Source organism: Suricata suricatta, chromosome 4 (genome assembly GCF_006229205.1).
Source record: "Suricata suricatta isolate VVHF042 chromosome 4, meerkat_22Aug2017_6uvM2_HiC, whole genome shotgun sequence".
NCBI lineage: Eukaryota > Metazoa > Chordata > Mammalia > Carnivora > Herpestidae > Suricata > Suricata suricatta.
In genome coordinates, this window is record NC_043703.1 from 21,363,167 (window position 1) to 21,428,868 (window position 65,702).

Genomic DNA, 65,702 nt, shown 5'->3' on the forward strand with positions numbered 1-65,702 from the left:
TGCCTGGCTTACTTCGCTCAGCATGACACCCTCAAGGTCCATCCACTTTCCTACAAATGGCCATATGTCATTCCCTCTCACTGCCATGTAGTACTCCATTGTGTATATATACCACCTCTTCTTGATCCACTCATTAGGTGATGGACCATAATTATAATTTAAATGGCTATAATCAAGAGATAAGATCATCATGCATCTTTACCTTTCTTTTTTATAAATAAAGCCAAACATTAAAGATAGAACCATGGCTAGAGTAAGAGCCTTGCTCTGGAACTAAGAAAAAAACAACAGACCTTACCACAGAGTCAAAAGCAGTCTGCCTAGAAAATAATACATGAGTAGATGCAGGTGAGTTGAGTCTGGCAAAGAGTTTTCAGATACAGCGCTAACAGCTCTATCAATGATAGAAAAGAAATATTTGACTACTTTAAAGTTAAAAAGTTTTGCTCTATCAAAGACACTGTTAAGAAGACAAAAAGATAACCCACATTCTGGGAGATAATATTTATAACGCCCATATCCTATAATGGAATTGTATCTAAAATATACAAAGAACTCTAAAAAAGCCCATAATTAAAAATTGGGCCAAAGATTTGAACAGACACCTCTTCAAAGAAAGTATATAGATGCCAAATAAGCATATGAGGAGATGCTCAAGATCATATGTAATTAGGGAATTACAATTAAAACACTGAAATACCACTAGACATCTACTAAAATCCAAAACAGCAACAACCTCAGATCCTGGCAAGGATGTGGGGCAGTAGAAACCTCATTTACTGCTGTGGGAATGCAAAATGGTACAGCCACTTTGAAAAATAGTTTGACAGTTTCTTACAAAACAAATCGTCTTACTATGCTATCCATTGTCAACCTCCTAGATATTTCAGATATTTTAGCTCCCAAAAGAGCTGAAAACATTAAACACACAAAAACTTACCCAGGAATGTTTATAGCAGTTTTACACATAATTACCAAAACTTAGAAAACAAAGAAGACATCCTTTAGTAGGTAAATAGATAAATAAACTGTATACATCCATGCAATGGGCAATATTTAAAAATAAATTTGTTGAAGATTCATGAGTCTCTTAAGATGGAAAATTACACAATGTTTATGAAACAAAGAAAAACTGAATAAGGCTTAAAGTATCCTGTTTTCATACAGTCACTGCTGCATGTGCTTCATTAATATTCAATAGAAAGTTGAGGCTGACTTCCTGTAAATCTCTTAAGAAAAAAGAATTTTTTCCCCCAGAAGCACACCGGTACCCTCTCCTTAGCACTCATTGCTCTAAAGTGAGTAAAACGTGGCTAACATCTGTCTAATCATCACTGTTAAGGGAAAGAAATTTACCTGCTTGGATTATATTGGTTCGCTTGACCTGAGGTGAAATGAATGGAAGTATCATTCTCATGAAATGCTCTAGAAATAAAAGAGGCGAATGGCTACCTTCTTAGTAACACTATTACTAAAGTGTTCTCAGTGAAAAAGATTACCGTGGTTGGAGGCACCAAATGGTTTTATTATAAAAACCAGACATTTGATTTTAAAAGATATTATTTGTGTGAGATTAAAGAGATCTATCCAAGCCAGGTTGAGCAAGCTGTGTTTATTTAGGTATAAGCCTAAATGGAAGCATCTGGTAAAGGAAGTAGGAAGCATTTATAACAATGGTTTTTGAAGAATCTATTTTTCTTTGTGTGCACTGTGCTTCTCAGAAGCTGAGCCTGACTTCTAAATTATCAAATATATATCTTTGTAGTTGAAAAACTATGCTTTGACTGAGATGAGAGAGAAAATTACAAAATTCTTATGGCTTTAGTGGAGAAATAATTCTTATTACCAAAGTGAAATAAGATTGTCTATACAACTTGGGTGAGGTTACAGTAATCCAGACATTTAAAATATACACACGTACACAAGCAAGGGGTCAAATTTCTACCTGAGTTGGAGGGTGCTGGACCGCTATGCAAAAATTTAAGTCCCTATCTTGTACTCACATCATTGACATATGAGAAATGCGGAATTTTCATTCTAAAGTGGCTAATTCTTAAAGAGCCATCTGCAATCACACTGGGTGGTTTGCAGGCAGTTGGTATTAAAAAGTCACTCAGCTCATTAGTAGTCCAATTAGCTGATATGTAGTGCAGCGCCCTAGCAAGCTGTCTCCAGTGCCGTGTAAAATCTAGGCAGGAATCTCAACTCTGGAACCTGCCAATGAAGTGAAACAGGTGGATGGCAAGTACAGAAAGTCACCTAAAGTCTCTTCTTCAAATACCAATGAAATCATCTAGAATCCTGCTCAGCATGCATAATTTGTCTGGATGGGCATCCTAACCAAACTGTGATATCATCCCAAAGCACTATGAATATTTAACAAATTTAATTCAGGACAAATTTTGAGGTTATAATACAGTACATATATTCATATTTAAAAAATAAAAGCTCTTTAATTTCTTTAAATTGTTTATTTTATTTTTTAATTTTTATTTTAGAATAAAAAGAGGTGCAGATGGAGAGAAAAAGAGAATCCCAAATAGGCTCCATGCTGAGCCCATTGTAGGGCTGTATCCCACAACCCGAAGATCATGACCTGAGCCAAAATCAAGAGTCAGACGCTCAACCAACTGAGCCACCCAGGCTACCCCCAAAATCATTTATTTTGAGGGAAAAAAAGTTTAGTATCTTTATTTAATTAAGCCTTATCAAAGTTTTTGTCCATTACAACATATTAAGTGCACTGAATTCAACAGAGAAAATCCACAAGTATCAACAACAATTTCTGATGTGGTAGTTCAAGGAGATTCATAGTTATTATTTAAAGGTAGTAAATCCATCAGGATTCTAAAGGGAAGGTAATATGCTGTGAGAGACAAGCTAATTCTTTAGGTTCACATATGACAGTTAATGTTAGAAAACAGTGGGTAGCTCAGTTGGTTGAGTGCCCAACTCTTGATTTTGGCTCAGGTCATGAGCCCAGAGTCGTGGGATCAAGTTCCACACCAGGCTCCACTCTGAGTGTGGAGCATGCTTATGACCCTCTCTCCCTCCACCCCTCTATCCTGCTCAGGCCCTCTCTCTCTCTAAAATAAAAATATACATATAAATAAATAAATTAAATAAATAAATAAATAATGTAGTCTATTTTTGTGGTAACTATTGTGTCTACCTCCATCTTCTTTGCTAAACTCTCAAAAAAATATAGTGATAAATTATCATTACCTAATCCCGCAATCAAACAGATTATTCCACAACTGGGTATTTAACACTGTGGGAAGAGGTAATTTATTGAGCAAAGAAGGAAAAATAAATGAAACAACTAGTATATCTCCAAGATAATATCACTGCCTTCACTGCAAATTATACAACAGTCTGGTACAGACCTTGTCCTGACATCTCTCAAGATTAGTGGTCAGCGGCGCCTGGGTGGCTCAGTCGGTTAAGTGTCCGACTTTGGCTCGGGTCATGATCTCACGGTTTGTTAGTTCGAGCCCCCACTTCAGGCTCTGTGCTGACAGCTCAGATCCTGGAGCCTGCTTCAGATTCTGTGTCTGCCTCTCCCCTGGAACACGCTGTTTCTCTCTGTCTCACTCTTAAAAATAAATAAAGATTAAATTTTAAAAACTAAAGATTAGTGGTTAGTGAGGTTCCTAAGGCACTTGCTTCAGTTACTTATTTGAGAGATAACATCATACTGATAGATTTGTATTTTTTTAATATAACACAATTTATTTTTTTAACATATGCGATTATTTTCCATCATTTACAATACAGTAGTTACAATTTGTATTTTAAATGGAGCAAAAGAGGTGGAAATCAAAAGAGTTCACATCTGTGGACAAGACTTACTTGCCTTACATTTCTCTTTTTTCCTGCTTTGTGTATCAGAAACATAATATTAATCCACCTGCCTTGAGTCTGCTACATTAGGCATGTGTATCTCCCTTTCAGATTACTTCTTCCTAAAAGTTATTCACCCATAAAATGGGGATACTGAACAGTTAAGAATAATGCCTGGCACTTCGGTATGTTTTATTAAGTATTTGCTATGGTTCTTATTATTGCTAATGATTAAGAGTATAAGAGCTTAATCATTTTAATCAATTTAAGCTTTGAAACAGAAAAAATACATATCTCGATTTCATTACAGAAAATATACAACACATCTAATATGAAATATATGTTCATGATTCTCACTCTTTAATCCTCCATACATAAATAAACGAATATCTTTTATTCAGACCCTATAAAAAAGATTTAATGATAATAATGACAGCAAGAACAGCAAAAATAATACATTATGGATCTTCTAATGACCAAGCCTTGAAAAAATCTCCACTTTCTGGCATTCAGGTTTCTTATAGGCTGAACTATATGTTACTCCCCGAAATTCACATGCTCTAGTTCTAATGCACAGAAGCTCAGAATATGAATGCATTTTGGGACAGAATCTCCAATGAATGAATTTGGGGATGATTTTTTTCTATCTCTGAAAAAAAATTAATTGTGATTCATATAGGGATTGTACTGAATCTGTAGATCACGGTGAACACTTTTATATCTTGATAATGTTATGTCTTTCAATTCACCAAACAAGACACCTTTCTATTTCTCTATGCCTTCTTTAATTTCTTTCAGGTATGTTTTACAGTTTTCAGTGTATTGGTCTTTCACACACACACACCCAGTTAATTCCTAAGTATTTTATTCTTTCTGATGCTACTGTAAATGGAATTGTTTTCTTAATTTTCCTTTGGTATCATTTATTATTAGTTATAGAAATGCAACTGATTTCCTGAGTGATTTTACATTTTGAACTTTGCTAAATTAGCGTTATCTCTAACAATGTGAGTGTGTGTGTGTGTGTGTGTGTGTGTGTGTGTGTAATCTTTAGGATTTTATACATATAAGATTATATCATTGGTGAACAGAGATAACTTAATTTCTTCTTTCCAACTTAGTTAACTTTTATTATTTTTGACCAGGACTTCTTGAATTATGTTAAGTAGAAATAGTAAAAGCAGACATCCTTGTCTTACTCCTGATCTGAAAGGAAAAAGTTTTCAGTCTTTCATTTTTGAGTGTAAGGTTAGCTTGTGAATTTTTTAAGGTCTTTATTATGGCAAGGTAGTTTTCTTCTATATCTAGTTTGTTGTGTGCTTTTTATGGTCTTTTAATCATGCAATGGTGCTGAGTTTTGTTAACTACCTCTCTCTGTATCGTTGAGATGATCATGTACATCTTAATGTAATGAATTACAATGATTGATTTTAATCTGTTGACCATCCTTCCATCATTCCAGAAATAAATTCCACATGACTGTGGTGTGTAATCCTTTTGGTGTGCTGTTAAATTCTGTCTGCTAGCTTTTTGTTGGGTTTTTTTTCCATCTATATTCATCAGGGATAATGGTCTGTAGTTTTTATTTCTTGCAGTGTCTTTTTCTGATATTTGTATCAGAGCAATGCGGATTTCCTAAAATGAATTTAGAAGTGTTCTGTCCTTTTCATACTTTTGGAAGAATTTAAGGGACACTGGTATCAATTATTCCTGATATGTTTGATATAATTCACTAGGGAAGCCACTGGTAAGGGCTTTGAAATGATTATGACTTCCAAAACTTTATACATTATATACATATGTATATGTACATATATATATACACACTCATACTCATATATTATATATATACATTATATACATATACACTCATACTAGAGTTTACCATGTTAAAATCTGGAAGTATGGTTTGGTCACTGTATTAAAAATCATAGTAACTCCCTATTTTATAGTACCAGTTTGCACATAAATAAAAACCTAATAAGTAATTCCAACAGTAGTTTATGACAGCTTGTAAGAAGTCTGTTGGTCGTCCTTGATTTTCCAAATTTCTATGGTACAAGCTGGTTGTAATAAGTTGAATACTGTCTTCCCCCAAATGTGTATGTTGAAGACCTAACCCCCAATACCTCAGAATATAACCTTCTGTAAAGATAGCATATTTATAGAGATAATCAAATTACAATGAGGTTATTACAGTGGATCTTAATCGAACATGACTCATCACCCTATAAGAGAAATTTAGACACAGAGCCATTCACAGAAGGAAGACAGTATGAAGAGATGTAAAGAAGATTCAATTTTCTACAAGCTAAGGAGAAAGGCCTGTATCGACATTTCATTCACACATCTCAGAAGGAACCAACTCTATAGACATCTTGATTTTGGACTTACAGTTTATATAAGTGTGAAACAATACATTTTCATTGTTTAAGCTACCAAGTTTGTGGTATTTATCACTTAGAAAGTTAATTAGCTGTTTAATATAAGATATCTACAGAGCATGATCATTAATTATTTTATTTCATATGCAATTAATTCTCAAACTGATGCACTGTATAACATTTTAGTTGGGTTAAAAATATAAATGTATTATTTAGTGATAAACTGTAATTTAGATTGATGTATACATTGTCATGTATTTGCATTTATGAACAACTATATCTAGAGATAGATGTATTGATTTTCAAATGAACCTACCATGTTAGAAAAGTAATTTAAGGAATTAAAAATTAAGGACCTATTCCACCAAATTTAGAAGAAAGAATACTTGCTTATATTATCACAGGTAAAATAAACAACTCATTAAAGGTATCTATGATATCCTCAGACCTACCATGATTTCATTTTGATGAATATGAATGATTAGGAAAAACAGAAAAATTATTTCCACTTACAGATAGTACTATTTATTTCTCCTTTACATAGAGCAAGTAGCCCTGAAGATTTTGGCTTGTCATAGGTATAATTTAAATCAAACAAGTGAATAGTAAACACTTTTTTGTGGACCAAATATTCCATCATAGGAAAATCTAAGTGAAAGCTGAATCAGGTACCATTTTTCAATAACACTATAATAAATATGAAATGTTCTCGTCAACAGTGCTTTCATACATATTGGGATGACAGTGGTTGTTTTCGTGGGACATTTGGTAACACATTTTAAAGCCAAACAGAAAGAAATGGATCTTAAAATTAATTATTCAGTGTTAATATCAAACATGTTCTCATTTGAACTTTGTACTTTTTTCCTCTATTGCTTCTGAAAAGTTCAGAGCTATTTGACTTGGTTCCTTGTGGTACTAACCACTGAGGTGGAAATACTCCCTTAAATGAATTCTTCAGGCTATTAGTTTGGCTGTGCCCCATTTATTTGTGCTCTGCTATTTTCTTGTATATATATTACAGACTGTGTAAGGAGATTCTATTAGTTTCCATCATTCTTCTACCATTTCATCTGTGATTTTGTAACTGAGGAATTTCATTATAGGATCAAAGAAACCTATGCCTAGAACATATTTAGAGGCATAGAATATGTATCTACATGTTTAAAATGTATTATTTTAGCACTATTTAAAGCACTTAGATGTCAAACAAAATAAGTAACAGGCTATAAATTTCTAAGGTTCATGTTATGTTGAAAGACAACTATAATCACAGTTCCAAAGTTACTACACAACAATTCAGTTAAAGATGTTCTCACTAGCACTTTATCTTGGCACTTTATCTTGGCACTTGACATAGACATTTCTTAAGAAAACACATTCATCAACCATTGAAGACACTCTGAAACACAAGAAAAAGGAAAAAATGAACTTGAGTGTGCATTCATGTATGTTTTTATATATAATTATGTGATTACTTTTAAAAATACCTGAAGTCAGGGGCACCTGGGTAGCTCAGTCGGTTAAGCCTCTGACTTCGGCTCAGGTCAGATCTCACGTTCGTGCGTTCCAGCCCCGCGTCAGGCTCTGTGCTCACAGCTAGCTCAGAGCCTGGAGCCTGCTTCTGGTTCTGTGTCTCCTTCTCTCTCTGCCCCTCCCCCTCTCATGCTCTGTCTCTCTCTGTCTCAAAAAATAAATAAAACATTAAAATTTTTTTTTAAATACCTGAAGTCCATCTTATTTAGTATTCGTCAATGACAAAAAAATAAAATCTAAGGTGTATCTTATTTTCAAGCCGAGAAGTTAGCCTGCTAGAGTCACACATACCAGAGGAAAACATGGGAATCTCTGTCAGGGACATGGCATTTTACCACTCAGAAAAATAGAAGTTGCAGAATACCAGGACTTTTTTATGCCAGTTCTCTGAGCCCCGATTCCCACAAGGTGATGAGAAGAAGGCCAAGGTGACATCTACAAAATCAATGAGTTGCATTAAAGCGGAGGAAACCTGAGCGAGGGAATCCAGTCTTTACTCTGTACAGTCAGTGCCTTTCCTTTTCTCCGGCAGGAGACAACCTGTCTCTTCCAAGGCTGTTTGCTAGAGAGTACCCCTGAAAAGATGATCAGAAACTAATTAATCTCTTGTCTCTGTTTGTAAGATACACAGAAATGTGAAACCTAAGAAGAGTTATCTCCAAACAGTGTTTCAATTTGGTTATTTAAAGTATATAAAATTGTATAAAGGGTATAGGTTTTCAAAAGGGATATTGATAGTGGCTTGCTGCTTATCTAACATATACAGGCATACAAGTCACCCCTTATTTTTAACCTAGTGAAGAAAAAGAATCTAAGAAATTTTTGTCATAATGGACATCAGAAGGTCAAAATCAAACCACATAACGGGAAGGGTATTATTTATGAGAGGGGAGTAAATTGATTGTTTTATGATGAGTTTTTCTCTAAGATATTGACCCCATCTCTTTCTCTCATTTTTAATTCTCCATCCTGTCAGTTTTACCAATAGCGGATTTTAAGAAATTAAAGTTTGAAATCCATCCTGTTAAAATTTTATTAAAGGTACTACGTAACTAGCCTAGCCTATAATGAGAAGAGAAAAAAGAAGTAATATTCAATCTTACACATTGTTAAGCTTTGCTTAATAAAGTTAGGAACCTCCTAGAAAAGAATATATTATGCATTTGGTTGAGATATCCCTTAAAAATTACTCTCTGGGTTCCAGCAGATTTATGTGGCTGACCAAGAAATTATGAGTCTGCCCATCTGGATCACTTTTCACCAGAGACACAATTCATAGTTATAAATCTTGCAAATTTACCAAATCACTAAGATAACCTCCTCAATAGTTTCATACTAAGATACACTGACATAATGACATTTAAATGATACACTAGAAGATGAGGCTTTTTTTCTTGCCTGAAAAGATCTCACTGGGGGCTCAGGAAAAGGGTATCAATGACTTGATGTATAACCTACACATGACAGTGACACACCAGTAGGAAACCTGGTTGAGAAAGTAGTTACAATGAAACAAGTAAATTATCTTACAGCTGTGCTGCGCACATCAGAGAGAGAAAAAGTGAACAAACATATTAACATGTACTATATAAAAGATCACCTAATTACCTTTATTCATTTATTCACTGATATGCACATAGAGACTATTATGTGACTATACAAAGACATTTAACTTTCCTGTCCCTCAGGTCCTATGTCTATAAAATAAGTTGATTACTTAGCAACATTATGGAATTGTGAACAGTAAGGGGCAGCATCCAACTGTGTTATCTGTCCTGTAGAGACGAATGTGAATACTGAAGACACATGAGCTTATTCTTTCGTTACTCAAGAAAATTCCTTTCAGAAAATTGACTAAATTATGCAGTTTCTAACAATAAAATGTGTTGTCTTAGTCAGTCCAAGGTACTATCACAAAGCAACCTAAAGTTGTGTCTCACCTTTCGGGAGGCTGGGAGTCTGAGTTCTGGTGAGAGCCCTCTTCTAGATTTCAGAGTGGTTACTGCTCACCAAGTCCTTACTTGGTGCAAGAGGCAGGGCACCTCTCTGGGGTTGCTTTTATAAAGCCCATCCACGGGGGCTCTGCTTCCATAATCTGATCTCCTACCAAAACCTCCCAACACCATCCCATTGGGACTCAGAACTACACAAACGTTCAGCCCATAGCAAGTATGTCGACATACAAAAGATAATGAATTAGAAAAATAAGTTTGGGAGGAAATCCACAGGATATACTTGAGTGATGAAAAAAAGATTTAAAAAACCCTTAAAAATATACTGCACTCCGACTGAGCAGTTGTATTAAATCGTTTGCCAGACTTCCTTTCTCTTACAGTCTGTTAACAAATGTGATTTGCAACACACACAAACATACACACTCATGTCTAGACTTGGGTAGAAGTATCTGTGCTCTACAAATTTTAATATTATTTCCCTATGGTTTCCATTCTCACATAATTTTAGTTTAACATTTAATATATCAATATGGAAACCATTATTCAATAAAAAATATGCAGTAACATTTGCGATTGAAGTGGCTCAGCTCTCACCTATGGGGAATTTGAATAGTAAACTGCCCACAAAATAGACTACAGGTGCAAACAAAACTCAGTGACTAGAATTTTAACATGTTTTCAAAATACTATTGAAATTATTTTTACAGGGAAGGTGATTTATTTTACATTAAGTTTTACCTACTCTCATTTATTTATCTCAGACAATGAGAAAAAGGGCATATACATTTATATAAATTCATGTCAACCATAATTTTAATTTTATCCTTATGAATAAAACTAGATATTTAAGATTTAATCATGATTGTTTTTCTAAACAAATTTTTTTATTAAATGTTCTGAAATTTCCCAAGATTGTTGTATATATATTAAACACTACATTAATGACCTTTATGTCATGTTGTAGTCATTTTACTGACACCTACAGAGATATTTACATTTCATTAAATAGAAAATATTGATTTTAGAAATTTCACAGATACTGATTTATGTAGGTTATATAAATTAGTGGTATACATAGGTTTTACTATATATTGTCAGATTCCTGCATACACGGATCTTACAGTCTGGTGGAGGAGACAGTGATTAAAGAGCAATCACAAATATAATGCACAGATGTGTCTGTCTGTGTGTGTAAGTGAGTGTGCTCATACACAGTTGCATGTTTAACTTTCAATGTGTATAAGCATCAGTATGGTGAACTGGGCTGATCTGATAGAACTCCAACTCAACCCCCCTGAGACCTAAGGCACACATATAAAGTGTTGTGTAAAACACCACATTTAAAAATATACATTGTAAAAAAGTAAATAAAATGTACATGGTAGTTGAAATGAAATAACTAAAACGTCCCCAAAATATGCAAATGAAGAATCAACTCAATATTAGCCAACACTGGAAGACTTTGGCGTTTATGGAACCAGATGTATATTAAGAGTCGATGGCTGAGAAGTAAGACAAAGGGAAACTACGGATGGGGAAAGCAACACCCTCTCATGGAATAAAGAGAAAAAAGAAAGTCACTGAGTATTTTAGAGAGTAGTGATAAAGGAGGAGAGGGGTGCCTGAGTGGCTCAGTCAGTTAAGCGTCCTGCTTCGGCTCAGGTCATGATCTCACGGTCGTGGGTTTGAGCCCCGCGTCGGGCTCTGTGCTGACAGCTAGCTCAGAGCCTGGAGCCTGCTTCAGATTCTCTGTCTCCCTCTCTCTCTGACCCTCTGCTGCTCAAAAATAAAAACATTAAAAATTTTTTTTTAAATAAAGGAGAAAGAGAAACATAAACAGAGGATTATGGTAGATCATTGACTACAAAAAGCATAAATAAAGTGGTGAGAATAAACACAAATATATCAGTATCAGAAAGATACAAATATACTTTATATATTCAAAGTAAGTTCAATCATTCGGAGGTTTGTGTAGCAGAATAAATTTCACTGAACCTTTTCTTTATTTTCAATATTTAATTATTTATTTATTCAGTCATTCATCCATTTATTTATTTTTTGAGAGACAGAGACAGAGCATGAGTGGGGGAGGGCAGAGACCGAGGGAGACACAGAATCAGAAGCAGGCTCCAGGCTCTGAGATGTCAACGCAGAGCCCAACGCAGGGTTCCAACTCAGGAACAATGAATATTGTGAGCTGAGTCGAAGTCAGACACTTAAAACAATGGAGCCACCCAGGTGCCCCTCACTAACCCTTTTTCTATTAGACAAGTCTTTAAATTTCGAACTATTAAGAAAAAGGAAAAAAATACAAGTACATGATTTTATAATGCTAGTGGAATCTTGAAGCTGTTTTGAAACAATGCAAAGAAGAATAAAAATGACTTTAATCATACAGACCACACTTCCTGATGGCAAAAATGTTAACTAGAAATCCCAGTTAAATATAGTAAAAGTATAACAATACTATGTATTTAGAAACCAAGTGTATATACTCCCAAATAAATCTTGAGTAAAAAAGGAAATCCTAATTAAAACTGAAATATTTTACCTAAACAAAATTAGAAAGTTCTTTATATAAAAACTTGTAGGCATGGCGACAGCATATACTGAATAAACAGAAAGGAAGGAAATATATATGTGAGCAAAAAAATTCAAACAAAAGTGGAAAAGAGTAGCAACAATTGAAAAGACAAAGTTGAATAGTGCAAAATCATTAAAGAAATTCAATTTGAAGATAGAAATATCTACTCCTCTCACATAGGTATCCTGGGACTTACCATAAAGTATTAGATCCAGCATTTAACTAATCTTCACAGTAAGCAATTCTTTTATTCAAACATATTAAGATAATATAAAGAACAAATATACAGAATCACTTTATAATACTGGCACAACCATGAAGCTAATCAGAGACAACAGAAGAAAATTAGGCCAATTTGACTTATAAAAACAATTGCAAAATTTATATATATGTATATCTACATATATAAATATAATTAAAGCAATTCAGTTTATGTAGGAGATGAGAAAGTCATAATAGAGAATGCATAGGTAGGATTTAGTTGAAGAATTCAAATATTTTAGCATTGTTTATTATATATATTTAAGAAGTAAAGCTCTAAACCCTTATGATTACCAAATTAGATACTGAAGAAGCATTCAATACATTTCGATGCCGATTCTTGGTAAAAATCAAAGCCAATAATATTGAAGTAAATTGGAACATCATAACTAGTTCAGACTAGAGTTTTAAATAATTTTTTAGAAACTACCTAAAATGTCATACTCAATTGTAAATTAATTTTTTTCCTACTGCATCAACAAAAATCCAAGGTTTCTTATCAACCTGATAGTTTGAACATCAGACTGGATTTTCTATCCATTTTCAGGCTTTTGAGAAAGCCTAGCAACAGCTAGCTACCAAGGGAGAAAGATGGGAGAGCGAACTGACAATATCTTAGTAACCTTGAAAATATTTATGTATATCAGCAATTATGAGGTTAGGCATATTCTCTAAGGGATCTCTTGCACATGTATTCCAAGATATATGTGATACTGTTTGTTGCAGTAAAAATTGGAAAAATGAGACATTTCTGTCAATATGAGAACAGATCATTAAATTATAGTACATGATAAAATAAAATATTCTATAGCAGCTAATCAATAGAACAGAATCATAGTATATGTTTTAACATTATTGATAATAAACTAAAATATAAATTTAAGAATAAAACAAATCGGCAAGATATACACATATAAGCCTAGTTTGAATACACACACACACACACACACACACACACACTATCATGTGCAATTTATTAGTACACATACAGCGGAAGTATAAAATCGGAAATTTCTGTTTCTGTATGGACCGTTGCCAGTGTTCCAAAAAATAAGATGATATGAGCAGGTGTGCTTCTTCGGTGTTCTCCCGTTTCAGGGAGAGAAGTTAGAATCCCGTGGCTTCTTTCACTTGGCCGTCGTTGATTGCCTGCAGGTAAGTGCTGTTTTCACAGATGAGATACTTCACCTTGTCTGGAAATAGCCAACTGAGGATCTCCATGCCTGCTGGGCCAGATATACGAAGATATTTCTGTCTTGCCTTGACTCTGACTTTAACCTGAGCCCAGAGTGTTTTCCCTTGTGGCCTCTATGTTATGCTAAATAATTAATTTGCCGGACTTGCCATAGTTCATCCAATAGAGATCACACTTTCAAATGTTAAAAATTATCTAGACATATTAAAGTCAGCAGCAAAAAATCTGGACATCTCAATTAATGTCCATAGAAAATCTCTTTTAACAACTATTTTAAAGGGCAGGAAAATCTTCTATGTTTATGCTTAAAAGGAGAGGTCACACAAAATAATGAAGAATAAAATAAGACAAATATAATAATATTAATTTCAATTAATAGTAATTATACATATAGAAATCAATTATATTGATACATATAAATCAATTATATTGATTTTAAAAGCATTCCATTTTTACAGAACCATAAATTTCCAGCAAGGGAAAGTTAAAGATTATCTACTCTAGCCTATTCTTTGACATTCCCCAAGGTTGCTCTTCATTATTTGTCAGGTTAAGTATCTTACTGTCCTCACATTGGAGGTGACCTTCTGAAGCTATTTATTTCAAGGTGGCTGTTCTAATTATTATAAAGTTTTTATGACATTGTGCACACAACTCTTTTCCAATAACTGCACTTCAGAGCTCCAGGTAAACTATCTAAGCCCTAATTGTCATGGATGACTTGCAAATATTTGAAAAAATATAAATTTGTTTGAAATTTTAGCCTGCCTAAATTTTATCCTTTTTATGCCATTAGAACAACTTCTATGACACAACTTCTCTTCTTCTCTTCTCCCACTGCTTCTGTTTGGAAGAAATCCAACTTCATGTCTTGTTAAATCATGACTCAGAACCGTGTACCACTTCAATTGAAGTCTAACAACCAGACAGAAGAACAGATGTATTAGAATGCTGTGAAAAATATTTACCATTAAATGATGTTATCATGACTAAGCTCTCTCTCTCCCTGTCTGTATCTGTGTTTCTCAAAAGGACAAAATGTACTACTTCTCTATGTCTTGACTCCATTCTTCTGTACGAAACACAGAAAAAAATATTTTCTATCAGGCTCTTAGGCTTAAAAATTTGTTTGTTTTGACAATTAGATCATAATGGTGAGCCCTTAAATTATAGTTGGTAAGAACTGTTTTTAAGCCATATTATTTCCACTCACTAAATGTAAATCTTTTAAACTGTGTTTTACTCAAATTCAGACTTTTGAAAAAAAGTTTTATCAACTTACCATATTAAATATATTAGTTATCCTCTCTGGCTTGGTGTCATCTGACAATTGAAACAATGTGTTTTTAAATTTAATTTTCTGAGGGGTGCTTGGATGGCTCAGTCAGTTGAGTATCCCACTCTTGATTTCTGCTCAGGTCATGATCCCAGGGTTATGGGATCAAGGCCCATGTTGGGCTCGATGCTAAGCCTGGAGTCTGCTTAATATGCTCTCTCTCTCCCTCTGCCCATCTCCACCGCTCACTCTCTTTCTCTCACTGAAATAATAAAAACAAACAAATAAAACATTTAAATTTAATTTGTATAATAAAAAGATTAAAGAGAGAAATTTACTAAAATGATCACTCTCTTTCATAGTATTCCCAAGGCGTAGAATAGTGACCATGAAATCACATTTATTGAATGATGAATTTTTTGTAGAGTTCCAGTCCATTCATCACTGACCCTTTAATAATAGCACTTTACTACCTACGAATTTACCCAATTTATAGTCAAGCTCACATTTTTCAAATGTCTGAAGTAGAAGCTCATCACTATTTAACAATGGCACTGCATTTTAAGGGATTTTCCGGTTCCTCCATCCTCTACCTATTTCTATCCTACCATTCATTCTTGACAGATCGTTACTAAGCTCAGTTCTGATTAAAATATTTACTGAGAAACTGCATGTAGCATAGAAGCCTCAGTAGTAATAGTTCTTGACACACCATGAGTTTTTCCCTTGTCCCTTACCAATCCCTTTAAAGCTGGTGACATCTTCTGAACTTCAGGTCTTTTACTGTTGCAGCTGAATGCCACCTGCTTAAACCACAGACCTGAACAGTTCCAAAAAAATGTTATCTGTTTTGTTACCAATTTTTATTTTATTTATTGATCATACCTTTGAATGTTCTTTTAGTTTTTGAAATTTATATTAATAATTTAAGTAATTAATTAAATTAATTGATTTAATTAATAATTAATAATAGAGGATAATTTTTGTAAGGGACTACTTTGGTGTGCCTCAGAAATTTCCTGCAGATGTAATTGTCTTTTAATCATGTCTGTTTCCTAATAACGCCTTACTAAGTTCTCTTTAAAAGTAAAGAATGAAAACCACACATGGTAAACATCATGTTCTTAATAGTGTTTTGGTAACTATGTACTATGCTAGCCTGGGATCAGATATCCTTCCAGATACTTTATGATTTTTCTATTTTTGTCATAATTATGAATTAATTATCCCAGTTGCTTTAGAGAGCGCTCCCATATGTTTATAAGTTGCATATCTTATTTAAATAAGTACCAAATCAGCATGCAGGTTTTCATTCACATTATTTTAGGAAAGACTATTAAGACGCATTATATAAATAAGGATGATTGCTAGAAGTAATTCTCATAATCTTAAGGTCCTAAAATTACTTTAAATTATTTTGTTTAATTAAGTAAAAGTCTTACAATTAATACCTGCCTTGCATATTCTGATAGAATAGAACAATTTACTAAGTAAATATAGAGAATATATAAGTTTCATACTTCAGTTTGACTGGAAAGAAAAACATGAAAAAAAGTAAATTGTAGGTATTGGTACCATGTCGAGTCATATTTCACTGAAATCACTGAATCACGATCTATTATAACCATGTTTTTAGTAATTTAGTTGTTTATGCTATTCGCTAGGTTGTCATTTCCTTACTTTTATGTTCCTCATTTATTTAAAAATATAAATTACAGCAATAAAGATCACCGTATTACTTTTGGATTTTTAGTAATTTTACTTCAGAAATTGTGTCAAATTGCCTAAAATCTTCAGAGTTGGACGTAAACCAATAGGAGGAACAGAATAGGAAAAAATAAAAATAACTATTGTCTTTAGTTAAAATTCAACTTTAATTTGTTGAGATATGACAACAGTATACCCACTGTGCAATTCAATAATTTTAAGTGTGATGATACTGTATTTCATGAATATAAGATTTCAGTCAGATGCTTTTCCCCAAACTCAGTCACTGCTATGTCTTCTGCATGTTGGGATGTGTGTGTGTGTGTTTATTTTTATTCATTCACTAAATTAATAAAACATATTTTCAATTTTGTTTTTGTGCTTTACATATTTGTTCATGACATTAGAGAGTTGTGTTCATAGTCATCCAGATTAATTATTATTTGTATTATAATGTGATTTCCTTAACTATCTCTCTACTGACATTTTTACTGAATTTATTAATAATTAATTACTTACATCTTTGTAAGTAATTCTATAATTCTATTCTCATAATTTCATAAATACTGAAAACAATAATTTCCAAACAGTGAAATTTTTAAGACACGTATTATAATGTTATTTTACATTTTAATTTTCAATGCTAGACATTTTGAGATACTGTAGGTTTTGTTTTTTTGTTTTTTGGGGGGTTTTTTTGTAGAGAGAGAGCATGAGTGTACAGAAGAGGGGCAGAGGGAGAGGGAGAGGGAGAGAGAGAGAGAGAGAGAGAGAGTGAGAGAGAGAGAGAGAGAGAGAGAATCTTAAGCAGGCTCCACACCCTGAGCAGAGCCTAACAAAAATCTCGACTCTGGGACCTGGGGTCATGACCTTAGCTGAAATCAAGAGTCCATTGCTCAAACAACCTAGCCACTCATCAACCCAGAGCCTGCTTGGCTGCTTGGGATTCTCTCTCTCTCTCTTTCTCTCTCTCTCTCTCTCTCTCCTCCTCTGCTCCTCCCTCCCTCCCTCACTCTCTTTCCCAAAATAAATAAACTTAAAAAAAAGAAAGAAATGTGAGAGTTCCATAATCCCTCCCTTGGATTTAATTGCTAGAACGTCTCACAGAATTTAGGAAACCCATTTCCTCACTAGACTACTGATGTATTACTAAGGATATAAAACAAACCTAGATGAAGAGACACACAGGGCCAGATCCTAAGCAGAAGCTTCTATCTTTGCAAAGTTTAGGACCCAGCACAGTAGCACATAAAATTATTCTGGATCTCCAGTCTGGAAGCTCCACAGATCTTCTCCTTTTGGGTTGTTATGTAAACTTTATTAGGTCAGCATGATTTAGCAGGCGGACTGAAAGTCCCAATTCTGGATTTATGGTTGGTTCCCCTGGCAACCAGCCCCCAACCTTAGGTACTTTTCAAAAGTCACCTTTATTAATATGAACCCATTTCTGGTGGGAAGGGACTTGTTAGGAAAAAGACAGCCATTTCACCTTTATGGTTCTAATGTGTTTTCAGGACTTGAAGAGAAGAGACCAAAAATCATGGAAACTGTGGATGAAGACCAAATACATGAGAAATATATTTTGGTCATCTGAATAATTAAATATATATTTCTTATAAATTATAATATCACATCTTCCTTACTGTATTTTGTATTAACAGTTTTTAATTTGATGTAGAAAAATATTAGAAATACCTTTATGGTTTCATCCATGTAGTTTTTTGTTCTGTTTTGTTTTTTAATGAAAGACTCCTCTGCTTCTATTTTTTTCTGATTTACATTTTTAATATATATTCCCAAGTTATAAATATTGTTATTAGGGAAAATTGAGAGCCTATAAACTCATAAACTGGGACAGATCATCCAACACTGATTAGACTTGGGCAATATTGTTATAAAGAGATTGGAGTGGGAGGAGTGATAACATGTTAGTTGTCCTTATTTTGTAGGCTTAAAAAGATGATCAGATTCCCTGTTTATACTTCTGCCATCCACTAAAATTCAATATTTGACCCATGAGCTTTTGGCCATTAATTATATTAAGAATTCTAAAGCCACACTTTTTTTTTTTACCATCCTCCGAACTTCTGTTTAAGTGTAAGGATTCAGGAAATACTGGATTTTGTCATTGAAACCATTACATCTTTAGAAAATAACAAAAAGTTATTTCCAGATACAAAAAAGTCTTAATGCATCATCTAAAATGCCTGTTTGGGAAACTTTTAAGAAAATAGAAGCCTATATTCTGTTATTTTAAAGATACTTTCCATTTGTTAAAGATAAAGTGAGGTGTATTAAAATTATAAGTGTTGCTTTGAACAAGAATCAATTTAAATCAGGCAGTATCCGATCTAGCAGATTAAGAGGAGCTTTAAGGAGCTTTCTGTAAAAGAAAGACTTTTATCGGCAGAAGGCAGAGGGAACAAGGGAGTCGTACTGACAAAAAGGCAAACTGGCTATGGAAAGATTATTTTCCTTTGAAAATGAAGGGGTCTATCGGGCAGATTACCTACTGGTGCTAATCAGGTGATTTCTGATGGACTGGTTTAAGATTTCATTTTTGGGAGAGCCAGAACTACAATTATGTCTCAGCTGGCAGACTCCAGGTCTGGCCGGCTGACTTGTTCTTAACAATTATGAATCACAGGACGTTAAAAGGCAAACAAGCAATGATAACAACAAAAAGCTAGTTAACAAAATATTTCCAAAAGACTCTTTTAAGTTTTATTTATTTAGAGAAAGAGAGAGCAAGTAGGGGAGGAGCAAGGGAGAAGGAGAGAGAATCCCAAGCAGGCTCCACAATGTCAGCGAGGCCCAATGTGGGGCTCAAACTCATGACTCATAAAATCAGAACCTGAACTGAAACCAAGTCAGAAGCTTAATGAAATGAGCTACCCAGACATCTCCCCAAATACTCAACACCACTGACTTATTTAGGCTCTATGAAGAAGATCTGCATCAGACACTGCACTGCAAACAACGTTTTCATAGTTATTTAAAAACCTCTTCATTATCCAGGCTTTATAACACAATGCCCTTCAATAGATTATGGACCTTTAAAGCATCCTTTTTTGGACTTTTTCAGAGTTCTACAACAACAGGTATTTTGGCTTAATAAAACCTTCATGATTTCTACCATTTTTGCTTATTTTGGGTTCCTTTATGACTGAACATTTCTTTCCTCTCATGTTGTGAAAGAGTGGACTAGATAGCCCCCTTTTTCAAGATAACTATTTTATTACTATTTTTATTTATGTATTTTCTATTATTTTTTAAATTAATGAGATTGATGTAGTTTAACAGTCATTGGAAGCTACTTCCCTTCCCTTCCATCTTTAATATATTCATGATTCTTATATTTCTTGAGCATTTCCAAACATATTTGGATGAACACTTTCTTCAACATGTATCATACCCCCTTTTAATAACATTATTTAGAATTTTGAAGATGTTTAATCCTTTTATAGTATCAGTGAGTGATCAATGACATCCTGCGGTGATTAAGATAATCAATCCACAGTGACTGTGATTCTCTCCTTCTCTGTCTCTTAAATATTACGCTCAAGTAAAGCAGTAAAGCTTGCCAGAACAAACAAGACTTTTATAATTTTCTTGTATGTTTCAACCGAAAAGCAATTATGAGCACAATTGTGCTGATATGCATGGCTTTTATGAATTCACTTCTGTAGATATATTTATTGTTTCCAGCTCTTCCTCCCAAGGGTGGGTTGCTAAAAATTCTCTTAGATTCTCCTACTTTATTTACAGAAGATAGTATGGCTTAATAATGTGGGGATGATGATGATGGCAAAAATACAAGCCAACGTAAAACAGGCAAGCATAATCTCCATTCCTATAGAACTCTACTGCAGTGCAATCTACATGTTTCCTTTTCAGCTCAGAAGCAACTTAACATTTTTGCTGGCATCTGCATGTAGATTAATGCGTGGGTTTCTAAATCCAAAATTAAATTTGAGATAACTTTGAAAAGAATTTCATTGAATATTTAAACAGCAAGAGTTAAATTGTAAAGGATACCTGTGTGTTTCTGACACGTACATGAACCTCTCAGTCTTACAATAGAGCTAAATTAAGTCTTTGTTTCTTGCCTATGCTTGATTTGTTCTAGTCTCTTTTCCACAAATGACTATTTTGCACATGTTGCATTTCCATTCCCTGCCCTTCATATCGATCATTTATTCTTTTATTATTCATTTCTAATTAATTCTGAGATAGAAATCCTGGAGGAGTAATGGCATTGAATAAATTCAAAGCATTATTGATTTTTCTTTTTACAAATTTCATTTGCATACTTAATTTTATGTCTTTGTCAGTAAATTACTTTTTGTTGCTGATTTCTTTGTTACCTTAATTTTCAGTCTTATTACTTCACTTTTAGTTTATTTTTCCATAGATTTAAGAGAATTTATGATAGAAATTTCCTAAGTTTAGTTCCAAATTTTTAAACGAACACATTTACATTTCTACCCCAATGCTCCATGTGCCTCTGAATGCACATTTCAGTAAAAGGCGAAAGATTTATATGATCCGAAGAGAAACCAGAGTATGAATCAGAGTATTGAATGCACATTTTAAAAACTAACAGCATTTGAAATTATTAGTTATTCTACTCCATTTGTAAACTGTCTTTTATGGGCTTCTTGCTTACTGCAAATTTAGTACTTTTTCCTAAAGAATCAAAACCTGACAATTAAAAATACATTAATGTCAATTTGCTTCCTTAAGGTTTAAAAGCTATAGGCATCCCTTCTCTTATTCCTTGATCAAGAAGGAGTATAAACCTTAGCACACATCTATAGGCTATTCTTTTAAATTTTATGTTGAATATTGCGACGATAATTAAATTCTTGTTATATTAATTTGATTTTTAAAGATTTAAATATTTTCAAATTTGAGTTTTATCTGAAAACTATATAGTGCAAATTAATATAACATTAGATTTATCAAAAATATGCTTTGTGGTAAGTGTTTTACATATATTATTTCCTTTTATCCTCATAAAACTTAAAGGAAGTAGATCAAATATCTGTATGTGTAGCTAAAGTTTACATGTGAAGAAATTGAGGCTTAGATAAGTGAACTACGGTCAAACATCTAATACTGAGCAAACTGTGTTGGAAAAATCCACCTCAATATATTCCATGTATATGGTGCTATTTGGGGATCTGTCAATAAAGAAATAGTTTCTCTTTAATCTATCATTGAATAGTAGTTTACTTTTACTTTTGACATCATCTCACATTTTTCACTTTACATTCATTCATACATGTACCTTATGCATAAGGGAGATGATTTTTTGTTTTTGTGTGTGTTTGTTGTTAATTACAAACTGTCTTAGACAACACTGTGAAATACCTGCATGTCCTTGTTACTCACACTTCTTTCTAAATTTGGAAATTGCTCCATTTGGGCGTAAGTGCAGAAGCAATGCTTATTTTGGTTAACAAAATAAATTGTTAAATTACAAGCCTTTAACATTTAAAATCATATTGTTTGCATGAAGATAAGTGATCTGAAAGAATCACAATGAAGATGTTTTGAATTGCGCCATAAATGCAATGATTCGTTTTTGCTTTGTAACAAGTGACTCCAAATACGCTAGTTGAAAATCACAAACCTTTTTTATTTCTATGTTTTGCTGGGTTGATAGGGACTTATTCTGGTCTATCAAGTCTTGGGTAGGACTGCATAGTACATGATACCTTTTGCGTTTGGGATTGCATGGCTGGTTAGCCTTGGGGATCTCATTCACAAGATGGCCAGTTTGCTCAGTGTTAGGGCTATGGTCATGTGTCTTTCTTAAGCAGGCTAGTCTGTACTAATTCACATGGTAATGTCTGGAGCTTTCCAAAGAATAACAAGAAAGACAAGCTCTAATGTGAGTATATTCCTCAAGCATCAGGCCAGGCCACATTTACAAATGCCCCATTGGTAAAAGCAAGGATCGTGTCGAGAATATATTGAAGGGATAGAGAAATTAATAAATGCATGCATCAATTTTATTTATTTATTCATGAATGCATTCATTAGTTTTGCTACCTAGAGAGAGATGTCAGCATGTCTGAGAGTCAGATGATCATATACCCTCGGGATTTAGATATGAAAGGTACAGTATGCATGGATCAAAGGATAGATATCCAGACACCTCAGCAGGGGCCACCCGGCGGCATATCTATCTTTGGCAGAACAACGTACAGCTAAGTCAATGTCAGCATATCCTGGTGCCAATAACAAAATGTGAGCATACAGTCTTCCCGGGAACTTAGATGCTGCCCTGCAGAAATGACTTTTTATTCTGATAATGAGTTCTGGCTAAATTGGGCAAAACATGACAGTTAATTCATACCAGGTATATTTGCATATATATATACAAACACACATGTGTACACACACAAAGCAACTTCTCTTGACTATAGCTGTTAACAAAAAAAATGTTAAGTGAAGGTTGGATTCATTCTCATCGGAAATGTTCTTGTTCTTCTTTTCAGATTTTTTTAAAAATCAGAAGTGGATATGACCAACTCTGCTTACATATATAACTCAGGTTTGTATGAAAGCCTCTAGGTTCCTGAGATACAACTTTAGATTCATGTTTCTAATGAGTTAGAACTTCATGTAAATAAGATTGACACAACTCAGTGCACATTTATTTAAGAGAAATTCACCATTAAAGTGTCTTCTAGGGGCGCCTGGGTGGCTCGGTCGGTTAAGCCTCTGACTTCGGCTCAGGTCAGATCTCACATTCATGGGTTCGAGCCCCGCGTCAGGCTCTGTGCTGACAGCTAGCTCAGAGCCTGGGGCCTGCTTCCGGTTCTGTGTCTCCCTCTCTCTCTGCCCCTCCCCCTCTCACGCTCTGTCTCTCGCTGTATCAAAAATAAATAATACATTAAAAAAAATTTAAAGTGTCTTCTATACCAGGCATATAAACAATAGCTGTAAATAGCATTGTAATTTATTTTGTCTTCTGCCTTAAAAACGTTGGGAGGTGGGGTACCTGGGTGGTTCAGTCAGTTGTTAAGTGATTTTGACTGCAGTCATGATCTCAAAGTTTGTGAGTTTGAGCCCCATGTTGGGCTCTGTGCTGAAAGCTCAGATCCTGCTTCAGATTCTGTCTTCCTCTCTCTCTCTGCACACCCTCCCCCACTAGTTCCTACTCTCTCTCTCTGTCAGAAAATAAATAAATATTAAACAAGGTTTTTAAAAATTTAGACACATATTCTCTAAAATTGATTATCTAGTGTTTCATTCTCTGTGCACCTAGAAACTATACTATTAACAGTACTTTAAGAAACTCATCTGCCACTTTTTTATTCTAATTTCAAATAAAATAAAAATTAAGGACTGCTTTATCAACACATAAATCATTAAAAGGGTGGATTTCTTAATTACTGGCAAAGATTTTATTCAAAATAAACTATTAATTCAATACTTTTTGTGTTTATACAGCTAAAAATAATATATACAATCTTATAAATATGTTCATGTATTTATGTAGCATCTTGATTTCTGGAATAATGCAGTAGCACTATTCAATTTTTTGTAATATTTCTTTTTTAAATTTTTTAATGTTTATTTTTGTTTGAGAGAGATAATCAGAGAAAGAGAGAGAAAGAGAGCAAGAGAGAGAGAGAAAGTGCAAGCAGAGGAGGGGCAGAGAAAGATGGAGACACAGAATCCCAAGCAGGCTCCAGGCTCTGAATTTTCAGCAGAGTCTGATGTGGGGCTCGAACTCACAAGCCATGAGATCAGGACCTGAGCTAACAGACAGTTAATTGACTACGCCACTCAAGTGCCCCTAACATTCCTTTACTCTATTGTACCAGTAAAGAAAGTTCTTTAATACAACTTGGTGTGTATGTGTGTGTATATACAAAAATATATATATTCAAAAAAGTATATGTATTTGTTAATATATATCTAAGACTATTTATGACTCTTTACCTTGCAATCTACTTCTAAAGTAATATTGTTTTTTCCTCTGATTTTTCAAAATAATGAATGTCCCAATAGTGTTCCCCACCCCAGATTATTTTCTACTAGACAGAAGGCTAGATTATCCATATTTGAAAGAATCTTCTGCATCTCACAGATATATATTGGGTCTATGAAGGCTGGGAGACTGGCTTGGATTAGAAGTTATCAGATACCACCCATTAATGTATTCTTCATATTTGACATTTATTTGTCTTAAGTCAGGCTTGAATGTCATATATAACACATGGATATTCTAATCATGGATAAAGTTGACACTTCAATTCTATTTTACTTTAGTGTTATAAATTTTATTAAAAAATAACTCCTCCAATTTCATCCAGATTATGGGAAAATTAATTTATTTGCCATTGTGGGACTGAAGTCACCCTTTTCCCACTTATTGGGTGCTGCGATCACACTCAAGGGCGTCCTTCTCCATGGGCAGTTCAAGGCAAGGATGTTTGCGTTCTTCCAGGCCAGCTGGAGTTTGTCTATCTGATGCTCATTTTTTCCTTTAACCAGAGAAAACCCTGCTTTTAAGGGACTTATGTGATTTGATGGGGCCCACCTGGATAATCTTCCCATCTTCGGACCAACTGTGCCCCATAACATAACCTAATCAAGCAGTGAAATTCATCATTTTTACAGCTCTGAAGATTATGTGGGACACAGACACCAGGAGGAGGGGAATCTTGAGGGACATCTCAGTCCGCTGCCAAGCCTTAATGACAGAATGTCAATCAGGTATGAGAAATGTTCTCGCAAAGGTTTTCTCTCTAAAATTTGCAACATTTTTGAAGAAGTTCAAAAGGACATGGCTAACTGTACAACTGAAAATTGAAAAGTTGAGTGCTAATAGGAATATGAAATGTGAGGATCTTAACACCTGCCCTCCGTGTTTATATTTGACTCAGTGGCAGCTTTGAAATACCTTAGTCAATGTCAGACATTCTATCTAAGCATTGATGATACTTATTTTTAGTAAAGGGTGCTCATCTGTGGCATAAACTACTATTGTATTGCACAGGCCTTTCAGATTAAATCAATATTTGTCCCTTAAAGGTTTTCTCAATTTTGCCTCTTACTAAATGCAATTAGCATTTTTCAACTCTACAAGGCACACACTCTGGAAAATACTATATTTCATATCTTCTTACAGCTTAGTCAGTTCTTTCATGAAGCCTTTGCTGTTCTGTAATATCTTCCCAAATATATCCAGTAACAACCAACCCCAACAAACAATTAACCTTACATTTTAGCTAAGATCTTCCCCTATAGTTAAAAGTTCATTGAGATTTTGATTAGCAGTCAAGACAATTTAAGCAGGAAGGTGGCCAAATATTTTCTACTCAACTTCTTATATCAGTTTCTCACCATCCACAAGCCGACAACTAGGTCACTAACACATATATCTGATTTTTGCTTTTGTCACAACTATTACTTGAAGTGACTTCTATATGCACTCTACATGCTTATTGTGAGTGGTGTCCTCTTCCCTACACAGGGCCTTAGGCTTCTGGAGTTTCAGAACATGTGTCTGTCAAAGACATTACAGAAGAAAGAGCAAGGAAGGAGGTACAGTGCTGTATTAAAGCCCTAATCTGATTAAGAGGGCCTAGAACAAGAAATAAACCTCATATAGCCACTAAATGTCTCTTCCACGGCTCCTCACTAAGCAAATTGAAAAAGAAACTAAACTTATGAAAGCAGAAGGAAATAAAGACTTTAGATAAAATCATAATCAAAGATGAGCCCTTGAAGTGTTTGCTCTTTGATTTAGCCAATTACACACCCCAAGTCGCAGGGTTATTTCTGTTTTTTTTTTTTTAAGTTTATTTACTTTGAGGTGGGAGAGACAAAGAGAGAATCTGAACCCGGCTCTGAACTGTCAGTATAGAGCCTGATGAGGGGCTTGACTCACAATCTGTGAGATCATGACCTGAGCCAAAATCCAGAGTCCACCACTTACCCTACTGAACCACCCAAGCACCCCTGGGTCATTTCTGAAAGAATAACAGTAAGGTTCTAGATTCCTAAATTTCTGGGTGAATCCATAAATTTCTTTTTTTCCATTGTACCATCTCTTCTTGATCAAAGCTACTCACTTAATTATGAAAATGGGTCCATAATAATACTCTAAATTTTATACTGTTGGGTAAAATTAAGTGATTACACCTATATTAAAATATCTATGTTTCATATTCTACCCTTCTGATTTAGGACACCGATGTCAGTTAGCTCAGTGTTTTTGCATATGCATCCTGCAAATCGTCTTCTTCACAATCCTATTCATTTTATATTAAAAGTACAGATTATTTGATGTTTCTTGATAAAATTGAATTGAATTTGTTGGTAGATTCCTGGGACACAGCATTTTTAAAGTATTGCCATGAATTAATTCATACTTATACTTTACTTTTTATTTTGGCTTTTTTAACATTTATTCAGTTTTGAGAGGCAGAAAGACAGAGTGTGAGTGGCAGAGCAGCAGAGACAGAGGGAGACACAGAATCCAAAGCAGGCTCCAGACTCTGATGTAGGGCTCGAACTCATGGACTGTAACATCATGACCTGCACTGAAGTTGGATGCTCAACCAACTGAGCTACCCAGGCACCTCACATGCACACTTTAGAACAACTGTTCTGATTTACTGCATCAAGTCTATGTAAGCTATGACTAGGGATAGTGGGAGTGTACATTTTTACAAGCACTTTGTAAATTGGTTCAGCATTCTTTATTTAAACCTCATATACATATAAGCTATGACATAGATATTCATCTCCTAGACATAGTCTCAACAGAAATGTATAAAAGTACTTAATGAAAGGGAAGCATGACACTTTCCTTTATTCATAGTTGTGCAGACTTTAAATAACATACTTATCAATCAGCAGAAGATGAATAAATTAATTGTATTATAGTCTGCAATGGAATACACTGCAGGAATGAAAATGAATAAAGTATTGCTGTAAGCAACAGTAGAGCTACATTTTAAACTTATAACCTGAGAGGAGCACCTGGGTAGCTAGGTCATAATGTCACTGTTCGTTAGTTCAGTCCCTGTGTCAGGCTCTGTGCTGACAGTTCAGGGCCTGGAGCCTTCTTTTATTGTGTCTCCCTCTCTCTCTCTCTCTCTCTCTCTCTCTCTCTCTCTCTCTGTGCCTCCTGCACTTGAGCTCTGTCTCTCTTTGTCCCTCAAAAAATAACAAATAATAATAATAATAAAAAACATTAAAAAATTTTATTTGTGACCTGAGAAATAGTGGCCAGACATAAATCAAAACTGTATCAGTCTCATTTATATACTGTCCAAGAGCAGATTGACCTGATCCATGGCTCTGTAACTCCAGATGGTGTTTACCTCCAGGGAGAGGTACTTGGTTGATAAAAGAAGACACCAGGATGGCTGAGTCTAAGTGGTCCCCTTGTGAATATTGCTGTGGTTCATGTCCTAAAAGTTCATTGAGCTTTTCTGCTTTTATTTATGCAACACTTTTTCAGTATGCATTTTGTGTTTCAATATAATCGTAATGAAAGAATATAAAACAAAATGAAGACTTGAAACTAGAAAATTTACATAAAACTCTTGATTTTCCCAGTCTGAGATTAAATCTTATTCTAAAGCCACTTTTATTATGAAATTTAAGCAAGCTGCTTATTGCCTATACTCAGTTTCTTACCTATAAAACATGATTTATAATCCTTACCTTGCAGATATAGTAAAATAAAAAATTAAATTACATAATCTATGAGGCAGTGCTTTGCATATTCTTTATCTGCTTTTAAGGGATTCCACAAATTTTCACTGTCATGGCCTCACTCCAATGTAACTCCCAACACAAAGAAGTACTGCTAGAGCAGATAACATTCAAGGCTATTAATTGGATCAATATGAATTGAAGTTGAACTTTAGGAATGACATTTTAGGAGTCCTTTTTGAAGTGTTAGTCCTTTTACTTGTTCCCAAATGGATACACTCTTAAAAAGGATCATGACTAGCACTTCTTGGAAGCAAACTTTATTTCAGAAAGGCTTACCATGGAGAGATTAGGTCAGCCATTCTCTGAGTTGAAAGTGAATTTCCAATTCCTCTTGTCATTTCCTTTAGAGATATCATTGGGCACACGTGCCTTTGTAACTAATGTTGCAGTTAGTGTCACATTGATGTGGTGTTGTTGGAGAACGAGAAGGCAGAAGCACCATAAGAACTTCCTGAAGGAAAGAGACAGAGCAGCAAGGAACTGAAAGTAGTTTCATTCCCAGGTCAGAAAGTTACTGGAACTGCTCGTTCTCTAGAGAAGGACATCATATGGGTACCAGACTAGGGATCAGAATGTTTTTCTGATGCCAGACTTACTCATGATCCAGTATGGAACATACTTTAAGTGCATGTCCTGTCAACATGCCAAATACTATGTTGTATGTGTTTGCTGTTATCAAATACCAAATAAAAGAGGCTTGAGCCGGGAGACCAATGCTCAGCTCCTGGAGAGTCATAGCTCCTGCTTTTTAATTCTCTCATCACCGTACCTTTGGGACCTGTGACTCTCTCACCTGGCACCTGAACAGGGACCTGAGGGTGGAAGTATGCAGGACTGCTGAAGAATTTTCTAGAGAACCAACGGGAAATTTAGAGCCAGGGAAGCTCATCCTTTGGGATTTCTGCAGGGTAACACTGGGGACCTATCTCTCTTTGGTTTTCTGAGTCAATAACTACGATAATTAGAACCTTCTGTCTCTGGTTATTCTACCTCAGATCTAGAACTTTAAGGAATATTCTCAAGCGGCTGCCAAAACTCCTTTGTTTTGAGGGAATCCCCTGTCTTCTCTGGACTGACATGGACTGCCTACTTCCACCAGTGGAGAATAACACAAAACAAAACAAAAAACCTGGAGTCTGCTCCTTTGTCTGAACTGACAAGATTTGAAACTGGTACTTCTCTTTGTCCACCTTCTGTTGGCACCTCTCCTCTTCTACCCTCCCTTCCCCCATTCCTTTTCTGCAGCACCTGGAGGTTGGGGCCAGCCTACATAACTGGCTCCTCAATGCCTCAGGTACTTTCAGCTCCTCCTCCTACCCCATAGTTGTTGAAGTGCAAAGACCACTAAAGTCAGATTTCCCCACCAAGGTTTCAGGTAAAAAATTAACCATGAGGAACAAATTTTCCTACATGGACCCGAGTAAAATATATTCCGTGTTTAAGCTAATTTAAGTTTGTTCGTTTGAGATAGGCAATGTTTATAAATGTTTAAAAAAAACAACAACAGACACAAACTTTTATTCTACCCAGATTTTCTGAAGGTCAAATAAACTCATTTATCTCTTCTAATTTGTTAACAAAGGATTACTTAAAGTGATGGTTAATTTTGTCCATCTCATAGTTTTCATGGGTATTTGTTAAGATGGCGTTCAAAGTCCTTGGTAACCTAAAATGTTAATGTTTTGCTTGCATGATAAATTGAGATTAAATTCGTTAGCTATCTAAGGACATAAGTAGCTAAAGCACTAATTACTAGATGTAGGTTTGTGTTTTTGATTTGTTGCAAAAAAACTAAAGGTATTTGGAACTGTTGAAAAACATGCTTTGTGCTTAATGGATTAATAAGTTTGCCATAAAAAAAATTCTGATATATCACAGAGTTCATAATTGGTTACTACTTAGTTTTCACTGGAGACTAAGGTTTCTAAAAGTTAAAATTCTGCTAAAGAGCTATAAAATTGTTATAAGAAATGGAAATATATTTTTATTAAAGGTAAAAGAAAATAGTTTTGTCCTAAATGAGACTGGTTATTAAAAATTTTTAAAAATGACTTGGGACAAAATTAAATACAAAAAAAAGTTGTAAAAGGTTTATAAAGAAAAATCCTTAAAAAAACTTATGTGTGGCCAAGATGAACTAAGGTTAAAATAAATAAAGTTTAAAAATACACAAGGTTAAGATTAAAATTCTTCCTTCCTTGATCCAAAGGCTGGAAAAATAATGATAATACCCTTAATGCCAGCTTCCAAATTCTCCACATTTATGTTGTTCTTGTTTAACAGAGAAATAGATCCCTCTTCCATATAAAAAATAGAAGATATATAAAGGGCTTTTACTTAGATATGTGGGAGCCATTTTACTAAACTTAGCCCATTGTAAGCCAAAAATAGATATCTACATGGCTAAAACATATTTATATGGGCACTGATAAAAAAGGCAAGGGACCAGACCTTGACTCTGGCTCTTGATCCTCTTCCCTCAATGGCCAATGATCAATATGTAAGTTACTGTTGGGCCAAAATAAAGTTAATACATCCTATAACAACCAAAAAAATCTTACTTGGTCACAGTCCATACCCTAAGATCCTGTAGGCAGGAAACAGAGGAATAAGAAAACAACAACAACAACAAAGTAAAGTCCAAGTCAGCTCTTGGAGGTAAGGTAAACCTGAGTAAAAATGACTACTCCCAACCCCTCGAGAGACTGACAAGGCTTTATGAGATTTCTCCTGGCCAGCTATAGAAAATTGAGATAAGAGACAACTTTCTTCCTTTTTACAATAGATGGATAATTCCCCAACCAAGGCCATTACTTCACTGAAATGCATTATAATTCATTTTCTTTTGCACAAAGGCTCAGCCCCAATGCAAATTGGAAGAGGGCAACTGGCCTCTAGAAAAAAATATCAACAACAATACTATTCTACAATTGGACATGGTTTACAAATTTTCAGAAAACTGGGGAGAATTTCTCAAGTTCATTGTTTTGAGGCCTTAAAAAATCAAGATATAATGCTTTTGTTAAATCAGACTCAATGAGACAGATGTTTTTAAAAAATTAAGGAAATTTAAGATTTAGCCCTTAAATTATGCTAAATTAGCCACTATTTTACAAACACAAAATGGGAGCCCAATGGCCTTTCCGGAGAAGTGGAGGGAGGCTATCATTAAATGTATGACTATCCCCTTTGACACCCCTAAAGCTATGATAATGTTGAAGGACAAATTTATCACTCAATTAGCCTGTTTTCTGATTGGCTCCAGTCTTACAATTAATGACACTCCTCCTATCCAAGATATTCCTATCTTATCAGAATGGGATGGATGGGTAACTTGGGAAGCATATAGAAGAAAGATAAGGTGATTTCTTTTAAATACTTCTATGGAAGCATCATTGATTGGAATCCTATGGGCTCTGCTTGCCTTAAAAATTCATTACAACATCTATAATTGTGTGCTCATAATCAAACTATCAACACCACTGATAATGGCTCAATCGTTTGGCACAATAAAGAATTTTCTGTGCCTAGTTCTCATTTAAACAAGGACCCTTACAAAAACATATATGGAAATGAACTGCTGGCCTCCACCCTTTACATATTATAAGAACAACCCCATCAATATTTCTACTTTATCCTTCATGGCCAATAGTACCCAGTACATATGGGCTTATGTCTGTTTGCCATATATATTATTAAACGGAGTAAAATGTCCAACCCCTAAAACCCTTTTGGAGGGTCTCGTTCACTGTTATTTTGTCTACCCCTACTGCAGTAAAGGTAGCTGAATTGGGTCCCTGGATACACTATAGCCCAGTGAACCCAGCATCTCGAAACTGAGAGTGTATTCCTGATGCATCAGTTCTGTTCAAGCTGACCATATGGAAGAAGCAATCTGCAACTCCAGAGGCTCCAGGAGACTAGAGACCTGCTTGAGTCACCCCAGAAGATGACTAATCTACACACAGTAGAAGTTTGAGCAATTGACAGTCTGGTGAAACAAAAAAACTGTCCTTATTTCAATATGTTTCCTTACTGTGATGCACTGTCACATCTTGTTTCTCACTATTATTGTGATTCTTGCTCTACTCTTTGCCATAGGATTGGTTGAGACCACCAGGGCCACCTAAAAATGTAACTAGAATGCTACACCAACATGTGTAAACCCATTACCATTTAATAATACTAAATTCCATCATTCCATAGAATGATGTTAAGTAAGAGACATTTGCTCAGGCAATCTAATTTGTCTATGGACATTCAACATCTGCAAGCAGAGATCTATGAGACTTTCAAAACAAATCTGGACATATTATCTGGTTCTAAAATCTTAGAAAGTATATCAAAAAGATTGGGCAAACTAAACCCTATATTGCATATTAAGATTTTTAGTTTCTCTACTGCTCTTCTGTTTATATTAATATGCAGTCTTGCATGTGCAGTCTGGTGCTGGGGACAACAAGCCTATCAATGTAAGGACTGACAGCTTGAGTTATACAATGTCATCCTACAGTCCTTTATATAGAAACCAAAAGGGGAAGATGTTGGAGAACAAGAAGCTAGAGGCACCATAAGAATGTCCTGAAGGAAAGAGACTGAGCAGCAAGGAACTGAAAGCAGTTTCATTCCCAGATCAGAAAGCCACTGGGACTCCTCATTCTCTAAAGAAAGACATCATAATGGTACAAGGTTAGATATCAGAATGTTTTATCTGGTGCCAGATGTACTCATGACCCAGTATGGAATACACTGCAAGTGCATGACCTGTCAACACGCCAAATACTATGTTGTATGTGTTTGCTGTTATCAAATACCAAATAAAAGAGGCTTGGGCCAAAAAGAGGAGGCTTCGGCTCCTAAAGAGTTGTATCCCCCTGCTCCTTAATTCTCTCATCACCGCACCTTTGGAACCTGTGTCTCTTTCATGGTGCCACCGCAAAGGGAAAATAAACTGCTAACATTGGCCTTGAGCCCAAGCAAAAGAAACCTTGCACTCAGCGCAGTCTGACATACCAGGGATAAAGGATACTGCTCTGATGTTCTCAATCTGTGAATGTGTATGTGTTTTGGAGAACTGTACTCACAGGAAAACTTTGGTAGGATGAAATTTTGGGTTATTATCATAACTCTGATAAAATAAGAGGACTTAAGGTACTATACTGTTATCTATTTTTGATAGGCATACATTTTTATACATTTTATAATAAAACAGAATCATAACACATATTTATAACTCTAATTATATTTTAAAGTATTAGTTTTCAAGTTGTTCCCAGACCTTGAATTACTAAACAATATCCTCCAAATAAGGTGGGAATTAGCAAGGTTACAACTAAGGTTTACCTTTCTTCCTTTAATCCATCCAGTAGAATAGTAACTTGTTTATAATTTTGATGTGTATAACTTCTACAGAAGTTTTGCATGAAGAGAATATGTTAAGAACCCCCTCCCAAAAAGTCTTAAAGTACCCTTTTGAAATAACATTTTTCTAAATAGCACTTTGATATAATGTAGTATATTTTTGGTGCCTTTTGACCTCAGACAGGAAATTATTGCAACCTATATACTTCCAAATAGATGTTTCTTGATTGATATTTTATGTAGGTAATCTGTCAGATATTCTTATCCTAACACTCTACATAACAATTCATTCGAGTGTTCTTCGTAATTTAACAAGAAGACAAAAATGATGGGATTGAAAATATGTATAGAGAGGTTGATGTCTCATTTAATCTGAAGTAGAAGACTCTAGGTTTGTTTACTGAAAAAAAGATTATAATTACCATTTAAAATTTTATGAAGACATTCAAGCAAAAATAAATAGCAACCTTTGATCTACTACATTACTGCATCTGTCACTTAAAAACTTACTTATCTCTTCATGCCTTCTATTCTCTTCTACCTAAATATTCATTTGCTTGAGACCCCTTATCTTTGAGAAGAGTTAATATCACCCAATCTTGACTATTTCCTTATGTGCCAAATTCTTTCATCTAAAAAAATTATTTGTACAAAAAATGCAGTGGAAGGGATAAAAGAAGAAATGGTTAATAACTTGCAGTAATTTAAAAAAAAGGTCAGTACATTAAAATGATTATTATAGAAATTAAAAATATAACAAATATTCATTTAAAGGATATCTTTATTATATCATGTAAAATATTCTCACAAAGTAATTCATAACTAGAAAACTGTTTTAAAAAATTGCAAAACTTGCCTGTGTTAGTAATAAACCTTTATTTAGAAGTAGTAATTTACTCGAATATCTTTTTTTAAATGGTTTTATGTAGTTTATTTTTGAGAGAGAGAGCATGAATGGGGGAGGGGCAGAGAGAGAGGGAGCCACAGAATCAGAAACAGGCTTCAGGCTTCGAGCTGTCAGCACAGAGCCTGACGAGGGGCTTGAACCCACAGACTGTGAGATCATGACCTAAGCCGAAGTCGAATTCTTAACTGACTGAGCCACCAAGGTGCCCCTGGAATATCTTGGCATGATAGCATAGTATCACAATATTAAAAAGTTTCAACACATTAGGTACGTATTCTTACCTATGGTGGAAAATAACTCAATATTAAACTTCACTCCTGATTATGAGAACAAGGTTTTTTACTTTTTCCCAAATGGATTTGTAGGCTTTATTAGTTTATTTGGCAAATATGTATTGAAGCCCTATGAGTTTGAGAGACTGGGATAGAATAGCAAGCAAAAAGAGATTTCACTGTGAAGGAAGAATTTAGGCAGCATGAGGTTTAATAGCATATGAACAATAACATAATAATACTTGCTAAATTTCTTGATCTTTACAAATGCAAGAAATGCCTGAAGTAAGTTTATGTATACTAAGAGCCTTAAAATTTAGTGCTTAGTCTGAGAGGCCAGCTGATATTTCTCCCTTTGTTTTTATATCATTTACATCTAGGATTAATTTTCTTATTGCATTTATATATGAAAAAAGGTAGAGCTAGGGGGTGAATGTAAGTTAAATTATTACTTACAGGCAGTGACTCAAGGTAACAGAATACACACCACAGGGAACAAATTGCATGTAGAAAAATATACACTTGGTAGCACAATGTAGTCCTATGTCAATCAAGTGTTTATTAATGGAGGCATACATATGATAGGCAAATATAACAATATATACCACATATATATATGTATTTAATTTATGACACTTCCTCCTATGAAGTCTTATGTATAATATATTGGTATACTACTTAATATGTTTGTAATTTATAAAATCAGGCTATTCTTCCTTCACTTGTAACTGACAACTAATTTATGCAGATATCATAATATTGTATTTTATTAGTGAAAATTCAGAAATGATGCAAATGTCTAACAGACATGAAATACTTAAATCAATGTGTTGTGGTATCAGATTAGTGACCAATTTAATAATTTGATTTAACAATTAAAAATTGCATCTTTAAAATTATGTAATAAAGAAATCTGCAGTAGTCTATACCATATTTATCATATGAACTACATTTTATTTATGGAGATTGAGACAGAATGTTATGAATAAAACCATATGAAACTACATTTTATTTATGGAGATTGAGACAGAATGTTATGAATAAAATGGTTACTCAAAATTAGAAAAATTTTTGAAATGCATATTTATGGGAGAACTGATTTTTCTTCAAATCAATGCCATGCTATTTTCTTTTTATTTACTGATATATTTTATTTATTATTTTTTACTTTTTCTTTATTTTTGAGAGGAAAAGAGAGAGACAGAATGTGAGCAGAAGGGCCAGAGAGAGAGGGAGACACAGAATCCGAAGCATACCTCAGGCTTTGATCTGTCAGCACAGAGCTACATATGGGAATCGAACCCACGAACTGTGAGTTACGACCTGAGACTAAGTTGGACACTTAACCGACTGAGACACTCAGGCATCATGCCATGCTATTTTCTAGTAATTCTATAGTATACATATTTATTTTATAATAAGAAAATGTAATAAATGAAAGAAACTTGCATATATAATTAACACACTAAATATTTATGGAGCGATATTTGTGTTTCTAGAACCTTATTAAACATTGACTTGGTAAGATATGATTCTATAAAGTTACATAAATAGGCCACTTCAGTACATGTTGAAAGTACTGGTAAGTCAAATGTAAAAAGACTATTGGATACTTAATCTTTATTGGAATTCAAATGACATGCATTTGAGAAAGTAAAATTTGAACTGATTTTGCAGAAGAACAGGGGTTTTTTTAGGCATGAACTCATTAAGTAAATAACTTTAGCAGGTAAAGAACACAGATTATATAACACGTGAAAACATACAGGAGTAATCTGGGATCACAATGGGCAGCAAGTCCATAAAACTCTTGTTCAGGTACAAATAAATAAGAGCAGAATGTGATCTGCCAGTCTAACAATTAATCTCTCTATATAATAAGACAATAAGTTTGAACTTTTTCATATAGTTTACAGAAAGCCATTTATGTTTGTTCCATAAGGAATGACACAGCAGAAGCTATTTTTAGTTTGCAAAAATGACCATGGGGGCCAAATTTAATATAAAAAGGAAGAGATTCAAGAAGGGAGAGTGAGTTGGAACTTACAGTGGTTTGTTTAAATGGGGAGCTGATCATAGTCAAAACCAGGACAACAGAAATGGACTAGAGATAGAATACGCTCACAGCCATAGCAAAGTCAAATTGCAGGTTGAAAGTAGGGAGGTCATTTAAATAAAGATAAGGATATACTGATTAGTTTTGTGGTCCACAATCTCAACCAGTATGTTTGTAGAAAAAAATGTGGAAAATTTCAAGAGGCAGTGGTAAAAGATGCATTTACTTTTAATTCATCAATCTGTGAAAACATTTATAAGGCACTATCAAATAAGAAATGAATCCATAGCTATGTAAGGAAAGACTTAATTCAGACGGATGATTGCAGTTGAGAGAATGTTCTGACCAAGAGCAAAGGGGCTTTGGAGTGCCTGGGTGGCTCAGTAGGTTAAGCATCTGACTTTGTCTTGGGTCATGCATGACCTCATGGTCCTTGAGTTCAAGCCCATGTCAGGCTCTGCGCTGACAGCTCAGACCCTGGAGCCTGCTAAGGATTCTGTGTCTCCCTCTCTTTCCACCCCTCCCCTGCTCATACTCTGTCTCTCTGTTTCTGTCTCTCTCTCAAAAACAAGAAAAGAGAACGGCATCAGTGAGTCTTATCTAAATCTTATGATAAAGAACACAGAAAGGTAAGGGGCTTTCTGGAACTGTAGCTCTTTTCCAGGATCATAGGGTTCTGATAAAGTTTAAAACTGTCAGCAGCTAAAATGATATAGACTCAAGTGTCAAAATAAAGAAAGAAATCAAAGCTATCATTGGAAACAATCAGGCTACTGGGGAAGAGAGATGTGCTAATAACTCACATAATTAAATAAATGCTATAACAGAGGTATAGAAAAGGTAAAATATGAGTCTGTAAAAGGTTATGCATCGTTTTCAACTTCAGTGTTTAAGAATTTTAAAGAAATAATACTGGCGTGAAGCCATTAGAAATATGTAGCTTGGGAGGCACCTAGGGGGCTCAGTTGGTTGAAGATCTGACTCTTGATTTCAGTTCAGGTCATGATCTCATGCTTCATGAGTTGGAGCCCTCCACTGGTCTTTGTGCTAATAGCACTGGGATTCCCTGTCTTCCTCTCTCTATGTGCCTCCCCCACTCATGCTTTCTATCTTTCAAAAATAAATAAACGTTTAAAAACAAGTGTAGCTTGGGCTTTCAAGAGACACGAGTGTAGAAGTGCATGGTGCACCTCAAGCTGGCCAAGCTTCTGAAACTGGCAGGGCAAATATGGGGGTGGCACATAGAAAAGTAAACCCCAACACTAGAGTGGCAAATCACCAGGGCGTCTGGCTGGCCAGCATCATCTTGGTGGGATGATTGCACATGGCCCTACTCAGCATTCCTGTTGTCCTGACCCTGACCAGCATCATCCACTACATGGCTATGTAGGTGAAAGGGTCACCCCTGGAGACCCCTAGCCAAGGAATGGCTCTGCTACTGACACACTGGGAAAAGATAGAGTACGGATTCCAATTTATCTTTTCCCGCAATTCCTCAACATCTCTCCTATTGTGCTCAGCCTCCTGGCCAGCTTCTACATCAAGTTGATGATGCTTACTTCTTCATCAGTACGCCTCATTGCTCAGCATACTGCTACTTAAGTTGCCCCAACTTCACAGGGTCTGTCCTTCTGGTATCAACAAATATTGAGGAATGGGGCTGGGGAAGAGGCTGAAATAAGATTCTGTAACATCCTTACCATCTCCATGCTGCCTTCTATGTGTTGAACGTCTGAGAAGTATACAACTTTTCCCAAACTCCTGAAAGACAGTATGTTGGAAAGCGGGGCTCTGTGGGCCCGGCAGTGCTAGGAACAGGGTTCTTTGAATAAGAAAATATAGATGAGATAAGGTATGAATCACTCTCTTCCATAGCAGAAAGTCATGTTTGGGCAGTAGGCTTGGTGATTTCCTTTTTCCAGATCTTCCCTCCACCACCACCCTCCATCTCTGTCTTACTTTGTATTTTCCTTATGATAAAGATAATTTTTTCCTGAAAAATAATGTGTAACTCTGAGGCAAATAGAAAGAACCTTCTAGGCAACAAGCATAGCATGTGCTCAGGAGATAGACAGGACTAACTTCAGTATGCTAAGATGATAAGGTGCCTATCAGAAGAACTAGGAAACATAGTTAAGAGAAATAAGCAGAGGGCAAATCAGAAGATCTTGACAAATTATTCCTACAGGTTATACAGAACCATTGAGTGTGTCCATTCTCCTGAAATTCCCTCAGCTGAGGCACTTTGCCACTTATAAATTTGGCTGGAATTTTGTTTCTCCTCTCATTTTCCCCTATGGTCTGAAGTAGGGAGGATCTTTTTCTCTCTTCAATATATAATAACTGAAATGTAACTTGGTAAAACATGTTTGCAGGAGGGCTGGTTAACATTAGCCAAATATGACATTTTTACCTTGATTTCACTTGACCCTAGATTTCTAGAGGAATATTTAAGTGTTTCAAATAAATTTCCATAAATGGTGGAATAAGGTTATAGCCACTAGAGTAAACCCATAATTTGTCTTTTTATAGTCTTCATAGATAGGTGAGGTCACTTCACTTCTAAGAAGGAAAATTGGTCAGGTTTCAAGAAACTAAATTAGTCTGAGTGCTAGTAAAATCTTAGTGCCAAAATAAAAATGTATGTGCCTGGGTTTTGTCTATAAGTAAGATAACATTTCAGCAATATTTGACTATGACTTTTGGGCATTTTATCTCACCAACAGAGATTTCAGATCACTTTCCTTGCCAATTCTACTCACCCACCCTACAAGTATTTCTTGCCAACCATTTGTTGAAACACCCATTCAATTGCTCTCTCCTACCCCATCTATCAATTTCAGTTTTTTCCTTGATATAACATTTCTTGTTGGAAGGACTTATTTTCCTGTTTAGTAATGCTGTTTATGAACTATAACAATGGTTCTTAAGCTTTAATCTAAGAATTTGTTAGAGAACTAATTTAAATGCAAATTCTCATACTTATCAACAAAGATTCTGAATCAATAAGTTAGTAGTTTTAGGCCAAAGAATGTCTGTGTTTAATAGTCATTTCAGGTAATTGGAATACAGTGATTTCCACAGCATTTTTAGAAAATTATTGCATGATGACACAGAAATTGGCTGACAACCATCCTAATTACTTCTAGATATCTTATTGCTAGAATTTGAGTTTGAAAAACTTAGCAGGTAATAGAGTTTCATATTACTTTAATTTAAACATATATATTTTGCACATTGTGTCCATGTGGGGTGTTATGTTAGGGGAAAATTTGACTAATCTTATTTTTCTGCCAAAAACCATCGGAATGTCATCAAATCATCAGTATAAATATGATGGGATTGCTACTGTCCTGATTATTTCCTTTTTTAAGGAACAATGACTAAATTATTTCTTGGCTCAACCCAAAAAATTGACAATGGAGTGATAAATGACCCATATGGAATAAAAGACAACTCTGCATAGGACACCTCCTTTGTAGAAATGGCATTGATATTGTCTCTGAACACTTCATGTTTAACAATTTTGTATCAAATCTGTTTTTCAGAGCCAATGATAATAAACTTAAGACTTAACATAGTAGTAAGCTGTGTGTTTTGTTTTTCTTATTTGTTTATCTGAGTTTTTTTTTTTTTTTTAGTCACCGGAAGAAACCACAGCAACTATCACTGTGTAAGTATTCTATAAATATTTGCAAATAAACAATTAAATAAATGAGTAAAAGGCACAATATCATAGTTTCAAATACTCCATTGACTGAAATTAGCTCTCTAAAGGGAGTTGACATTAAAAATACTTTTTATTATTTATGACTGTAATGGATTGAATATTTTCCCTTGAAAATTCATGTCCCCTGGAACTTGTTAATGAGATGATTTTTGGAATTTGGGTCTATGCAGTTAAGTGAAGGTCATACTGGATCCAAGTGAGCCCTAAATCCAGTATGGCTGGTGCCTTTTAAAAAGAGAGAAATTTAGGATCATGCACACAAATACACACACACACACATACAGAAGATGGTCATGTAAAAAGATGAAATTAAAACTTGGAATAATAAAAATACAAACCTAGGAATTCCAAAAATTGCTGGTAGGCACCAGAATCTGGGAGAGAAGCAAGAAAAATAATATCATTAAATAGGAGAGTATGACCTTTGCTTATAGCTTAATTTTGGATTCTAGCTTCCCCAACTGTGGTAGCATAAATTTCTGCAGTAATAAGCCACCCAATTTGCAGTACTTTGTACAGCAGACCTAGGAAACTAATCCAAAGATCAACAACTTTAGAAAAGTATACATAAAACAATGATTACATTCTGAACTCTATTATCTTTTTATTTGTTTTTAAGTAAACAGATATGCACTTAAAATATATCTCCTTTCTGTATACTATTCTCTCACTCTTGGCTTCTGCTTCTTAAAATCTCTGTTGCATGTAGTATCATGTTATGTTTATGCTTGTATACTTTCACAGAAATCTTATTTTAGCGTTATATGCAGGATATGCTGTTAATAATGGAAAAATAATACTTGTGTGCACAGACTAAGTTCTACTCTTGGAACATTTAATCTGAAACAAAAAAAAAAAGTCTCTCCAATGATATAGAATGACCACCAACTGTCTCATTGGGAAAAACTGAACAAACTTTTGTTTCATAAAAAATGTCAGACCACTTCCATTAAGAAATTAGTATGGGAAACAGATTATTGGCAAGCTGAACAAATGTATTTTTTTAATCTTTTTTAGACCAGCATGCTATTTCTTTAAAATTTTAATTATAAGGATGCTGGAATTGCTCACTAGAAAATCAAGCCACCGTTTTTTAAGTTGAAAAGAGAAAAGTCCATGATTTACAGTTGGTCTGAGATTAGGCTAAGCAGTTGTCTAAAATGGTTCCTGCAGCTCACACTGGGTTCCAAAGGCAGTACACTTTGTATTAATTTTAACTATATGTTTGAAGCCAGTCATTTTGAACCTCTTGATGATAGTGCCCCTTTGTGGGATTTGAAATAATGTGGCACAACTCATGCTGCATTGCACTCACATGGTTTCCTACTTAAGAATTAATTGCTAACATTTTGCCTTGTTCTTATGTGCATTATGCTCTAAACATAAGGACTTTTTATAATTAAGGGAAACTGCCAGTACCCTGGCCAGCAGACTAAATGCAAACTTGTATTAACAATACTATAAGCCCCTGTGTTTGTACAGGAAATTACAATAATGTCCTAAACTCAATGTCAAGTTTTATTCCTACATTAATCATTCTTTGGAGCTAATGCTTATTCAAAGAGAGCAAAACTGTGTGAATGTAATGGGCAAAGAGATTATACCTTTATCATTTCCAGAAATCTTTCTGTATATGTGATTTTAAAGAATATTATTTAACTAATCTTGAAATAAACTAGATAATTTTAAAAGTTTCCGTGTATTTCAAAGTGCTTTCTAAATCATCTAATAGTTCAGGTATTGGCAGGGATGCAGTTGGGGGTAGGAGTAAAGAAATAATAAGAATAGCTAAGTTGTATTTTTTAAATAATTAGTTATTTCTGGGACAACTCAGTTAAGCATCCGGCTCTTGATTTTGGCTCATATCATGATCTCACAGTTTGTGAGTTCAAGTCCCATTGGGGATCTGCAATGAGAGTGTGGAGCCTGTTCGGTATCCTCTCTCTACCTCTTTCTTCAACCCACCCTCTCTCTCAAAATAAATAAACTAAAAACTTAAAAGAAATAGCTCTTTTTTATTAAAGTGATTTATTTTTATTGAAGTATTATTTGCATGCAGTGTCACACACAGATCTTTGGTAAGGACATCTGTGTATGTGTTTACAAATGCATACATCTATGTAGCCCATGCACCTATCAAGACAGAATATTTCTGTCACTCACACACCTTGCTTGTGCATGTTTTCAGTCAATCATCATCCCCTCTGACCCAACTCTCTATCTCAACATTGTTCTGTTTTTATTCACTACTGTCTGGATTCGCCTTTTCTGGAACATCATATAAATAAGTCATCGAGTGCACTTTTATGTGTCCGTGTTCTTTTACTCAACATACTCTTTTTTGAAGCTAATCCATGTTGCTACACATATCTCTAGTTCATTCATGTTTTGTTTCAAGAATCTTAAAGTTCCACTACACATATCTCTAGTTCATTCATGTTTTGTTTCAAGAATCTTAAAGTTCCACTTTTCTATCTTCCATCTTTTGTGATAATGTTGTCATATTTTTATTTAAAAAACGTTATGTTGAGTTCTGATTGATTATAAAATGCTCTATATATTTAATGCATACAATTTGATGAACTTGGAGGCTTGGAGAGAAGTATATATCTATGAAACTGTCATCATAATCTATGTCCTAAACATATCCATCATCTCTGAAAGCTTCTCCCATTTAGTATATTAAATATATATAATTATTTCTATAAATTTAATATATAATATTAACATATTATTATATACTTTAAAACACACATTTTATTTTTATATATTTTTTAAACTCTGCAATACTCTGTCATAATGTTTGATTTACATATTGGATTATCTTCAAAGAAGATAATGAAAGAACGAAGAAACTGGATATGGTATTTATATTTTTTTCAAAAATTTACAATTTCTGATATTTTCCTTTTCCTTGTACTGGCCTAAATTTTGTGTGAAATCTTAAAGAACTTTCCTTAACATTTTTATTGTCTTGGTCTGCTAACAATATATACTCCTGATTTTTATTTGTGTGAAATTTTACATAGTTTACTTTCAACTTAAGGATTTTCTTAGTTGAATGAAATCCTAGGTTGACAAGTTTTGTTCCATTGTGTTTGTTCTGTTTTGTTTTGTTTTGTTTTCCATCAGCTACTTAAGATTTCATTTCTGTGTCTTCTGGCTTACCTAGTTTCACATAAGTCTTCTCTTATTACTTATAACCTGTCTCTGATATATTTTCATTTCTTTGCTTTTAAGATGTGATCCTTATCACCAATTGTCAGCCTTTTGATTATGATTTTCCTGTGAGTGATTTTATGTTTTTCCTGCTTGAGACTTGTTGGCTTTCTTGACTATGAGAGTTTATGTTTCTCAAACAACTAGAATATTTTCAGTAAATTTAAAAATATTTATTCTGCCCACCTACTTCTGTGCCTAGAATTCCATACAAACTTTTATTTTTTCCCACAAGTCAATGAGGTTCTGTTCACTCGGTTCCACAATTTTTACACACTGTGCTTCCTTTGGTATAATCTCTCTTTCTCTGCCCTCTGGTTCCCTCTGTTCTTTTACACTGTCCAGTATGCTAGCAACCCAGCCCAGTGGCTTTATTTCCCTTCAGACTTCATATTTTAATTTAAAATTTTTCATCTGATTACTCTTTTAGAGGTTCCATTTACCATTAAACTCCTTATTTGTTTTACATCCTTTTCATCTTTTCTTTAATATAATTTCAATATTTTTATAACCACTGCTTTAAAGTCCTTGCTTGCTATTTTATTTTTTTTTTCAGTGATTTCTGGGTAGCTGTATTGATCGAGAAAAAATTTCATCTTTATGAGTCACACAGCCTTTGCTTCTTTGCATATCATTTTGGACTGCACACCAATCATTACAGATAGTATACGGCTGGACTGGAGTGGGAGTTGTATTATAGTAGGAAATCAATTTCCTTGGCAATTAGCTTGACCTTTTTGAAGACTATTTTTTAGATTGTGTTAGGAGTGTAGTATTCACTTACATGTAATGGTTACTTCTGGTCTAGTTTAGTCCCAACACTATGGAGAAGGCTCTCTGTGGGCTCTACTGATTTTGGGGTCCCCTGCTGACCACTGAGTGCTCAGTGCACCACTCCATTATGATTGTTTCCAACACAATTATCTTCTAGGCTTTTATGAGTTCCAAGGATACTCATCTCACAGTCCCTGGATATCTGTTCTTATGCCAGTAGTTTTGTTCCCAATAGTTGTTCTTTTTCTGGCCTCATGCAAAGAGTAGGCAGACATGGGACCTAGCCCAAAACTCAAGAAAAGGCTCTTACTTATATACAGATCTTTTTCTCTGCCTACCTGCCTTATCACCCATATTTCATTCTAAAATGTTTAGGCATCTGTCTAACTTCGCACTCTGATCTCATCCTAACAAGGCAGCGTATTCTATATGCCGCGACTGTCCTCACTTTCATGCTGTGTAAGTGTAAGAAAATGCTTCAAGGCAGAAAGTCAGGATAATCACGAAGCTTATCTTATTTAGCATCCTTACTCACAGATCATGGTCCTGAACTATCTGCTGTCCAACCATTTATTTTGTGTTTTTTCCTTCAGTTATCGGTCTAGTTTGAAATGTCTAGTCAGGTTGTTATTACAAATGACTAGGGTATAAATTAGTTACAGAGTTTTAATTATGAAATAATGAAAAAAACCTTTTTCTTTTTTTTCTTAATGTTTATTTTTGAGAGACAGAGAGAGACAGAGCACAAGAGCGTGAGGGGCAGAGAGAGAGAGAGAAGAAGACACAAAATCCAAAGCAGGCTTCAGGTTCTGAGCTATCAGCACAGAGCCTGACACGGGGCTCTAACTCATGAATGGTAAGATCATGACATGAACCAAAGTTGGATGCTTAACCCACTGAGCCACCTAGGCGGCCCTGAAAAAACTATTCCTAAATTTAAAATGTATTCATTTTATCATTTTATTTAAATAAACATATATGTCTGTTTTAAACACCAATCTAAGGCAGTATCATTGTAAACCCCTTCCTGTTTTAATTCCCAGGTGCTAATAATGTCATATAAATACATAGATTGAGATCCATATATGAATACAGACAATGTGATTCACTCAGTCATTTTGTTGCTCATCTCTTCCATGATACTGTGATGAATGATTTTATGTATCAGTTTGACTGAGCCGCAGTGTGCCCAGACCTTGAGCTTAATGTTATTTCTGGGTTTATTTGATATGGTGACTCTACATGAGAATCAGAAGACTGAATGAAGAAGATTGGGCCACATCCAATCCACTGAAGATCTGACTTGAATAAAAGGCTGAATAAGAAAGAGTTCTCGTTCTCTGCCTGGCTGTCTCCACCCTGGGGCATCAGTCTGCATCTACCCTCAGTCTTGAACTCAGATTGGACGCAGTCATCAGCTCTCATGGTTTTCAGACCCTTGGACTAGGACAGGAATTTACACCATCTGTTCACAGCCTTTTGGACTCAGATTGGAACTACACTGTTCATTCTTCTAGGTCTCCAGCTCGCCAACTACACATCTTGGAGAAGCCAACTCCTTCCTTTAAATATCTCTCCCATTCTCTCTCATTCTCAATCTCTGTCTCTTATGTAAGCAGAAGCTTCAAATTAAGGTGTCAAAAAACGTTAAATTTCCAAATTTTAGGGAAATTTTTTGTAAATTATGTTGAAACCTACTTTTTACACCATATATTACTATGCTGCATGTACTTGACCTCTAGGACTAACCAAAGATGTATGTCTCAGTCATAATTTATTCAGTGTAACTCACATTTCCTTTGTAAATATTCTTGTTTATTTATTCCAGTCATATTAATTAAGAATTATTATCTGTTCATTTTAGAATGTAGTGTTGGAAAGGAGCTGAGTCTAGGGAAAAATATTGCCTGAAGCTATTCAGTTACTATTCAAAGTGTACAAATACATAAGGTCCATGAAGACAGAAACAACATTTGTGCTTTTCAAAGGTGTATTTCCAGGGATCTGAAATACTGTGTGTCCAACTCTTGTTTATTGAATGATTGATGTTCACAAAAATGTATTCCATGTATTCTTCATCATATTGGATTTTAAAACAAATATTGGATTTGTTTTAAAAAAGAGATTAAGCTTTAACCTACTTTGTATAGAATTACAAAGTAATATTTGGAATAAACTGTGGTTAAACATTTAAAAAATAAGGCAGAAAAATAAACAATTTTATAGAATCATAACTGAATTCTATCTCCACTTAAGCTGGTGCTGCTGTCTATGTTCACTAGGAAAGAAGGAAAAAGATTAATTTAACTAGAAAGGACAATATTTGAAGATAATCATTTGAAGATAAATATTGGAAAACTTATTTATAAAAGTGATTTGATGGCTTAAACTTCTACATGATCAAGATTCTCATTTCTGCATACTGAGTAATTTCTTCAGACTTTTCAAACAATGATATGCCATTTCACTCCTGTCATTGTCCCTGTGAGCTTGTTCCTGTCACTACCATAAATTGGTGGTAGCACACTATTTTTATATTGATATACTATCAAACTATTTCAGTTTTCTGATTATGCAGGATGTTATGATATATTATTTGATCAGTGTTTTAATACAATATTTAGATATTAAAATAAGAATAAGTTTCTATATGTTAAAATCTACACATACTCAATATAAGACATTCCGCTGGAACCATATCTCCTTCTTTATTTATATTATTCCAGAAGAATATACTTAAATCATTTAAAAATGACAACAACAAAAATGTAGCAAGACTTTCAATTTTAGGACGGGAATGGTGGAGTCAACATTACAGATGTTAGAGTAGATGCATGACATTATAGATGTTAGACACCTTATAGCAATAACACACAGATGTATTGGGCATGTAATTACTTCCAGGTGTCTATCATCTTCTTTAATCCTCATAATCTCTGAGGTAGTATTATTATGGTCTGTGCTTTTCAAATGAGGTAATTGAGGACTAGAGGAGTTAAAATCTTTCGAATAATCACACAATTAGGAAGTGACACAGCCAGGACTGAAACTCCATTTGGCATGACTCCAAACTGTCACTGCCGTCATGGGAAATGTTAGCATAAGGAGTGTTGGCTCATAAATTTTCAGACAAGGAGTAGCAATTGCCTTACATGCAAATTTCATATAGGTCCTAAGATAAGGTAAAAATAACAAAATGTTTAAAACAATGGCAAAATGTTTTCTACCAACACGAAGGTAAACACTTGATATCCCTGAGGCACCTCAATTCAAACAGTGTCCTACACACACTAAGTGGGGTCAGTGCTCTAACTGGAATTCTAGAACTGAAGTCACCTCTACTTTGTAATTCCCAACCCTCTTATGGCACAACACTTAACTCTGTTTTCTGTCTTTGTCGAGTTAGCTTTGAAAGACAGCTTCTCAGACTCTGCAACGAAGATAATGTGCACCACTGACACAGAAACATTTTTCTTCCTGTTCAGGCCATAACTTCTGTGTCATAACGACTAACAGCTCAGATTTGCTTCACTTAAACTCTTAGTCTTTTTTCTCAATATATAGCTCTAAACTTTTAATGCATCAGCTTTTTTCCCCTTTAAATGGATATCCTTAACTTTCCAAACCTATGTGATATATTCAGTTTGAATTATTTTCTATGTATATATTTGAATCTATGTACATAAACTGAATCTTAAACAAATTATCATTATTCTTACTTATGTGTGGGGCATGTTGAAATATTCCTTATCAGGCGAAAGATTAATTGCTGCATCCGGTTCCACCTACAGCCTAGAAGAAGGCACAAGTCAGTTAGTTAATTTACAGAGTTACAGACAGTTGAAGATCTGTAAGGAAGTCAATTTGTGAGAAACTTGAAACTTTTGAGGTGGTTTAGGCTAATTTTCTAAATGATGTAATGTTTCTATTAGTCAAGTTGTCCAGAGAAACAGATCAATATTTTTATGAAGAATTGGCTCACATAATGAGGTCATTAAGACCCGGAAAAGCCCTTGGGTCATTACAGTCCAAGTTTGAAGGCCTGAGGCCCAGGGATGTCAAGAGTGTAAATCCCAGTCCAAAGACTTGAGAAGACCAAAGAACCATCAAGTACGTAGGCAGGAAGTAAGAGAAGGCAAATTCCTCCTTCCTCCACCTTTTGCTCTATTCAGGCACACAGTGGATTGCCTAACACCCACTCACATTGCAGTAGACTTTTCCACGGATTCAAATGTTAATCTCATTCAGAAGCACCCTCAAGCATACATCCAGAAATAATGTGGAACTTGGGCCTGCCTTGAACTATTCAAGTTGAAACAGAACATTAACCATCACAACATTTAAAAAGAATTAAATAATGATATGTAATAGCTATCTGGAATATGGAGTGGGGGGGGAGTATCTTCTGGAAAACAGAGACTATGCACAAGCCCAGTGAAGCTGGGAAGTATAGGGGCTAATTAGTATTTTCCGACACAAAATATAAATGAATAATGTTGCCCAAAAGAACCTGGTTTGTCTGGAAACTATACAAAATCTAGTGTGCTGGTTCATAAAGTATCAGGTAGGGGAGGATAAAAGATGAATTTTGTAATATGAGCAGGGCCCATATCATGAAGGATTCTCAATCTCTTCTTATAGGGATTTTATCTTTCTCCCATAGTTGATGGATAATTCGTTAAGGGAATAGCAAGAAAGCATCCCACATATCTTTAATGTGATGAGACTGGAGCAAGACAAGACAGAGTGCAACACATGCTGGAGGTCTGAAAACATGTAAGATATTGCAGGAAGAAGAAAGAAGCAAAGTAATTCATTGACAGATTTCTAATTTGGCAATACCATTACCAGAACAGAGAACTCTGCACTAGTTGCTTTGATTAGAACAATAACCACAATATTCCAGATAGAAATGGCAGCATGAAGTTGGGCATATAAGAGACTTAAGTTTGGACTGATTATGTACATATGTATAAATGTGAGATCCTCAAAGCGTCGTGTGGGTATTACGTTGGCTAGGTGTAGAATTCAAAGTGGAACAATAAGGAAACAGTTTGAGAAAACAGAGCTCTAAATTAGGGAACGAAGGAGGAATTCTTTTGTTCAGTGATCAAATATTACAGGCATATCAGATTTTGGAAGTGAATAACCTTCATTTGATCATTAATCAACTTGTCTATTTTCAGGGGGCCAGTGGCTACAACTAACACCAGGGCCTGATCACAGTGAGACCTGTGTTATCATGTGTAATGTCAGGGCAGAGAAAATGCCTCTGGGTAAATTCTTATTGGGAACATCCAATAAATTTTGGGAAAGTTATTGTTAAACTCTTTCTTACAACAAGGGATGCCTAGAGATAAAGCAATTACGTTAAATAAAATTGAATGTCCACAAATCTTAAAACCACATTAGGAAGGATGAAGATAGAACAGGTATAAAGATAGACACCTGGTTGTTTTAGGGGGTCTTTGCATCTTTTCAAAAAATAATTGTAGATCCAAACATATTCTTTCCACGGCCAGGGAAAGGAGAAGGATGTGCCTGTAAGAAAAGGGGATCACACAGAAACAACCTCATTTAAATCCTAATTTAAATATTTCAATTACCCATGTTGGACTATTTTCTGCTCTGCATACCAAATCTCTCATTGCTTTAGTATAAAAGCTAGACGAAAGGAGAGCTTTGTCAACCTTTCATTGTCTTAGTGTAATCAGGCACTTAGCAACCCTGACACTGAATGCTGGCATTCTCTGTTTGGAAACAGCAGTGGATTCCACAATGAAGTAGATGATTGCTGATTTAGTTCACTAATGTAGAGAGGCAGGGGGCCCTCCTTCTGCACCTGAATCCAGACATCAGTTCGCTACCAAGATAATAGGTTATTTAAAGACTATTTTTGCCCATTTAATGACACTATAGAGATTGTATAGAGTGCATTTTCTCAGACCCTTTGGCTCTTATCTTTCTCAATTGTTATAATGAACCATCATTTTTGTTATTCTAGATCTTCCCTGTTATATGATATTAGAAAAAATGAGCATATTACTTATTAACAGTAATTAATTAAGTAAATGCAAGTAGTTAAACTATCAATATTCAGAAAATGAGCTTTAAAGGTGGCATTCACTCTAAAAAGTTTAACACTGAAAAATATCAAACATTTATTTTTTATTAGCCTTCTGTAATTTCTCTAAATCTATACTTATTCAACAGAATTTCATACATTAATAAATATTTTCACAACTGCAATATTACTGAAATGTTAATGCCACGTATTTATTTGAATAATATTTTCCATAGGTCAGTGAAAATTAAATGTTATCTCAACTAAATCTTTTTAGGGGAAGAAAAGGAGAAGGACACAGTAATCAAATATATCCTGTATAGTTTTAAGTAAGTCATAGTAGGAGCAGCATAATGTGAATGGTGTAAAATTAAATGGTTTTACCATTGGGCGCCTGGGGGGCTCAGTCAGTTTAAAGTCCTCTTGTGGCTCAGGTCATGACGTCATGGTTTATGAGTCTGAGTAACGTTCTGTGCTCTGTGCTTCAGAATCTGTGTCTCCCTCTCTTTGCCTCTCCTCCACTTATGCTCTGTCTCTCTCTGTCTCTCAAAAATATGGGACTCCTGGGTGGCTCAGTCAGTTAAGCATCCAGCTTCAGCTCAGGTCATGATCTCATGGTTCATGGGTTCGAGCCCTACATCAGGCTCTATGCTGTCAGCTCAGAGCCTGGAGCCTGTCTTTGGATTCTGTGTCTCCCTCTCTCTGACCCTCCCCTGCTCATGCTGTCTCTCTCTCTCTCTCTCTCAAAAATAAATAAAACATTAAAAATTTTTTAAATAATTTTAAAAAAATATTAGAGAGGCACCTGGGTGGCTCAATCGGTTAAGTGCCCCACTTCGACTCAGGTCATGACCTCATGGTCCATGGGTTCAAGCCCTACATTGGGCTCTGTGCTGACAGCTCAGAGCCTGGAGTCTGCTTCTGATTCTGTGTCTCCCTCTCTCTCTGCCCCTTCCCTGCTTGAGCTCTGTCTCTCAAAAATAAATGACCCAGCAATAGCACTGCTAGGGATTTACCCAAGGGATACAGAAGTGCTGATGCATAGGAGCACCTGTACCGCAATGTTCATAGAAGCAATGTCAACAATAGCCAAAACATGGAAAGAACCTAAATGTCCATCACCTGATGAGTGGATCAAGAAGATGTGGTATATATATACAATGGAGTATTACATGGCAATGAGAAAGAATGAAATCTGGCCATTTGTAGCAAAGTGGATGGACCTTGAGGGTGTCCTGCTAAGAGAAATAAGTCAGGCAGAGAAGGACAGATACCATATGTTTGCACTCATAGGTCTAACAGGAGAACAGGAGAAACCTAATGGAGGATCAGGGGGAGGGGAAGAGGGAAAGAGAGTAGGGGAGAGACAGGGACGCAAAACTTGAGAGACTACTGAATACTGAAAATGAACTGAGGATTAAAGGGGAAGGGGGAGGGGGAAAAAGAGGTGGTGGTGATGGAGGAGGGCACTTGTGGGGAAGAGCACTGGGTATTGTATGGAAACCAATTTGACAATAAACTATTAAAAAAATAAAAAATAAAAATAAAAAATAAAGCATTCATGTGATTAGGAAAAAAAATAAATTAACTTAAAAAAATTTAAAACATTAAAACAATTTAGAAAAAAATGGTTTTACCCTAAAGACAAAAAATGGAGCCACATTCCACATAATCAAAATAAAATAGAATTCTATTAAAAGATCCAAAACACCCTTTTTAAAAATCTCAAAAAATGAAATAATTAAAAATACCTTTAAAAAAACTATAGGATTACATAATGAACAGTTAAACAACAGTTAAACAAAAGAGTCTTTTGTTTTTTTTCCCACTGACCTTATTTGTTAAGGCTACATATTCAGCAATAGAGTAAAAAAAATATTAACAAAATCCTTTAGGAGAGAAAAATTTGCCAGAGTGCATTGTATAAATTAGATGCATAATTAATTGAAACAAGATATAACATTTCAGTTTAATTCAAGTACTATTAAACTAAATATGAAGAAAATCCATATATTTATTTAATAAAATATCTAAAGCTATAATATTTATCTGTGCAAGGTAGGCATTCATAAACAATAGGATTTATGTTATTTTTAAGTAGTGCAACAGAGTGATATAAACAGAAAGGTGACACAAAGATTTTGAGGCTCCAATTTACTAAATGCTGTCAAATGGAATTTTCAAAATCATTTCCTCCTTGTGTCTTAACTGCAAAATCATTGTCCACTGGGAAATGTTTCAGTGGAAAGAAGCAAAGTGAATGGTTGCCAGTATTTCGCCACTGGCAGATTTCAGAATCTTGGTGTTTGGGTTAGGGTTAATGTGTCCCAAAGAGGAGTGAGCTCTGTCTGCTAATTTAAAGGTGGTTCCCATAAGCCTCTTTGCAAGTCTTGCAGAATCTGTGAAGAGTTACTATCTTGGCATCCTCTGCTTGGAGCAGAGCTGACATATCTATAAATATGTTGAGTGAATGAAGATCATTTCCACTTGTAAGTTTCCTCAGATGGCCTCGACTGTTTGGAGGCACAAAATTCGCACACCTTGCTATCTGGGTGCAGAGGAGAAACTTGTAACCTTGGTACCAAATTAATGTCATCACTAGAGGATCATAGAAAATTATGCAGAATGTAAGACACTTGTTCCCTCTTGCACAACTGACTTTTCAGGATGTCATGCATATTTCTGTATCTTCTTTCTTATGAAAGAAGAAATAAGAAGTGCTTGATGCTTTATGTGTCCCTTGGAACAACCATTTGACAAATAGCAACATTTTCTTCAACTCTGGTTTTTGTCCCCACAAGTCATATGAAGTATAATAAAATTTCCTGTCTTAAAGGGAAGGCTTACTACCTGAATGCTAACAGGAAGTGTGCGCATGCATGTGTGTGACCACATGCAATCTTTGAATAAATACATTTATTATTTAGGGAGACTATGTAACCGGATTGTAAAGGTGTATTAAAAGAAATAAACAGGGGTGCCTGGGTGGCACAGTCAGTTAAGGGGCCGACTTCAGCTCAGGTCATGGGCTTAGGTCTATGTCTGTGACTTAGAGCCCCACATCAGGCTTTGGGCCGACAGTTCAGGGCCTAGAGCCTGCTTCAGAGTCTGTGTCTCCCTCTCTCTCTCTCTGCCCCTCCCCTGCTCACACTCTGTCTCTCTCTCTCTCTCAAAAATAAAATAAGAACATAAAATATAACAAATAAATTAAAAAATGAACAAACTACAAAAAACTCCTTCAACAAAGTCACTAAATAATAAACTATTAAAATTATGTAAGCATTGGTCTAAAATATATTACCTTTCTTAAATGTTTTTTCTTTATGTCCCAAAGTATTTTAATTACATTCCTGTTTTATAATATTTGATGCCTGTGTTTATGTCTCCCATTTTTGAAAATATGAGTGTTTTTTTGTCTAACCCTAAAGATGTATTTCACATTCGAAGTGCTCAGGAAATATTTTTGAGCTTGTAGAGGTACACAATCTTTATGTCCATCTGTTTTCAGTTTTTCTTTACTGTTCTTATTTCTTGGAACTTTCACTTTGTGTTCCTTTGCTCATCAAAATCTGTTTCAATTTTAGGACATGGGATCTCCAAGAACGCAATAGTCCTTACTTCAAACCACAACATAATTTATGCATTCAGTTTCAGCTGAGCTCTGTCATTTTGAAGATTTTTATTTTTGATTTCTGGGGGCAACTTTCTTACATTTACATACATTTTAATATAAGCCTAAACTAGGTGGAAGCCTGATAAGATGTTTATTCTTTTTCTTTGATCACATCTCTAATATTGATTAAATTCCAAAATTTTGTTTAAATGTGTATTAATACTAATGTACTTCATTAATTTCTTGGTTCTTCAGATACAGTCAAAGCAGAAAAAACTTTGTGTAAAAAAGCATCTTCATACTATGTTTGCAAACCTTAGCATTAATTACATCACTTATAAATGGTATTTGACAATATGATATTGTTTAAATCAAAGCCTCTGCTCAGTTATTCATGGCAATTTTGAAACTGAAAGTAACATAAATAACCAATCTGGTTAATTATTTTAGACATAATTAGTAAACTGATTCACCTAATGTGAGAGAATTGTTTTAAAGCCAAATTAATATAATTTGATATAGACGTTATGATGGCTAATGTTATGTGTCAAACTGGATGGTATTTTTGGTCGAGTTTAACATTAAACTCAGTGAGCTCGACTAGGAATTGATTCCCATGGTGTGAGTTGGCCTCATTCAATCGGTTGAAGGCCTGAGTAGGACAAAAAGCCTCCTGAGCAAGAGGGAATTTTCTAGAAAACTACCTTCAGACTATATCTGCACCATCCACTCTCCTGGATCTTAACCTTGCTAGCTCACACTGTAGATTTGTACTTGCTTCCATAATCATGTGAGGCGATTTCTTAATATGAATCATATATATGATGTCTTATTGGTTCTATTTATAAAACTAATTGGTTCTGTTTCTCTGGAGAACACTGACGAATACAGACTTCTTTATTTTTCTATTCAGTCTAAATTAACACTGAAATTATCGGTAAATTCACTAAATTTCTTTGTAGCCTTTTATGCAGGCATGCATAAAATTTATCTCTGACCTGCATGTAAAATTTCAATATACTTTCAATGAGTAAGTGCATTGGCAAAAGCTTTCATTCATAAGGACTGCCAAATTCAAGTTCCTGGATCCCAGCCAAATCCTAAGCAATGAGGCGATGCCCGGTGTAACACAGCACTACTAGGGAAGACATCCACAGAAGACAGATGACAGCGAGATGACAGCTGCGATCTGGTGAGGTGAGGAGGGAAAACCACCGGCGCGCACATGCAGGAGAAATGCTGCGGGCACTCACTGAGACACAACTCCACACAACAGGACCCAGCAGTGGAATGCGGAGAAACAGCAGTGGACCAACTGTCGTAGGCAAAAGTGACCGTAATGGGTGTCTCCTGTGGAGTAAAGGCATCAGTTGCCCCACGGGGCGAAGGGAAGTGACACTGCATAAAAACATCACCTCTCCTAGCAAAGGAAGGTTTGACATTCATAGGGTGTGTAAAGGGAATCAGTGATCCTTGGAGCACATTTATATAAATAAACGGCATTGGTACTTTTTTTTTTAATGCAAAAATCAATGTAGCACAAAGAATGTCTGTTATCAGTGTAGTTCAAACACATTACTACCAGTTTTATAAACGTAGTTGGAGAGGTATGCATTTTATAAATATAATGATGGGAAAAGTTGAATTCCTCAAGAAACCCTAATGTAACAGCATCGTCAGCACAATGAGATACTGTGTCGTTTACATTCTTAAGTATTTTTCTATGATTTCTCTTTTACCTTGCTTTTCTGTTTGACTTTGAATGCTAGTGGTTAGATTTACTAAATTATATCTTTTGTATCTGTTGAAAATCATCAAACACCAACAACATGCTTTCTGGAACTATACGTTTCTAATTAGAGAAACTCATGCAAAGGATAGTATGATAACTGTTGGCATAAGTTAATGTATGACTGTTGATTCTTCTTTTAGTCTCTCCTGACATGAGAATTGTTGGAAGTTTCACATAGAAAATACCCTAAAACATATATTTTTAGTTAAGTTAATTCAGCAGAATAAAGAATTCAAGATACTCTTAGATCCCTAAAATATTTTCACAGGCACTTTGTCAATATAAATGTGTTTTAGGCCAATTACTGGCAATTTTATTTCAGAAAATATCAAAATTTAATAGAAATTTATTTTCTGAAAGTTAAAAAATAAATTTATTTTGTGCCTTTTCTAGAAAGGCTTGAGGTTCTGAAGTTGTTTCTTTCCCATATTATTTAACTTGTCAAAGGTTACACTCAAAAATACCATCACTTTCCATGATGTCTGACTCCTTTATTATTTTCAATATAAAATCACATCTTTCCCCACATTTTAAACACTGATATATATATATATATACAATTTATATATAATTTTTCTCAGGATGTGTTTGTGTGCTTAAAATAATTGAAATACAGGGATGGAGGGCTAAAAGGGAGGTAGAAATTATGGCTTTAATCCTCATGGGATTTGTGACATGGGAAGGGAATAAATATAAATGATCTTAATAAAACATAGAGACATGTGGTGATATAATGTTTTGTTGGAGGTAAAAATATATAAAACAGCACTTCTAACTGAGATTCTCAAGGTCTGCTTTATAAAGAAGGCAACATTGCTTCAAGACAAAAGAATGGGTAGAATCTTGACAAAAAGTAATTTCAATAGATATTTATCCTTTATCCATCTTATATTTAATGTAGAAAACATTAATAGGTGGAGAACTAGCATGAAAATTGGTATTATATTTTGAGCAAATGCTTTATAAAGCATTTGGAGTAGAGAGTATGGAGTAGAAAATAAAGTTATGAGAATATAGAGACAGTAGAATCCATATTAATTCACTATGTGATAGAAGACAACAATTTTGGGGCTTAGCTTGACAAAATAGTGGATGTAAGGAGTCAGGAATATGTTGTAGGATGGAGGAAATTTTTATAACTTATTTGAGAAGCGTCACTTTGTTTTAATTTAAACCTTCTTCTTAAATGCTCCTAATTTTCAATAAATTAATTTTTATACTTTTGTCTGTTACTCATTTTTGTATGGAAACTGAGTTGACATATTCATAAAAAATAAAGTATGTACAAAATCAGCATCCAGTCCTCACAGGAAGTTTTTATGGCATTTTCCAGCAGACCTGAAGATATTTAAAAACAGTTTGGACTTGTATGGTTCAAGAAGTACAGGTCTGAATAGCTATTATGGAAATATATATCTGTGTGCTGAGAGATATTGGCTGAAATCTGAATATTTTTGTATGAAAAAGTTTATATCTTATCATTAATATCTTAAAAATAAGATGCCTCATTGTTAATAATTATAACTCTTGATGTGTAAAGATAGGTCAAAATCTATTGTCCTCATGTGATAGAAAGTATCTGTAGAAATGGAAGTGTTCACTAATATGAGGAAAGAATTTCACAATTATTATAATACTGACACAAAAACAATACAACTTCCAATTTTAGGAGACACCATTGATATTCTAGACTAGACCTTTCAGTTCCAAACACATTATGGCAGGTTAACTATTTTAAAATATTATGTCACAACATTCTTTTTAAAAAATGTTTATTTATTTTGAGAGAGAAAGCATGAGTGGAAGAGGGGCAGAGAGAGAGAGAGAGAGAGAGAGAGAGAGAGAGAGAGAGAGAGAGAGAGAGATTTCCCAGCAAATTTATGCTGTCAGCATAGAGAGCATAGAGACCAGAGACTGACAGGGGTTCACTCTCACCCACCGTGAGATAATGACCTGAACTGAAATTGAGAGGTAGATACTTAACTGACTCAGCATCCCAATATTGTAACACTCTTCAACTCATGGTAAACTTTTCCTGGTCAAGAAACAGAGCAAAGCCCCTTCGTTTTGTAAGAAGGGCTGATGATACAAGTCTGTTGCTCTTAATTTTGAGAAATGGAGAGTGGTAGCTGGGTTTAAGGTAATCTATGTTGTGTTGTAACTAAAACCTGGGTCTCAGGAACTGGGGTTTGGGCATAGCTTTCCCATCCATTTATTCAGGCATTTGGAAAAAACAAATGAGTTTGCATTCTTACCTTATGAGTTATTTAATTTTGTCTAATAGGTGAAATAAGGGTTCAGAGAAATCCCTAACACCAAGCAATCTTTACTGCTACTGGTCCTGTAACTGATACCCTCTTCATCACTCACTGGTGGGATCCTTCAGGGCAAGTACATTATCCATGCATGGTTTTACAGAATCACTTTAACTTTCAAGAAACCTAAAAGAGAGTGGGTATGCACTTTGCTCTCCTAGAATTTCAGTAGGTTATCACAACTTGTTTTGGCCATTATTAGAGTCCCATTACTAATTATATTATATATTTTAATACATATTGTATCATAGATATATGTTGTATATTAATGTACCAACAAATATATACATGTATTACCTACATAGATTAACACTCCATTGACATTAATATTTCAGTTATGTTTCAACTAATGCTTTCAAGCTGATATTTCTGTTTATTTGGGCCAATTCCTTTCAATACAGTTCTATCTAAATAGTAACTTTGTCAACTGTTTATTTGCATGATACCATTTTAAATTTAATTTATTAATAACTTTTTTCTTCCTTGACTTGATATCTTTTCTTCCCCTACTTATTTCTAATGTGGAATATAACTTATTGAATAGAATTATCCTACTTTAAAATGTCAAAATTCTTTGTCTTCCACCATTTTTATACAGAACAAAAGAGATATAAATATAGGTAGACCTTCTTGAATTGACTAAGCAAATACAATATTGGATAGTGCCAGTCAAATATGGCTTACTAAACAACTTAAAATAAAAATAAAAATAACATTTAGTGTGGCATCTGGGTGGCTCAGTCAGTAAGCGTCTGTCTTCCGCTCAGGTCATGCTATCAAGATTCATGAGTTCAAGCCTCATGTCAGGCTCAGTGCTGACAGCTCAGAGCCCTGGAGCCTGCTTAGGAGTCTGTGTCTCCCTGTGTCTCTGTCCCTCCCCTGCTCATGGTTGGTCTCTCTCTCTCTCTCAAAACTAAATAAACATTAAAAAATATTTTAAACAAAACTAACATTTAAAACATATATGGTAGACAAATAAGAATTAATATTCTGAGCAAATTGAAAATAAAATGAGAAAAGATCCGTGACAATATTGTGACAAACTGTAACTTCTAGCAACTTTATAGGAGGCAGGAAGTAATTTAATATAATATTATATGGAAATCAATACACATTGTGCTGAAATATAATAACTATGGAATCCTTTTAACATAGAAAAAAACAAATTGGAGTGATTTTCAATAAATTACATTTATCTCAATGGTTTGCTTATTTTATACAGTCTCTATTCAAATATATATTGTTTCAAAATAATTAAACATGAACTTACATGTACCCAATGAAGTATTTTTAAGGAATGTACTTGATTTAAAATTTTTCTTGTATATTATCTCAACAATTTTTAAAGTACAAATATAAAAAAGCCTTTCCATTCAAGTAAGGACAAGGAATCCTAGAATTATAGAACAGACACCTCAAGTTTCAGCTCAAGCCACGATAACTCTGAAACATTAATGAGCAAAGCCAACAATTACCCCACAGGCTACCATTTTCTCCATGGTCACACTTTTAAATATCCTGCCTCTTTATTCATACTCTTAGATGAAGAGGAATGTCAAAATGCACAGCACAATGTGATATATATTATAGTCCAAATGAATAATAGGGAATTACTTCTAGTTGATTGTTTTTACTATTATAAAAGTAACAGGCCAGGGTGATACACAAGTAAGGTATTATCAAAATGTTAGCATTAAAGACAAAAGTGAGAGGGAATTAACCTTATTTAATTGGTATTATAAAGTACATAATTTGGGGGATGCCTGATTGGCTCAGCCTGTAGAGTCTATGACTCTTGATTTCAGGGTCTTAAGTTTAAGTCCCACATTGGGTATGGAGCCTACTTAGAAGTACCTAAATTGGTAAAACAAAAACAGAAACAAAAACTTGTAGATTCAGCTTTCAGGTCTTGATTCCCAGGTACTTGACATATAATTTGTCACCACAAATTTTTTAAGGCTTAATTTTTTATTTAAATTTCTTAAAAAATTGTAAACACACATGTGAACGGTAGAAATATCTACCTGAAATTAATTACATAGGATTATGTAGGGAATTAAATTGGCTAGTCATATAGTTAATTATCTGTCATAATACATAAGTTAAAATTGGTCTGAAACATATAGCAAATAAGTCATAGAATAAAAAGGAATACATTAGTCTCATAGATCCAAATTCAATTAATTTTTGCTCCTATATTGCCGTCATATATCAACAACTGGCACTGCTAATGTAGTCACAATGTGAGTATAGTAAAATTGTTAAAAATGTTCACAAAAAGCAAATTTACATGAATATTTGGGAAGTAAATCTTCCCAAAGTATCTTGGATTTAAAAGGTTATATATTCGGGAGCCTGGGTGGCTCAGTCGGTTGAGGTCCGGCTTTGGCTCAGGTCATGATCTCACCATTTGTGGGTTTGAGCCCTGCATTAGGCTCTCTGCTGACAGCTACCTCAGAGCCTGGAGCCTGTCTTCAGATTCTGTGTTTCCCTTTCTCTCTGACCCTCCCCTGCTCATGCTGTCTCTCTCTCTCTCAAAAATAAATAAAACATTAAAAATATTAAATAAATAAAAAGGTTATATATTTATCACAATGATATAGTTAATACATCTGAAAATGGCAATTTATTTTTGGACTTTTATTCAAATATCACACAGTAGTTTATGGTCATGGTTTACTAACTTTCACTATGCTCCATCAAAAAAAATCACAGCTATTACCTAATATTTTATATAATTTCAGGTTGCAGAGGTTATTTTAATACTTCAAAGGTATAACCTATTGAAATTCAATGATGATATCAAGATGTAGAGCAAAAGTTGAACAAAGTAATTGATTGCCCTGAACTTTCTCAAAAAGGTAAATTTTATAAGTTTTTTTCCCCAAGATATATAGAAAGTGGAAATGTGTGTAGGATAAAAATGGACAAGCTGTAGTCTTTAAAATTGCCTAAAAGTAGGCAATTTGATAAGAATTAAATATTATTATTTTTATCAAAGATAAAAGACTTCTGTTTGAAAAAATTATTCAAAAAGTTAAACTTGGGGCACCTGGGTGGCTCAGTCGGTTAATCCTCTGACTTCGGCTCAGGTCAGATCTCACGTTCGTGGGTTAGAGCCCCGTGACAGGCTCTGTGGTGACAGCTAGCTCAGAGCCTGGAGCCTGCTTCTGGTTCTGTGTCTCCTTCTCTCTCTGCCCCTCCCCTTCTCATGCTCTGTTTCTCTCTGTATCAAAAATAAATTTAAAAAAACATTTTTTTAAGTTAAAAAAAAGTTGAACTTAAGAAATTCTATGAAGCAATTTTTCTAGAAACAGTAATAGGATGGATAGACATTAAATTTCTAGTATTACAATAAAATAGAACATGGAAATTACTTCTCTAAATAAAAGAATGATGTCTGTTTCTTTTTTTACCACATATCAATGTATCTGGATGAATACTAGATAAGATTCTCAGATAAAAGTCTAAAAAAAAAAGAGTAATAAGATATTAAATCACTGGACAGATCTACAATTCTTATAACTGTTTTATTAGCAAAATGAGAAAAAGAAATCATTCAGGAAACAGTACAGAAACAGAAACTATTTTCTCTAAACAATTGCTATCTGAAAAATAAATAAATAATAGATCAACTTTAGTGAATTATTTTTCACTGGTTGGTTTTATGAATATAATTAAATTTAGGTCCTTAAAATCCATAACAAAATATGTTCCTGACTCTAAAAAATAAATATTTAAAACTCAAATCATATAAAATACAGGAAAATGATATGAATATGTTTGAAACAATGAATGAGAAAGTTGCCTATTCTTTTTATGGTAAAAGTCCAATATGTTTAAACAAAAATAGGAATGTATAACTACAAAAAGATAACATTTTCTTAATATAAGGTAAGTCAGTGTGTCATTAAATCAATACCTAGTTTTAAATTTTACTTAGCTTGAGATATTTTTTATTCACAGATAACCTGATTTGGATAGGTAGTTTTATTACAATCTAAATAAATGTCAAATTTCAAATAAAAATATCAATGATAGCAAATTCAGTATCAAGGAAAATATATTTTAATAGATAATATAAGGGACAATTAAGGAAGCTATCTATTGGTAAGAAAAATGACACATCAAGAAGATAAAGCAATAATCAATATATGTGCCCCGCGATGAATTCTCACCCGACAAAATTACAGAGAGAAATAAATAAATCAGCCATATCAGAGGAGATTTTAATGTACTTCCCTCAGAAAACAACAAAGCAAGCTGTCAGAAGATGAGCAATGATATAGAAGATAAGTTTTAAGATGTTTTTACACCCAAACAAACCAAGAATATATTTCAATAAAAATCATGGAAATATTGGAGAAAATCAACAAATAGATTTTAAAATGCATACCAAAGACAACATCTGTACACCTCAAATCAGGTTGAGAAAGGAACTGCAGCCAACTACATATGAAGGCACCCTATAAGGGAAATATTAAGTGCGGCACTGACGCAGAAACGGAAGTCAAATGTGGCCAGATACAAAGCTCAGAAACAGACCCATTTAGAGACAGAAATTTAAAGCATAGCTCTACCTGGGGCTTGAGCTCACAACCTCGAGAGCATGACCTGAACTGAAATGGAAAATCAGACACTACCCAGGTGCCCCAAAAGACTGAACATAAAAGGCAAAACAAAACTGATCAATGAAAATATGCATGAATATCTTTGTGGTCATGAGGTGTGGAAGAACATCTTAACCAATACTTCAAAATGCAATTTGTAAAATAAATTGATACATTTGATTACAATACATTAAAAGATTTATTTTCAGTAAAGGGTATTTTATGTAAAATTATCAGATAGATAACAATGTAGAAAAACATATTTGTGATATCTAAAACTGAAAAGAAACTCTTGAATGTAAATAAATTTTAAAATGGAAAAATAAGAAAATGGATAAAAGAGGGCATCTGGGTGGCTCAGTCTGTTAAGCCTCAGACATCAGCTCTGGTCATGATCTCACCACTCATGAGTTTGAGCCCCTCATCGGGCTCTGTGCTGAGAACTCAGAGCCTGGAGCCTGCTTCAAATTCTGTGTCTCCCTCTGTGCCTCTCCTGCTCACACTATGTCTCTTTCAAACATAAATAAACATTAAAAACAAAAAGAAAAGAAAAGCACAGAAAAGAAAAGTAGAGAAAAGAAAAGAAAGAAGAAAAATATAGAAAAGTAGAGAAAAGAAAAAGAAAAGAAAATGGATAAAGTTTAAGAACAGTCAATACACTAAGCAAAAGTCTAAGTTCCTAAAATAAATAAGAAGATTGCAAGGTCACTATAATGAGCAAAATGCCAAAGAGACACCATCCATCTATCCACCAGATTGGCAGAATTTTGAATGCTGGGTAGTAGGATGCATTCGTGAGCACTGGGGAAACAGGAACATGATCAATCTATGATGATGTTTCCAACTGTGAGACTGATGAGTCAGAAAAGAAGGAGGATCCTCTTCACATATACTCCAAACACACCCTTCAGAACAAACAATTAAGAATGAATCAAATTATCAGAGAAATTACTGCCTATGTTCTCCTCTAGGATTTTTATGATTTCAGATCTCACATTTAGGTTCTTAGTCCATTTTGAGTGTATTTATATATATTGTGTAAGAAAGTGGTACAAGTTTATTCTTTTGTATATTGTTATCCAGTTTTCTTTTGAATATTGTTGAAGAGCCTGTCTTTTTCCCACTATATATTCTTGGCTCCTTTGTTGAAGATTAATTGGCCATATAATCCAGGCCTGAGAAGACCGCTTCAGATTAAACAGTGGGCTACCTTGGCCTTTGTTGTGTCCCACATTATTGCTGTCCCCAAGGTGGTGGCAGCCCACATAGAAGCTGGATCCACTGCTACTGATGTGGCTAATGACTTCTCCTCAATCTTTTCACAGGATGAAGAGCAGGACGAATTTAAATTTCCAGGGAACAGCCTGCAACGTGCCCTCACTGGACTTCCTGCCATCAGTGGTAGGATTAGATATGTAACCAGCCAGATTATCTCCCAGAATACTTGCCATCCTCTGTATTAGTGATATCCTCAAGACTGCCCCAACTGAGAAGCCAGCTGACCAGGCCCTACATGAGCTCATAGACACTGTGGCACACACAGGCTGGTCACTCAGCCCTGATGAGACCCAGGGACCTGCTCAACAATTTCAGTTCCTGGAAGCCACTTTGACTAGTAGTCATAGGAGTGTTCCTAATTAATTAAAACAAATATTGCTGTCTGGGCAGCTCCCACCAACAAAGAAGGAGATCAACAGCTGTATGTACAAAGGTCTCCATATCATCTATGCAACTTAAATGTGGGTATTGGAGTAAACAATATCAATTGGGGACCAGAAAAGGTCCCCACTCTAATGTTCATTGTAAAAAATCAATATTGAAATGCACATATTTTTATTTAATATATTTGGAGATATTTCAGAAAAGCAATCTTTTATATATATTTAATAACTTATAAAACAAAAATTAAGAATCATTTTTAAAAATTATTTTATTTATTTCTATTTTTTTTTTAGAGGAGTGAGTGACAGAGAGTGCATAAGTACGGGTGAGGGGCAGAGAGACAGGGAAAGAGAGAGAGAGGAAGAGAGAGAATCTTAAGCAAAATCCATGCTACCAGCATGGATCCCAATGCAGGGTTTGATCTTACCACCCTGGTATCATGACCTGAGCCAAAATCAAGAGTTGGACTCTTTTTTTTATTTTATAATAGTTTATTGTCAAATTAGTTTCCATATAACACCCAGTGCTTCTCCCCACAAGTGCCCCCCACCATGACCATTACCCTCTCCCCCCTCCCCCCTTTCAGTCCATGGACCGTCTCCAGTATTCAGTAGTCTCCCTTGATCTGTGTCCCTCGCTCTTCCCCGCTCTCTTTCCTTCTTCCTCTCCCCATGGTCCCCTGCCAGGTCTCTCCTGTTAGACCTATGAATGCAAACATATGGTATCTATCCTTCTCTGTCTGACTTATTTCGCTTAGCATGACACCCTCAAGGTCCATCCACTTTCCTACAAATGGCCATATATCATTCTTTCTCATTGCCATATAGTA

The 65,702-nt window shown here is 34.7% G+C and overlaps 1 pseudogene; it reads left to right on the forward strand.

Moving 5' to 3' along the window:
• The first annotated feature begins 36,824 nt into the window (after positions 1-36,824).
• On the forward strand, positions 36,825-38,745 carry LOC115290535 (annotated as a pseudogene).
• The last annotated feature ends 26,957 nt before the right edge of the window (positions 38,746-65,702 follow it).